The 59,501-nt window shown below is 44.9% G+C and overlaps 1 protein-coding gene across 1 annotated transcript; it reads left to right on the top strand.

Annotated features, from left to right (window-relative positions):
- Positions 1-8,462: 8,462 nt before the first annotated feature.
- phactr2 (phosphatase and actin regulator 2) lies at positions 8,463-59,154 on the top strand. The gene is made up of 12 exons (XM_056291372.1): positions 8,463-8,650; positions 25,526-25,711; positions 26,592-26,666; positions 29,058-29,198; positions 33,245-33,824; positions 34,588-34,763; positions 44,043-44,199; positions 44,896-44,951; positions 50,161-50,222; positions 50,773-50,910; positions 53,967-54,043; positions 54,470-59,154. The coding sequence occupies exons 1-12, from the start codon at positions 8,608-8,610 to the stop codon at positions 54,483-54,485; spliced, it is 1,707 nt and encodes a 568-aa protein (XP_056147347.1). The 5' UTR covers positions 8,463-8,607; the 3' UTR covers positions 54,486-59,154.
- The last annotated feature ends 347 nt before the right edge of the window (positions 59,155-59,501 follow it).

Here is a 59,501-nt window from a genome sequence, read left to right as displayed (position 1 = left end):
GCAGCGTTTTAGCAGTGATGGCTGCTGCTTATAATGGCCGAGCCAAACAGAAAACAACAAACAGGAGATCATGTTGCAGGCTCCCTGGCCAGGAGGTGCCGGCACAGAGAAATTAATGAATGCAGTTGTTTGCAAATTACAGCAATGCGTACAGTTACTGCAGGTTACTTACTGTGTGCTTACTTTTGTGGGAACAGCGCTCCCTTAGCTTACGATTGTTGGGATCTATGGATGGATGGATGGATGGGAAGAATGGATGGATGGATGGATGAACAGAAGAATGGACGATGGATACATGGATGGAAGATGGGTGGAAGTAATGTTGGATGGCTGTACAGACGGATGGGTGGATCAATACATACATACATACTTAATAAACATATTTTTTTTGTTTTCTCCATTAGTGTCTCCAGTATCGCTAGTCACCCATAACGATTTCACATAAATAGTCTCACTTCAGCCCTTTCCAGTGACAGCTTTTCCTTCTCTCTCTCTCTCTCTCTCTCTCTCTCTCTCTCTCTCTCTCTCTCTCTCTCTCTCTCTCTCTCTCGCTCTCTCTCTCTCTCTCTCCCTCTCTCGCTCTGTGTGTGTGTGTGTGTGTGTGTGTGTGATGGCAGTGGGTGCACAAGTTCTGAATGTGAACGTGCGGATGCGGGTGCCAGTGTGTGAAGGAGTATGTCTCACACTGTATGTATGTGCATTGTGTATATAGTTGTTTGTTGACTCAGTTGTCATGAGTCACGTGAGATACTCTGCTACACAACTGGTGTGTGTATGTTTATACTCCTGACGTAGAGCGATATTGTGGTATACAGCGATGCAGGCTGTTTCCAAAGCAGCATTTTTGGAAGGCGATACGTTTGCACGGAGGAAGCGATGGAAATATGGGTGTATAATATTTAGATTAGGTTATCCAATCTGCTTTTCTCCGTGCCTTTCTTGGTGGGGCTTGGAAGTGCTGACACAAAAACCCTCCTTTATTAGCTTATCGATTTGTTACCCGTGGCTGTGGCCGCAGGCAGCTTGTCCTCGATGCAATGTCACGCCAGCACAGCAGATGGCCTTCAGTCGGTTTCCAATGGTGGCTACATCGCCACAACACCGGGATACCTTCGGGCAGTAAGTGGTAACTGGGCTGCATCTACGCAGTGCTCTTCTGGCCTACCGACCACTCAAAGTGCTTTACAGTGTAAGTCTCACGTTCACCCGTTCGCACACATCCATACACTGATGGCAGAGGCTGCCATGCAAGGTGCCAACCTGCTCATCGGGAGCAGTTAAGGGTTCAGTGTCTTCCTCAAGGACACTTCAACATGCTCTCCGCAGGAGCCGGGAATCGAACCAGTGACCTTCCGATCACTAGACGACCCGCTCTACCTCCTCAGCCATGCCGCCCCCATTTGTCCCGCTTTTTTGAGATTGAGATTCGCAAGTGGGCACTGGGTACAATCCCTGCCCTCCTGTGAGGAATGTCGTGTCCTCCCCGTGTTCCCATCGTTGCCCTCCCACAGCTCTAAACTGCCCATACTGTAGGTACGGATGGGAGCGTGAGTGTTTGTGTAGTTGTGTGTGTGTGTGTGTGTGTATTTATATTTCTGCTTTCCCCAAATGCCTGCTGGATACGTGCAAGCCCACAGCAATCCTTTTTTTTTTGGACCCCCCCCCTTTTTTTTCCTTCTCAATTGTACCCGGGCCAATTACCCCACTCTTCCGAGCCGTCCTGGTCACTGCCCCACCCCCTCTGCTGATCCGGGGAGGGCTGCAGACTACCACATGCCTTCTCTGATACATGTGAGTTGCCAGCCGCTTCCTTTCACCTGACAGTGAGGAGTTTCGCCAGGGGGACGTAATGCGTGGGAGGATCACACTATCCCCCCAGTCCCCCTCCCCCCTCGCTCCAAACAGGCACCCAACTGACCAGAGGAGGCGCTAGTGCAGCGACCAGGACACATACCCACATCTGGCTTCCCTCCCGCAGAAACAGCCTGTCTGTAGGGACTGTAGTGTCTGTAGGGACGCCCAACCAAGCCGGAGGTAACACGGGGATTCGAGCACACAGCAATCCTGACAGCAGTCACAAGCCGTTATCGACAATACCCTGACAGGAATGTATTTTTCTATGCAACTGCATGGTTAGTTAGCTATCGGCCTTGAGCAGACAAGGGTTTACATAGATGAAGTTATGTGGACCATAGTGACGCTAGCTGTTCTTTAGCTCACCTTCCCTTGCTTGTTGTATAAGACAGTCTGTTCACTGTGAAATGAGACACTGTTGGGGCCCTTTGCAGTCTGACGCATGGACCTGTAAAAATGGCCATGCTCTTCTCGTCAAACGGATGATGTAGTTACGCATACTTTCAATTAAGAGTATGCTACACAAAGCACGTAGTAAGTTGTGTTCTAAAAAAGGAGGGGGGGCTCGATATAAGTTGTTAGACACATACACATTGGTGTACAGAAGCAGTAAGAACAAAAAGCATGTGACCTTTCACCTCAAATGGACAGGCATAACAAGGAATGGCTGCTGGGGTTGGCTCCAGCATCCCCGCGACCCCGAGCGCAGGATAAGCGTTTTGGATAATGGATGGCTGGATGGATGGATGGCTGGAAGGATGGATAAAGATAAATTACATTTTATAAAGGGATAAGTAATACTTATGACTTACACTAGTTTATTATGACCCAATTAATGCACTATATGCCATACACATCTATGTCGGTCTAAAAAGGAGGAGTAACCACAGTAAAAAGGTGGGTGGGCTGAGCTTAGGACAATCGACTACATATACCCACCCGTCAATCTTTAATTTCTGCATTTTTGTGGCCAGGAAAGGATTCAACAGCTTAAGGCTGTGGAAAGACAGAAAATCCTCACATTGCTCCCGTCTCTCACACACAGCCCAAATACAGAGTGAAACTAGTTCTCCCCCCCACACACACACACACTTTGCCACCCTATACTTGTGGGGACCCCTCATTGATTGCGTCCATCCTAACCTTAACCTAATCCTATTTCTAACCTTCACCCTAAACCGAAGTCCTAACCCTAAAGTAGACCCTTTTCCTCATGGGGACCCATAAAATGTCCCCACAAGATAGGTGGTTTCAGGTTTTTCCCCATTAGGATGCAAACACCCGGTATACACACACATACGCATGCATGCAAGCGCGAACACACACACACACACACACACACACACACACACACACACACACACACACACACACACACACACACACACACACACACACACACACACACACCAACTTGCAAATCTATACTTGTGGGGCCCCCTCATTGACTACATTCATTTCCTAGCCCTTAACCTTAACCTTAACCATGCAAACTACATGCCTAACCCTAACCCTTACCCTAACCTTAACCTAATCCTAAATCTATCCTTAACCCTAAAACCAAGTCCTAACCCTAAAATATACCCTTTTACTTGTGGGGCCCCATAAAATGGCCCCACATGGTAGGTGGTTTCTGGTTTTTCTATCCTAATGGGGACCAAATGTACCCATTAGGATAGAAAAACATGGTACACACACACACACACACACACACACACACACACACACACACACACACACACACACACACACACACACACACACACACACACACACACACACACACACACAAGCAGTGATGGGCTCATTCACAAATTCACCAAACCAACACTGGTGATCCAGAGTTCGTGTGGTTTGTGTTGACTTTGGGAGACTTTACACATTGCGGACTACTCAAGTTAATGAATAAATCAAAGACAGGAGAGGAAGGATTCGAACAGCAGCACTTAAACAATCATTGCCCCCTCATTCTGCTGAGGCCACTGCTTAATATTTGATGACTCCCTTCCTCTCTTCTGGCCCCTCTCCTCTCCTTCCTCCTATCCCCCCCCCCCCTTTGCTGCAGCGGTCAGTGGGAAAGACCGGCCCGCTTATCTGATCTCTGTTAATCAGTATCAAACCGTTACGTTCCTAGAAGTACCACTCCTGCCTTTCCTCGACAAAACAGTGTTTGTTCCGTTGTTGTTTCCGATGCACAGCTTCTCGGGCATCAGCCTGATCTAAAGGGAAGGTAGGCGGGCTCCTTCCTGGTATATGTCACATCAGCTGGCCATACAGGAAGCCAGATGTATAGGAATCAATGCTGAGGAGTAATCGACCGCTCAGGGAAATAGTACCCTCATGGCTAAAGAGATGGGTTTGTTTTATGTCCTGTTTTATAAACATCCCACTGTCCATCTAGTATCTATAATAAGTATCTGTACAAAGATGCTTATTATTATTACCAGAGTCGCTTCACTTCCTGGTTCAGTTCTCATCCCGAGATATGCCGAGAGTCATATATTCTGAGATACTCTTTTTCTAATTTGGGATGATGGATCACCGGCCCTGTACAACACCACCCAAGGTAAGGCCAAGTCCTGGGGGGGGGGGGGTCTGAGGCCGAAGCTAATCAAGTCTGAGTCAAGACCAAGTCCTCTCTAAGGTGGCAAGTCCAAGACTTTAATTATAATAATGATAATAATAATAAAGGGGCAGATTAGATTGCACTGCAATTCATTGATCCCAGGGGAAGTTTGATATTCATTTGAGAAACTATCCATCCATCCATCCATCCATCCATCCATCCATTATCTGAACCACTTAGCCTGCTCTCAGGGTCACGGGATTTTAGAAACTAATAAAAAGAAAAGTAAATTGACGTCTTGTACTTACCCGGTCTTGAAAAATTAACACAAGTCAGCGCTGTCCAGTCCGAGGCTGAGCCAAGTCCAAGTCCCGAGAACAGACTGACGCCTTCAAAACGTGGAGGCAAGACCGAGTCAGACTTGAGCACTATGACCTTAAGCACCACACAAAGTCAAATTCCTTTAAATGTCCCAAATTTATTGTGAATGCATTACAATTTGAACTTAAACTTGAACTCAACCAGAAGGATCAAAGGTCAACTTTGGCACCTGGTTCACAAAATCAGTGTTGACGTCATGAAAGACAAGTATCCTGTTTAAACAACCTCCGTTGGGGTGCTGTTGAGCAGGGCCGTCAAACCCACACTGCCCCGGGGGAGGTCACAGTACAGTAATGCGTGGGCAGCTGCCCGGTGTGACAGCTAATCCTTCAGACTGCTGCTGTTAATAAGATTGATTTCTTAGCCACCTTTGCCTGGGTAGAAAAAGACCCGACACCTAAAGAGCGTGCTAGGTGGACACATTCACGGTCAATACTGACACTGCACTGGTGTGTTCCCTCCGCATTTTCTTCACAGCAGCATTTTAAACTCTACCCCAACAAGGTCAATATGTGTATCTGGTACATCGAGTAACAAGATTACTACCCTATCAATGCTAACTCACTCACTCTCCTCTACCCCGGACCGTTCGCTTCATCCTATTCCTCTATTCGCAATCCCCCTTACTCCGTCATTGCGTTTGCTGCACAAACCTGTGGTGGTGCTGGTGCGACTCTTCCCATGCATGCAACCTTCCATCACATTGCAACTAGCCGCTGGATTCAACCGTGCCATCACAGACACAAGGTCATGAGAGTATCACACATCCCCAGTTGAGGGCTTTGGGACACCCTGAAGATGAACAGGATTGATATGATTTCGATTATTCCTTATTAAACACGCTTGTCCCTCCCGGTGAACGTCAAATTCTCATGAGCATAACTCAAAGAAGGAAGTTATTTGAAGTTGGGTAGCCTCCAGCAGGTGGCAGCCTTGATCTAAATGAAAAGTCATCTCACTTTTCCAGGCCTTGCTGGGCTTGGCGTTTTTCTGCTCTGTATGTGTGTGTGTGTGTGTGTGTGTGTGTGTGTGTGTGTGTGTGTGTGTGTGTGTGTGTGTGTGTGTGTGTGTGTGTGTGTATGTGTGTGCGCGCGTGCGCGCGTGTGAGAAAGTATTTATATATGTGCTGCTGTCTGACAATTCAGCTCAGTCAAGTCAGGCTCTGTGGGTTCTCAGCCAACACTCTGTTGAAGTTACAGCTGCTTACACACACACACACACACACACACACACACACACACACACACACACACACACACACACACACACACACACACACACACACACACACACACACTTCAGCTGACTCCCATATTGAGGCTTATGCTAAAGCAGATGGCCGTTGGCTTGGTTTGGACACAGTCATGTCAACCATCTGTAGCTTTACATTCCGTACTGTCTGCACATTTCTGTACTGCTTCTGTCTTGGCTACTTGATAAAAGCGATAAAAAGATCTCTAAGGCCACTTGTGATCTACTAAGTAAGGTCCCATTCTTTAGTAGAACTAACAATGCATTTTGCACTACTTCCAACATATACATTTCAATTTTTCTCCATTTCTTTTCATACCATACCATCCATACCACACCCCACTATACCATCCATACCATCCCATCCCATCATATCATCATATCATCATACCATACCATACTACCATACTATACCATACCATCCATCCCATCCCATCCCATCCCATCCCATCATACCATCATACCACCATACTATACCATAACATCCATACCATATCATAACATCCATACTATACCATTCAGGGCTGGGAATCGGGTGATACCTCCTGATTCAATATTATGACAATATTTAACATGTTGTTCTTTTTCAAATATCATGTTATAACCACAACGCCACCTCACAGCAAGAAGGTCCTGGGTTCGAGCCCTGGGGTAGTCCAACCTTGGGGGTCATCCCAGGTTGTCCTCTGTGTGGGTTTCCTCCTGGTGCTCCAGTTTCCTCCCAGAGTCCAAAGACATGCAGGTCAGGTGACTCGGACTTACTAAATTGTCGCTAGGTGTGAAGTGTGTGTGTGTGTGTGTGTGTGTGTGCGCGCGCATGTGTGTGTGTGGGGGGGGGCCCTGTGGTGGCCTGGCGGCCTGTCCAGGGTGTCTCCCCGCCTGCCGCCCAGTGACTGCTGGGATAGGTTCCAGCATCCCCGCGACCCTGAGAGCAGGATAAGCGGTTTGGATAATGGATGGATGGATGGATGGACGTTATTATAAATCCCGAAATCTGATATTAACATTTTTAAAAGTTTTGATCTCCTACAGTAAAATGTGAACACTGCTATAACAAAAAGCATATGACAAAATGCATTTATCTCAAGCCCCATGTGTCAAAACATGGTTATGCTTCCCCGATTAAACATTTAGACAATTCAAATTCAAATATTCAGTATGTAGAAACTCATCATATCAAACTTATTCACAACATCGGTTCATTGTGCTTCAGCAATGTGATTCAAGGGAAATGCTGCGATATTTAAATTGTCGCAGTTTATTATCGCAATTTTGCACTGACTTGATTTTGCTCCCACCCTTAATACTATACTATACTATACTATGCTATGCTATACTATGCTATGCTATACTATACTATACTATACTATGCTATGCTATGCTGTGCTATACTATAGGGCTGAATAATACATCACTTCAGAATTGGCATCTCAACATGTGCAGTAGTAACAGAGCGAAGGATGCCAGTAAAATGGGTCCATCAGCCATTAGGTTAAAACTCTTATTGCTTGGTAGAAAATGAAATCTAGCAAGGCCCGCTTTTTCATCACAACTAATGAAGAAAAATATTCTAGCACATCTGACAATTAATTTAATTCAGTCCGATTTAATGATTTAGAGAACTGCCCTATTTCCTCATCTAAAATTTCCCTATTCGTCGCTGTAATAACGGAGTTTTGAAAGTTACGTCTGGTGAAATTACGTAACACCTTTTTATTCTCTGATATATATAACAATACAAATCACAAAATACAGAAATATAGCAGTGTAGGTTTTTTTTTTTTACATCATTCAGCCCTAATGCTATGCTATGCTATGCTATGCTACGCTATGCTGTTGTAAACTACTAATAAGACACATTAGCCCCTAGCTAACTGGTCTGAGCCTTTAGTCGAGCGGTTAGTGACGTCGCATTGTGGTGCATTACATCCCGTATCGAATCCCGCACCGGGCAAGAAAATAACCGGTTACACTGTACTATACTGCACATACACACTGCACACAAACCTGCAAAGAGCATTTTCTTTGTACTTTAATCACGCTTACTTCTTTTATTGCTCTTTAAAACACTTGATGCCCAGTTAGTTAGTTAGTTAGTTTCATGATGCGCTGTGAACCTTGGCCCAACTTTTGTCTTTTTTTTTTTAATTGGCCAGTGTGGTCTATAGGCTCTCGATGAAGATGGCACACACACACACACACACACACACACACACACACACACACACACACACACACACACACACACACACACACACACACACACACCCCTCCACCCGAACCACCGCCTCTAATCTGCATAGAGGAATGACAAGCATTCTTCAGTTGCTCACAGGAGGAGGAGGAGGAGGAGGAGAGGAGGAGGAGGAGGTGGTGGTGGGTGGGAGGGAAACCTACTACGTCATGGCGACCGAGTGAAGCGAGTTTCCAACGTCTCATCACGTTGCTAAACTTTGAAATGAACTTAAGGATACGGCGGTGGCGAGGACTTCGCGGCGGTAGGACGGCGTGATTGCGGGTCTTTGGGGGCCCCCGGTCCGCCACGGAAACTGAATATGGGCCAGACTGCCGTGTCCACCGTGTCTCAGAGTGCGAGCGGTGAGTGTGTGTGTGTGGGTGTGAGTGTATGTGTGTGCGCGCGCGCGTGCATCTACGCTTGTGTCTGTCTCCCTCCCGTCGCTCGCATGCATTCCGCTACTCAATTCAGGAAGTGTGTTTTCTTTTTTTAAATGTTTTCTTACGTACCATAAAGCCATCATTAAAAAGAAGGGGGGGGGGGGGACATACATCGAAAGTTAGACTACATCCAACATGAAGTCAAGTATGTCTGCGTTTTAGGCCAGTTATAGTTAAATGGATTACTTGTTCTTAGGTTATTGTCTTCAGCATGGGCAAAGTGGTGATGACGAAAGCGAATCTATCTTTAGTGCTCAAACGGAGCCCTTGTGGAAACGTTGAAACGCGCTGAAACGATGAGGCGAGGAAGTTTACATTGGGAATGAGATTTACATGACACAGAGGCGTTTTGGTGGCCACATGGTTGCTGTTGAGAATGAGCTCCAAGTTAATGCAGTTATCGGCCAAATTGACTCAAGTACAGACAGACAGACAGGAGTAGCCTCATTTCAACCGCTGTCTGTATATAAGACGGTCGACATGTTTCAAATGACGCTGTAGTAGGTTTGGAGGAAGTTTACCAGAAATAAGAGGAACCATATAGCCCAATAAAGTCTGGGTGGATTTCGTTATTAGTGACCCTACGTTGGTGTGTTTTATCATTTATAGGGGATATAGACAAAGATACAGTAGGGCTATTTAAACCCCACTGCCATCTTTCTTTTGCTTGTAAACACACCCCATTGCGTCAAGCAAAACACAAATTAAAGGTCCAGCAGTTTTGTCTGTTTTGATGTGGCTTTAATGTTTTTGACCTGTTCCTTAAAGGGACAGTTCATCCCAAAATCAAAAATACATGTTTTTCCTCTTACCTGTAGTGCTATTTATCTATCTAGATTGTTTTGGTGTGAGTTGCCAAGTTTTGGGGATATCGGCCATAGTGATGTCTGCCTTCTCTCGCAATACAATAGAACTGGGAGGCACTCGACTTGTGCTGCTCAAAGCGCCAAAAACATACATTTGAAAAACTCAACAGCGACGTCTCTCTCCAGAAACCATGACCCAGTTATTCAAGATAATCCACGCACCACAGCAGTTCCATGTAGGAACTATTTTCTTAGACTGAACTACGGTTCTTTCGTTCTGGGATGGGTGTTGAATTCAGAAGTACAGTTGTTAAAGCTGGGGTAGGTAGTTTTTTTAAGGCGTCATTGGGCAACAATTCCACAATAGCCTTTCAGCATATTGCAATTCAAGTGGTCAGAGAGAAAACTAGACTTCTGCACCTCCTCTTGACTCTGTATTCAGGCCATTTCAGAGAGTGGGCGTTCCTATTGGCTGTTCTACAAACGCAGATGGGCGTGTATGCGATCAATTCGCGCCTGCCCTGCCTGACCAGTCGGTTACAACCCTAACCAGTGACGTTCGGTGAGGTCAGTGGCTGGGTAGGCAGTGGGCATTCACATATCCAAATTACATCCTTTTGTGCACTCTAATGTTTTATAACAATCTGATCCTTCTTCATTCTTCCAACTGCCACAGAACTCTAGAATGTTGTGCCCCCTGGCTGAAATGCATTCCAAATGAAAACCTAAACAATATATATGAATATGCCAGTTTGAAAAGGTGCTTTGTGAGATGGGATTTGATGGCGGAAAGAGAGTCATTATTGCGAATGTCTTGTGGGAGAGATTTCCAGAGGCGGGGGCAGAACGACTGAAGGCTCTAGACCCCATGGTAATCATGAAGGCAGATGGTGTAGTGAGTTGGATGGCAGAAGAGGCTCTGAGAGTACGGGAGGGTGTGTGGATATGAAAGAGCTCAGAAAGATACGACAGTGGCTAGGTTATTAAGGGCCTTAAATGTGAGAAGCAGAATCTTGAGGTCAAATACGGTATTTAACAGGGAGCCAATGAAGCTGCTGGAGAACAGGAGTGATATGATCGATGGTAGGAGTTCTGGTAATGATACAGGCAGCTGAATTCTGGACCAATTGAAGTTTATGAAGACACTTGAGAGGAGGATCAAAGAGGATAGAGTTGCAGTAGTCAATACGGGATGTAATCAGGGTGTGAATGAGAATAGCGGTGCTGTTAGGTGTAAGTGACGGGCGAAGACGATTAATATTGTGTAGGTGGAAGTATGCAGACCGAGTAACATTGTTGATGTGAGCTTCAAAAGATAATGTGCTGTCCAGGATGACACCCAGACGCTTAACCTGAGGGGAAGGAGGAACCCTAGAATTGTCAATAGAGAAAACAGGTTTAGCCAAAGCAGATTTCGTACCTATGAGGAGAACCGCAGTTTTATCACTATTAAATGTGAGCAAGTTGGCAGGAAGTAGACAGGTTGTGTTACTTACTGATCAAGTGGAAATAATGCCAATTGTGAGTTGGTTTGGAACCCTCTCAAGTCCTGGGGCTCTCTCCATTGAGTGAATCCCTGTCCGAGGTTCACTCTTGTTTGATCTCGTCTTCTGTCACTCTCCCTCTTTGCTTTCTTTGCTCCTCCATCAACTGGGTTCTTTTTCTGTTGCCGGGTAGAGTTTCCAAAGTTACTTTGCATGTTCCGCCGTCCACCATTGCGCAACTAATGGGTGGTGATGCACTTCCTCTGCCGTAAATTGATTAGCCGGGTAAAATCGTGCCCGATGACAGACAGAATTGCATAGTGGAAGCGAGGCTTATAGAGTACCAATCTAAGCACAATCTAAACATGGTATTATTATTCTATAGCCATTACACTGTGCAGTCAACATTTACTTCATAATGATATGTTTCATAATGATATGTTAAAGCAAAAAAAGTTGTCTACTTCCCCTTTAAGGAAACCTCCTTCATTTTTACATAAAGTATGACTACTATTGAAATACTGTCTATTACGCAGCCGCGGGGGTGAACATTATGAAGTAGTTACAGCTGAGATTGTTTTGGTTTTTTCCTCTGGTAAATATCTTGTTAAACCTTCAACCCTGAAGATTTAAAAGCAAATAAGCATTCTCTCTGTTACTCTCTAACGCTGGCTTGCTATACACAGTGACTAATCCATGATGATCCAAATCAAGGACACTTTTGTATTTGTTTACGCCAATGATTATCATTTGGAAAGACTTGGCTGGTAATGTTGATGCAGTGCATGGCGTTTTACTTCTTCACAACAGCAGCCAAAAGCTTAAGAATAAGTCAGGTCGCTGCAAGTTAGAAGAGAAAAGAAGTTCCTGTTGCTAACAAGTGCAAACCAAACCTTCACTAACAGACTCCTAAAATGTCGCTGGCTAAAAATTAGGTTCAGCTGTTTTTTTTGTTTGTTTTTTGTTTTTAGCTTGCCAGTAGAGAAGGTCAGACACAACAACACTGGCAACTTTGATTCATTTAACAGTAGAACGACCGGGATTTCACTCCTACCTAAAACGACAGTAGGCCGGTTTTTAAACTCTTTATTCTGTCAAGATAAATAATCAATTGAGATATTAATGCATTGCATATGTTAGTATGTCTGTTAGGAAACGACTGACACCAAAATTAACATTTTAACAACTTGGTGTCAGGCAGCAGGCGGAGAGACACCCTGGACAGGCCACCAGGCCATCACAGGGCCAACACATTCACACCTAGGGACAATTTATTATGGTCGATTCACCTGGCCTACATGTCTTTGGACCGTGGGAGGAAACCGGGGTACCTGGAAGACACCCACGTAGACATGGGGATAACATGCAAATGCGACTCTGAGGATGACTCGATTATTGATATATAATATGTGAATATATAATATTGTAGCAAATTGAGGGAGGCATGTTATGTCTGCACACATCGACAGTGCTGCATTTGATTTGGTGCTGTTCTATTGTGCTGGGATCGATTGGTGATGCCTGCGCGACAGCGCCGTGTCCTGACGTGATTTCTAAATACAATAAGGCAGTTGAGAACCGCCACAGCCGGGATGCGAACCCGTATCTCCTGCACCGCGGGCGACAACGTTAACCAGTCGACTAAAGGGTCTGAACCGTTAGCTAGGGGCTAACGTGTTTACTTATCCGTGCACGTTACAATATATTATTAATTATTGATTCGATTACAATACATAACTATAATAAATAATTAGATTAATATATGATATATTAATAGAAAATTTGTTATATTAACAATATAACATTGTTATATCATTATATCATTAATATACAATATATTAATAAATAAAATGTGTGTGTATGTGCACAAAAGTAAATAAACGTCCTAGGAAAGTCCTATTAACGTCCCCTTTATAACGTCATGAGAGACCAAAATGGGACGTTCTCAATACGTTTTTGAAGGATCAAATGAGAACGTTACCCCGGGGACCAAATGGAAACGTTCCCCGGACTTTACATTCACGTCACACACAGAACGTCGCACTACGACCAAACAAGAACTGTCCCCCCCCCACCCTTCAAAAAAATATTTCTAATGTTTGTCCAGGCTGCTATCTCTGTCTAATTAATAAAAAGAATAAACACCCTAAAAGTAATGTGAATTACACCCAAAAGGTTGTGATGTACATTCAACTTTTTTCAGCCTTGACTGCAGGAACTGTTGCTACAAATACAGGAGATACTGTATTTGAAGTCCAAGGGCATAGAGATTCCTGACTAAACAGAATTTGTTAAGCATAAAATTTATGCATAAATGCATAAAACATCGACTTTCCTTACATCCGCGTGAGAGCCAGATAGTACGTCAAAACAGAGCCATAAACTGCAGTGGCGGCTGGCCGGTACAGGGCGCTGGGGCGCCAACACCAAGAGATGAAAATCTACTTAAACATGTTAAATATAATTTAGTTGTATAACGCCAACAATTATGAAATAAAAGTGTTTTTTCAGTCTCTGAGCGCCTGTCAGCAGCCATTAAATATTGGTCCCAAATGGTATTTGGTTGATTTCTGTCTGAATACATATACTTCCTGGGTGAGGGGCACCGGTCAAACGATACCTTATGTAAGCCCTCAAACTTTTGGCGAGCAGGTGACCTGAGGCTGCTGTCTAATTGGTTTCTTCAGATTTTCCATTGGGCACAGACACTCCCACTTTTACTGGAAGCGAACTGGTATTGTTTTGATGTTTTTTGAGCTAACGTGATTGGACAATTCTCGTGGCTGTCAATCATGTTCACACCCACCACGACGCCTCGTCTCGACTGTCAATCATCCACCGTCTATGAACCCTGGTAAAATCTATAGGCTACATTGTCCTTCTTAATAACTCTGTGACTGTGTGGGCATTAAAGCAGCTGTCAGACGTGCTGCGCCAAGGTGAACCCCCCCCCCCAATTTTTTTTTAGCACCAGCCGCCACTGATACATGGTAGTTCTTGATAGCATCTGTGCAGCATAGAAACTTACCATCAGTTGTCATTATTGGTCTGTTAATAATCGGGAATATATGGTTTCAATAATAAGGAATCATGGGGCATTCCTGATCGATTTGTGACCATGTAGGTTCCTGCAGCCATGTTTGTTTTAGAATAACTCAGGGTTCTTTCTTTTTATCTTTCTTTCTTTTTCTTTTTTTGTAACTCAGGTATGAGAGCTGGATGTCATTTTATTTTCTGTGCAAAAATGTGGCAGAGCCTTAAGTAATAAAGACTGTTGTCTGTGTCAGTTTACACGCAAAGACAACCAAAAGCTAAAAAAAATATATGCCTAATATCGTACTTTTGGTAAAAAATGAAGAAATGGTAAGAAACTTTTATGCTTATCACCTGTTCAGCTGCCACTCACATATTGCTATAAATATTTATTAGGCACTATGGCCTGCCTACACAGGGGCACAGAGAATAAGAGAATGTTTCCTAATATATCTGGAAAAATATTGGAAATAGAAACAAAACCCCACAGAATTAGTTTGAGTAAAATTTTGATGTGTTTTTGATTGGACCTTGGCCAGCCCTACAATCACGAATGACTCTGACTGGCTGACTGAGTGATCATGTTTTGAGTGACTGACTGAGTGACCAGTTTGACACGATTGGGCTGCTCGATCAGGTGACCAACAACGTCACTGAAGGTACATGATTAGCACCGAGAGGCATGAGGGAGAGCGCACAGTTAAAGCACCCCAAACAACAATCGCTCTGATGACACTCACTGACGAATTGTGGCTGCTAAACCTGCACAAACAAGGCAAAAAGAAACTGCAATTCTCAAAGCACCCACAAAGGGTGAAACGCACCCCTAATTGCACTACCAAGCAAATGGCATCTTGGTGCGCCGATGCTATTTGCCCATATTTAAATTGCATCACATGCATACATTTGGTGCAACATTGGCTCCTTTCTATGCAAATGAGCTTCATTGCAAAAAAAAAAAGTCCAATTCACAAACTCCAGCACTAAGAGCCACATGCAGTTAGACTGAAAATGATGGCCGTCTTCAGAGAGCTGGTGCTAACTGACGCCCAGCCATTCTAGTGATCATGGCAGCAGTGATTGTAACCAGGCGAAGGCATCAGCATGCCAGATGTGCTCATAAGCGGATGTTTCGCAGGAGAATATCACATCATTATTTCTGATTTAACTGAAAATTAAAACATCTCCGAATCCCAAATCAAAACCTTATTCTCCAACAGTATGTACTCTCACATGGGCTCTTTTCAGCCTATTTTGTATGCTATCTCTGTTTTATGCTACATGTGTTGGAATCGTTGGGGAGTTTTTCTCAAATGGAAGAATGATAGTGTTAAAACTGGAGCTAATGCCCAGTTTCGCCCCCTCCTTCCTGTCCCTCTTTATTCTGTTGTTTTCCTCCTTTTCTCAACCACTCTATCCTCCTCTCTCTTTCCTCCCTACTTCTCATACCCTGCTCCCCTTTCATCTTTTTTCCTGCCCTTTCTGTTTTTCTTCCACCTCCCTTTCTTCCATTCTTCCCATTCTCTTTTCGTATCAATCTCTCTCTCTCTCTCTCTCTCTCTCTCTCTCTCTCTCTCTCTCTCTCTCTCTCTCTCTCTCTCTCTCTCTCTCTCTCTCTCTCTCTCTCTCTCTCTCTCTCTCTCTCACTTTCCTTTCACCCCTTTTCCTAAGATCATGTGGTTCATTTCTTCCCTCCCTGGTGGCTTCCAGGGAGGGAAGGAAGCCTCTCCCTTTCCCCATCCTCAACATATGTTGTTCATGCGACACAGTCTGTAAAACACACACACACACACACACACACACACACACACACACACACACACACACACACACACACACACACACACTAGCATTGTCACAACACAGCTCCGCCCTATGATCCCGTACTTCACCACGTCTCAGAACACTTGGCCTGTAATTACTGAAACTATATGTATAGAAAATTGTAGGCAGACCCCATCTTCATTGTTTCGAGATGTTCTATGTAGAGCCGCAGGCTAATGGCAGTAATCTCTTTTACTTGTCTGTTTAGTCACACTCACCCTTTTGGGTTTCGTCTTTTTTTCCATATATTAGTTCTGCCAGCCCAAACTGCTCCTTTGCACCGACCCTACATCGCGATATATTATCCTTCAGAGCACAATCTCAGCAGCGATAAATTGGTGGCATTGAAGCATTGTGTGGTCCTCGTACTAATACTTAAATGCACTCACTTACATTAGCCTAAGTTTGTGTAATTGAGTGAGCCCAAGTTAGCCCAAGCATAGCAAATCTGACTGAATGAATAAACCATGTGAGGGACTATTTAGTTCAAATTTCTGTTGTGCATTAAGTATTGTTTCTGATTACCGTAGTCATTTCCACAGCTGTTTTATTTCCAAACCCAGCCTCACCCCCCCTCAGCCTGACGTCACCCACCAAGTGAGTCATGGGTTTTAAAATAAAACGCATTGACATGAAAAGCATTGTGTTGTAGCAGAGGCCAGTCAGCAATTGTAATATAGAAACTTCCCCAAGTAGAGCTGTTGGCTCACATGTGGTCACGTGTTTAATTGCATTTAGGTAACCGGTACATGTGAAAAAAATGACAAATTAATTGTTCCCGATTCCTGGTAACCTTCAAAAAAAGCTCAGTTGCTTTTCAAAAAATGACTCAGTTGCTTCTCTGGGTTGCATTGAACTGGCATTAAAGGAAGAGTAGGACTGGCTCCAAAACCCAGCCAGCATGCAGTCCTTGTGTATTCAAGCAACCAAATGCCCAAAGCAATAATTGACCCAGATTGTAGATCAGACTGTGGGGGAAAATGTTTCAGGTCATTCGACCTTGTTTTGTCACTATATTGTGTTGATTTGTTGTTGAACACACTTGTATTTAATTCGCATATTGCTCCCCATAATCTTTATATCAATGTTTTCCATATACAGTATGTTGAAGACTATTACATTTCTGTTTGATTTTTTTTTCAAATATGCTTTACAGTTTTGGCTCAAGTGAGTTATTGAGGCTGAGCTATGTTGTGTGTTATTGAGCTCTGTTAAATGGTATCAGTACAGTGAGATTTTGCTCTCTGCTTATGCCCTGTCATGTGATATATCACACATATAACAGTTTGAAACACCCAGGACAGGCGGTATGGACACTACACGTGTCACGTGGGTGTGCACTAATGTCTGTAAGACTGATTGAGCGTCATCATAGATCCATTTCTTCAAATATTTCTACTTTACATTTATCAGTATCAGTGTTTGCATGGTATTTGAACAAAAAAAAAAAAGACTGCTGGGATAGGCTCCAGCATCCCGTGACCCTAATTAGGATAAGCGGCTTGGGAAATGGATGCATGGGGGGGTGGGGGATATATATATATATATATAAAATCCATCCATTATTCATCCATTATCCAAATTGCTTATCCAACTCAGGGTCATGGGACGCTGGAGCCTATCCCAGCAGTCATTGAACAGCAGGTGGGAGACACCCTAGACAGGCCGCCAGGCCATCACAGGCTCGACACATTCACACCTAGGGACAATTTAGTATGGCCGATTCACCTGACCTACATGTCTTTGGACTCTGGGAGGAAACCAGAGCACGGGGGGCAGGTACCTTTTATTAATCCCCTTGGGGAAATTCAGTTACTGCAAATGAACCCATCTGTGATCTGTGTAGCTAGGAGTGGTGGGCTGGCGCCTTCATGCTGCGCCTGGGGACCAACTCCAGTTCTTTCCCCATTACCTTGGTCAGGAGCACAGGCAGGAGTATAAACCCTAACATGCATGTTTCATTTGATGGTGGGTGTAACTGGAGCACCCGGAGAAAACCCACCACAGACACAGGGGGAACCCCCCCCCCGGGTTTTAACCCAGGACCTTCTTGCTGTGAGGCAGCAGCACTAACCACTGGGCCACCATGCCGTCCAAGCTCTGTACTCAACTCTTGCTCCAAGGTGCACTTAATATTGATTAGAGTATGGTCTTTGAAATTAAATTAAAAAAGAAATTAAAAAAAATATAGAGCACACTTTTCCTACAGTTGAGTGTTTCTTTTAACAAAGTTATATACTATATATATATATATATATATATATATATATATGAAACACTCGGTAGGGAAAGTGCTCAACAAATAAGGAGCAAAATAAGCCAGTGAGTCCAATAAATTCTTTATGAGACAGTACACGCCTGTTTCATGCCATAAGCAATCATCAGCTGCTGATGATTGCTTATGGCATGAAACAGGCGTTTACTGTCTCATAAATAGCTGCTTGACACATTTATACCTCACGGTATAGCATTGCACTCAGGGGCATGAACATGGCAACCTTCAGTTGGATCTCACACTCTTTTTATGCCACTGTCAAATTTAATCACTTTATATTGAGAAGAGATGGAGAAAATGACTGGCGCACAAAACATTGTGTAACGCACCAGGAGGGAGACAAGCTTTATTCAAGATGCTTTTGTCTTTACACCCAGCCAGATATTTTGCAGCTTAGCTAGTCTTTTCTTTCTCATTCTCCACATGCAAACTAGTCACAGTTTCTGTCATTTCTTCCCTCCGACTCACTCGGTCTCTCGTCGTTTCGCTCTGGCTTTTATTGTCTTAGCAGTCTCTGCTCGTCAGTCTGCTTGTAGACCTGCTCCTTTCCCTCTGGCTCCCTCAAGTGAGCTATTCCTTCTCCCTCTCTCATCCCGCTTTTCTCTTCCATCCTATCCTACCCTACCCTTCCGTGTCTCCCTCGCCTCTTTCCTTGTCAGTAACATCTCAGTCCATTGTCCCTTGTAGGTTCCCGCTAGTAGTTATCTAGTTTGGGGTAATGGTGATGATAGTCGCTGTTACTTGTTTTCCCATCATTAGTGGCACAAAGACGCTGTTGCAATGCACCTATTGTTGTGATCTGATATCGGCTCAGGATCAGGAAATGAGTCTACATGTGGCTGAGTGCAGGATTGGGTATGTGTGTGTGAGAAAGATTTGACTTGATTTTCAAAAGCACATTTATTTAGTTTACATTCCAGTCCAACAGCTGATACTCAAACTTATTAGGCTTATTGTAACCCAGCTCATAAAACTCAAGAGTTTCAGAAAAACTCTCATTGAGCAGTTCAAATAAAGTATTTGTAACAACAAACAGCTTTTCAAATCGTCCACACCGTGAAACGATGAAAAGATTTTCTATTGCCCCACAGAAAGGACATACATGGGCGACAGAGCGAGAGAGATAGCGAGAGTGAGAGACAGAGACAGAGAGAGAGAGACAGAGAGAGCGAGACAGACAGAGAGAGCGAGACAGAGAGAGACAGAGACAGAGAGAGAGTGAGAATGAGAGACGGAGACAGAGAGAGAAAGAGAGAGACAGACATAGAGATCTAGTCTCTTTCAGCTGCTATACTCATCTCCCTGTGAGGTGTTTTTCAGGTGCTGGTTAACTTAACGCCAGCCCCAGCAGTTTTTAAACACATAGGCAGTCCACTAAACGTTGCGTCCGACCACTTAAGTGAACAATGTGCATTAGTCTGACCGATGCAATCTGCATCAGTTCCATACAAAAGGCCATTCAAGTGTCGTTTGTCTGCAACATCCGAAGAAGTTCCAAGCTGTTGTTTTGCTCTCGAACAATACACAGTCCACACTGTGACCTGACTCCTCTTAAACCTCTTAGCATCACTGTCTCTGTCGGCTGGACTTCTTCAGCATCTTATTGTCAATGAGCATGTTGTCATGAAATGCCCAAGAAAGGCATTACTGTAACTTAAGAAACAGTCATGTCAACTCATTTCATTTATTTGATTATCAGCACGGCACGGTGGCACAGTGGTTAGTTCGGTTGCCTCGCAGCAATAAGGTCGTGGGTTTGAGCCTCGGGGTAGTCCAATCTTTGGGGTCATCCCAGGTCGTCCTCTGTGTGGACTTTGCATGTTCTCCCCGTGTCTGCGTGGGTTTCCTCTGGGTGATCCAGTTTCCTCCCACAGTCCAAAGACATGTAGGTCGGGTGAATTGGCCATACTAAATTGTCCCTAGGTGTGTGTGCATTGGCCTGTGATGGACTGGCGACCTGCCCAGGGTGTTTCCCCACCTGATGCCCAATGGCTGCTGGGATAGGCTTCAGCATCCCCATGACCCAACGCAGGATAAGAGGTTTGGATAATGGGCGGAATGGATGGATTGTTATCAGAGTAAGGTAAAACATGGAGTACGCAAAACCTGATGACAGCAGCTAGCCTTTTAAAATATTACACCAGCTTATTGGTTTCCATGTAAACATACAGAATGGGGAGGAGGATCAACAATTGTCTTGAGGGTTGAAGTACCAAAATAAAGACAGCCAATCAGGGTCAAAAGTGGTACTGTTCTTATTGATCACCATTCAGTTTCAATATAACGTCTAAATTAGATTTGGAAGTTATGACATGTTGGATTAGTCATTTGATGGATGACTAATTTTCTTTTTATATATCTTATAAATCCATATAATTTTTTTTGCATAATGATGCTGGTCGTGTGGCTTGGGTCCTGGACTGTTCTGTTGGTGTCTGGACACTGCTTGGCATCCTGCACATCATATTCTTCAGAAATTTTATAAGTCCATTATAATTCTGTTTATCCTCTTTCAGTGTTGTACTGTGTAAATTGTGTAAACACAATATCCATTGCACGTTGTTCGTCTTGGGAGAGAGATCCCTCCTCTGTTGCTCTCCCTGAGGTTTCTTCCTGCTGTTTTCTCCCTGTTGAAGGGATATTTTTTAGGGAGTTGTTCCTTATCTGATGAGAGGGGCTAACAACAGGATGTTGTGTTGCTGTAAAACCCACTGAGGCAAATTTGTAATTTGTGATAATGGGCTATACAAATAAAATTGACTTGACTTGACTTGACTTAATTATTTGAATTAGTCATTTAGATATTAAAAATGAGTCATTATTGAAGTAAATTATAGGTCCTAAAGTTTGTTTGTACCAACTATTATGAAATTTGGAATTAGGGAAATAAATTATGGAAGTGAAATTTCTGCTTCCGGTGTGGGAAGATGGCAGTGTGAATTCACGTTTGCAGCAGCCTCAGCCAGTACTGGTGTGGGAAGATGGCGGCGCGGCGGCTTCACCCAGTACTTACCGTCCATGCAGTGTCTTTGTTCACGTCTGCGTCTAAGTTTTGTCTTCGTTTGATGACTGGGACAGCTGGCACTGGATCGGCTGGGAAAACCAGGGACCACGGCTTTGCCCGGTGCTGTGCCCGAGGAGGCAACACCGAAGGCGATCTGACCGGACGCGGGAGTGGGGCCGGCTAAGAAAACGGCTAGCCCATGCAGACCGGCAGTTCTGACAACACCGAGGGCGGTCTGGCGGCGGCCTCGCCTGGCGTTGACTGTGGTGTTTTTGATGTCGTCATGTGGAGTGTGGGGCGGTGTGTTCAAGGTGTCTGCCGCTGGATCGGCTGGGGGAGCCTGGTCTGCTGCGTCCGATGGGCCCAAGGACCACGGCCTCTGCCTGGAGCTGCACCCGAAGAGGAAACACCGAGGGCGGTCTGACGGGATGCGGAAGCAGGGTAGGCTAAGCTAGCTGCTAGCCCAGGCAGACCGGCAGTTCCGACAGTCATCCTGGCTGGCGTTCGTTCTCTTGGACAGTGATTTATTTTATTTTTTTAGTTTGGATATATGTATTAGTTTAGATATGTGTGTTCTTGTAGTCCTTGTAGTTTCAGGATATTTGTTTTTGTCTTTGTGTTGCACTGCTGTGGGCTGGGGGAAGCGGCGTCTCATTTCATTTCAAATAAAGTGTTCCTGATTCCTATATTTGGTCCAGGAGGCCAGGTGTTTCCAATACCTAGAAATATTTTTGGATTTTGTACACTGAGCGACAGATCAAGCTTTCCATGATTCAATAGTACAAACAAAGCTGTGTTAGGCTGTTGGAAAAACCAGGAAAAGCCTCTGGGAAAATGAGTTTACTTGCACTTGGCATGGAGTGCAAAACCTTCTGCATCGTTTCATGAAGAGACTTTGAGATGATAAAATGCTTGAATGTCAATCTTAGTGAGGGGTCAACTGAATTCTTGTGAAATCTATGTTGTATTTTTTCCCTTCAGTAACAAGATCGATCAAAACGAATAGATCGATGGGTGAGAGCTTAAATTCTCCTTAAACTCATGTATTGAGTTATTGCCACACAAAGGCGATTCATGATCTGAGAATTTGATTTCAACATCTGTCCCGCCACAGCTACCGCGTTCACAATTTGATTTTCCACATAATCCATCTGTGGGCCCAAAAATGCCCCATGGCAGCAATTCAAAATGTCTGCCCCCCCCCCCCAGTCCTGTTAATGATAAATCAGTGAAGCATTGTGTAAGTCCACTAGCATTTGCTGGGTGGTGCTGTTGGTAGTGGCCTCCAGTATTCATTATAGTTCCCTGGTCTGCACTGTTTTTAATATTAGTGTCTTTACTCCTGGAAGGGGTTATGAGCTGTGATTTCCAGCTGGCCTGTAAGTAGAGACTTGTAGAGCGATCATCTAGTCACATCATTCCTATTCTTGTCCAACCCATCAAGACACTTTGGTCGGGCGTCCGGGTGGTGTAGCAGTCTATTCCGTTGCCTGCCAACGTGGAGATCGCTGGTTCGAATCCCTGTGTTACCTTCGGCTTGGTAGGGCATCCCTACAGACACAATTGGCTGTGGCTGTGTCTGTGGGTGGGAAGCTGGGTGTGGGTGTGTGTCCTGGTCACTGCACTAGTGCCTTCTCTGGTCGGTCAGAGTGCCTGTTCAGGGGGGTGCGGGAACTGGGGGAAAGAGTGTGATCCTCCCATGTGCTATATCCCCCTGGCGAAACTCCTCACTGTCAGGTGAAAAAGAAGCGGCTGGTGACTCCACATGTATCGCATCAGGCATGTGGTAGTCTGCAGCCTTCCCCGGATTGGCAGAGAGGTGGAGCAGCGACCAGGACGGCTCAGAAGAGCAGGGTGATTGGCCAGGTACAGTTGGGAAGAAAAAGGGGGAAAAAACAAACAAAACAAAAAAAACCCAACTCATTGGTCATCTGGGTGGCATGGCAGTCTATTCCGTTGCCTACCAACATGGGGATCGGTGGTTCGAGTCCCTGTGTAACCTCTGGCTTGGTTGGGCGTCCCTACAGACACAATTGGCCGTGTCTGCAGGTGGGAAGCCAGATGTGGGTATGTGTCCTGGTCGCTGCACTAGCACCTCTTCTGGTTGGTCAGGGCGCCTGTTCAGGGGGGAGGGGGAACCGGGGGGAATACTGTGATCCTCCCACGTGCTACGTCCCCCTGGCGAAACTCCTCACCGTCAGGTGAAAAGAAGCAACTGGTGACTCCACATGTCATGTCGTAGTCTGCAGCCCTCCCCGGATCAGGAGATAGGGTGGAGCAGTGACTGGGACGGCTCGGGAAGAGTGGGGTAATTGGCTGGATGCAATTGGGAAGAAAAAGAGGGGAAAAGGTAAAAAAAAAAACAACCCCAAAATAAAACAAAACAATAACAACCCACCCCCCCCACCCCCCCATATTGGTCATATGAATGTGTGTGTGTGTGTGCGTGTGTGTGTATCTATGTGCATGCATGTTGTTGTTGTTTTTTTGTTTTGGTCTCACCCCACACACCCATTCGCTGATGAAAACTGCCACATAGCCAACTGATATTCCACATGTGTGTGTTTTTGTGTCTATCAGACTACATGCCAACCTCTGTCTTTTGCATGTTGGTATTTTAAATACACAACCCATACACACTCAAACATACACTCACGCACAAACAAACAATCACAATAGATTATTATAAAGACAGATTTAATACATTTTCTCCAGACAGGCAGAAAATGACCTTAACTTCCATTTCGTGAAAAGTTTGCATGTAGTCATTGAAAATGGCAAACTTTTCAACACAAATGCACACCAATGCAGAAAGCGCTCAGTCCAGTGAGCAATGGGCTGGATTCCAGTGGACGGTTTCCACAGCCTTTTGTACCAGTAACACTATTTCTATTCTGAGAGAAGTTCCAAAAATATATACTATGTATTTTTGAAACCTCTCTTTGTTGGCTAAAATCCCATTTCATTACACACTTGAGCAAAGTTCAAAACAATTGTGGGTTTGTGTCCTTGTGCATGACACTTACTGCCAGTTATTCTGTAAAATCCGACCACCCTGGATTGATTTCATCACCCAAAAAATGCCTGTAGTGTTGAATGAACCCAGTGTTTTTCTTCTTATTCTTCTTCTTTTTCTTCTTCACTGGATTCCTTTCTGTTACATTTGTGTCATCTTGGTGAGTTTAAATAAAGTTTGTTACAGAAACTCAGTTCCGCTTGGTGTTGCCTTTTGGGACGGGCCCAAGAAGTAGGCCAAAGTGATTCAGTGGTGTTGCATAAAACAACATGATCCCAGAGCCCCGTTAACTTCTTCTGGTGCTGAGCACTGAGGAAACACACCCCTCCTCCTTCCTCTGCACGGTTCCGGTATGGCGTGTGCATGTGGTTGCCTCACATATGCACAAACATAGCCTACATTTCGCATGCAAGCACTTACGAATAGTGTGGACGGCTTCACACACGCCCCATAATCGCGTCACACACTTAATAATTGTGGTATGTGACGATCCGGGCTCGAGCATGTATTTATATTTCATTCATTCAGACTGCATGCTCACACAGCGAGCGCACCGTCTCTCGCTCTCAGGGATCAGCCAACGCAATCTGTTCTTTTGCTGCGGTAGTCCGGAGTGTTCCAGAGACCTCTAAATTTCCTACAGGAAGAGGAGGAGTCAGGAGTCCAGCCAAGACACACACACGCACACACGCACACGCACACACAGAAAAAAACAGAAGAAATTTTACTGCTTTGCCAAAAAGGAAAATATCTGAAAAGTTTTCTTTCGATGTCATCACTGGCTGCAGTGGAAATGGTCTTTGTTTTGGGTAGTGGACTAGTAAAAAGCTGTCATTACTTGCTTGGAAGTAATCATGACCTCCAGCTAAGTTTCCAAATGATTTTCCAGATAAAGTAGAATACAGCAACGTACTATGTGGCAGAGGTTCTCAATTTTGGTTCTCTGGACTCCAAAGTACTGCTGGCTTTCCGTTCTGCCAGGTATTGCAGCCGTCCAGTCAGGGAGCTTGTAGACCAGCCGCAAATGGTGAATATCATTAACCACCAGCAGTAGTATGTGTCCTGAGCTATGAACCACCTACTTATGGTATGCTGCTCTTTGGTTTATTTGGTCACACAACCGTGAATTTTTTTTCTTCTTCTGTTTAAGGTGCTACCCCCACCCCAAACACTGTATATCCTCATGTCAAAAAAATATAGGCATCTCATATAACAGCATATATATGCAGCATCTCCTGCAACTAAGAACGTGTGTTGGTGTGTGCTTCTCCAACCTGGTTATTGAGCTCATGTACATTATGATTTCTTGTATGTGTGTGTGTGTGTGTGTGTGTGTGTGTGTGTGTGTCCTCTAGTTGATGGGCTGGAGAGGTCGTCATCACTGGCCAACTGTGACGTTGTAGTGGGCAGCGCCAACCCCACACAGAGTGCCCCTGCATCGCGGCAGCAGAGGGGCAAGCTCTCCTCCTTAGGGAAGCTCTTCAAACCCTGGAAGTGGAGGAAGAAGAAGACCAGTGACACGTTCCAGGACCTTTCCAAGGGTAGCGTGTGTGTCGTCTCTGTGTAAATTGGTCTGTGGGTGTGTTTGCAAGCTAATGGGATTCATCCATGATTTTTGACTCTCCATAAATTGACTGTTTAGGCAAACCTCACAGTCTGGGATTTTGGGTTGGTACAAGTAACAAAGAGCTGGCAGAGTGGACAGGAGCTCTTTCCCCTCAGTTATTCCAGAGCTGTTTAGAAAGTAAATCTAACTTCTGTTGGGGTTGGTTTACAACTCACACTGTTTCACTCCTGCACAGTTGTTTAGGAAATTAAAAGGTCCAGAGGGAAGTAAAGCAAGTTTCTACCCCTTCATTATGGTCTCCCGATGATGTATAAAATTCTCTTTCAATTATGTGGTATGTAGGTGTGACACCCGTCCGTTTGGCTAGCTCATCTCAAGTTACCCTATTGGTGTGCAAATCAGAGGCACATAGGAAAAAAATGCAGAGTGGGAGAAGAGAAAGATTTTACTAAGTCACTCATGGAGAAAAAAACAACAACATATCATTGTCATTTGTCAGCCAGGCAGCTGCTAAAAGAGAGAGAGAGAGAGAGAGAGAGAGAGAGAGAGAGAGCGTGTCAAAGAAAATGTTCAGAGTAGCAAAGCTTAAGAGGAAGTAAGATTTTGAATGTTAGTGAGAGAGCAAGTTGTGATATGAGCAAGAGAAATAGATAAATTCTCCTGATGAATCCATGAAATAAACTGAAATAAGTCAGAGTGACTGCCTGGCTGAACCCTATATTGCTCCGACAGTGGGGTTTAATTTACTGTGGTTTTCTGACAGTTTCCTGGGTTTAAAGCTCTTGACAAAGTCAACATCTCCTGTTGATGTGTGAAGTATGGCCCGCTGTGTCTGATCTCTGCTTATCTTCTAGTGTTGGAGAGGAAAATCTCAACCCGGCAGACCAGGGAGGAGCTCATCAGAAGGGGAGTTCTGATCCCAGACCAAGGTTTGTCTCTTCATTCATTAATTCATGGTGCCATTCGCTCACTCACTCTCACTGGGTTCACATCTTTCTTTCATTGTTTTTCTGTCTTTCTTTCTTATGCCAGTCCACCCTCTCGAGCGACCTCCAAACCAATATGTTGTACTTCCCTGCTTGATCATCTATCGTCATCATTAGGTCACAGCAAGAGCACTCATTCTTTGTGTCATCTGTCAGGCAGTCTGTGGGCCACAGGCAGGACATTTTCTCTAGTTGACGTGCAATATTGCACTGCCATGAAACCGTGTAGCGTGCCATTCGTACCATGAGACACTCGAGGCCAGATACCACACGGTGTTGACAGTGCCAGTTGACATAAGCTCCTGTTTGCACCTCTATCCTTCACTTCTGCACGGTCACTGACTGACAGATGACTTCCAACACCTGCAGCATGGCAGGAAACGTCCGCTGCTCTGGTAGAGACTAGCTTAGCGCGAGTTGGACCCATTGTCAAGGTCTTTGATTGGTTAATATGAAAATGTTTCGTGAGGCAGTTTAAAGGCTGATTCAAAGCTTCCCCACAATGAAGACTCTGTCTGTAAATGTGTCAGTTTTCCATTTCTGACTTGGTAATTTCCTTTCTTAGTTTCTATTTTTGGTTTACAAAAAATAAACTATAAAAACAGGATACATAAATGTTCGCTGTAATTGCTGTTATAAGGTTATCCACTTTATCCCTGTTTATCATGTCCTTGTAATGTAATAAAATACGGGAACCAATAAGATGGAAAAAAGTTGGTGTGATCAAAAGATGGAACTACCTCAGTAGTTTGTATTATTACATTATGGGCCATGGTCATTGCTGTGAGAACAGCACAACGTTTTTCTGTTCTTTACAGACCACTAAATAGGCTAATCGCATTATAAATCTAATCCAACCACAGGTTTATTTTTGTTTTGCCAAATAGCTCATGGCAAAACGATTTGAACACTAACAATATGCTACAGTATTGCCCAGGTATTGAAGCAGATAATAACAGTTACACCAGCTTCCAAACCTTCTTATGCCCACAACACCCCAACTCATGCTCACAAAGTGTGCCCGAAACCCGGGTGGTATGATTGATGACCAACAAACCTTTAAGGCTCACGTGGCCTCGATTGCTCAGTAGTGCCGATTTGCCCTGTACAACATCAGGAAAATTAGACCCTACCTGTCTGAGCATGCTGCACAACTCCTGGTACAGGCTCTTGTAATATCACACTTTGACTACTGCGACTCCTTACTGGCAGGTCTTCCTGCATGCACTTTCAAACCTCTGCAAATGATCCAGAACGCATCGGTGCATCTGGTCTTCAACCAACCCAAAACAGCACATGTCACTCCGCTGTTCATGTCCCTCCACTGACTCCCAGTAGCTGCCCGCATCAAATTCAAAACCTAAATGCTCGCTTACAAAACAGCAACTAAAACAGCTCCAGTCTACCTGAACTCTCTCATTCAGGTCTACACTCAGTCCTACTCGCTATGCTCTGCCAATGAAAGGCACCTGGCACCTCCACCACAACAGGGTTCTAAGTCACTAGCCAGACTCTTCTCTTCTCCAGTTCCCCGGTGGTGGAACGAATTACCAAACTCCATTCGATCCGCTGAGTCCCTCTCCATCTTTTAGAGGAAGCTAAAGACCCAGCTCTTTCACGAACACCTCCACACCTGATGGTGTTTATGTATATTGTTACGGCCCTAGTGCCGTGTGTCTGTAGTTTTCCCTCTTCAGGTGATGCCCTGCCTCCTGTGGAGCTGCTGATTGAGCCCAGGTGACCCCAATTCCTCATCAGCTGGGTATATAACTTGGAGAGAAACACCCAACAGTGGGCCATTGTTGGTAGCAGTGTGTGGAGAGAGATGACCAGTGGGCCATTGTTGCCAACCAGAGAGCAAGCTCTTGTGTCTAGACTCCTTGAGAAGGAGGGTGAAACTTATTAGTGTTCTTGGTTTGGTTTGATCTGAGTTTTGGTTAAAGCCTGGTTAGTTAAGAGCCAGCATCTTTAGTTGTCTATTTATTCTGTAGTTTGACTAAAAGTTCATTTTTGTTAATAAATCTGTTTTTACACCTGGTTCTGCCTCCCACCTTTCTTATTCCCCCGGGATACTTTTATTTTCTTTGTTACTTCTCCTCATCCCCTGGACCTTTAACGGGGAACTTCTATGCACCTTATGCATTGCCTTTGTGCACTGCCTGTTGACACTTATGTCCTATCAGACTTAAACCTAGTTTTTTTGGCACTTGTGTTGTCGCCTCCTGACTAGATCCTTGCTTATGTTGTATTAACTCTCAGATGTATGTCGCTTTGGATAAAAGCGTCTGCTAAATGAAATTGTAATTGTAATTCTCTGCGTTTTGTCTTCACCAGATGACCAAATCTGCAGTGAAAATCTGAATGGCCATGCCACTGCAAGTTTGACATCAGAGGAGGTCAAAGTTGATGTTGAGTCACCCGAGGTACCATCGGAGGCACAGGTTATTGGGCCAGAGAACAATGAGGACCCAACAGGTGATTTCATCCATCTCCTTCTGGATTAGTTACTATCTCTATCACCGCAGGGCTTTTCACTCTCTTCCTGGTGGCTACCTGCAGCCCAGAGCCTGGGGTGAGGTAAGGCCTCAGCCTTGGGCTATCTAAGTAGACCAGTACAAATTCAGTTAACTCCTCCAGTCAGTAAAACATGGCTTAGTGGTTTACTGTAGCTCTGTCACCAGTCAATACGTTTACCTCACTAAACTCATATTTGCTTAGTCTGAAAGATGGAGAAACTGGTTAAACAACATTTTTGTTATTAACGATGGACATTTCAAAGGAAACTGGTAAAGGTGCTAAGAGGGAAAAGACACCACGAAGAGGAAGTGAGAACCAACCGGTGAATCATGGCGTTGTTTCAAGGGTGCTTTATTTGTTCACCTTATGACGTCCGTGACCATATTTTGTTTGTTTGACCTAGAACATATAGTTAGAGATATTAAGAGATAACAATCTTTTTCGAAGTAATTTTTAAGTTTTTTTTTGGTGCCGGCCTTTGTTTATCTTGTTCTCTTCTGTCTTTTTGAGTGTGTCACTCTTGCATGCATACACAAATGCACCATATATTCTGATGCTGATTCAAATGGTAGAGGTATATTGGTTTTCAGACAGAGTGGTTCTTGATCATGAAGATATTGTCATTTTAAAACACAAAGGTTCTCCAATTCTAAAATTGGTGTTCCTTTGTTTTACGAATATCTCATTTTCTAAGGAATGAGCGAAAAAATTATTCCTGGTTACAATGTTGGTTCTATCAAACAATTGGAGGATTGCAGGGGCATCTGGGTAGTATAGCGGTCTATTCCATTGCATACCAACACGGGGAACGCCGGTTCGAATCCCCATGTTACCTCCGGCTTGGTTGGGCGTCCCTACAGACACAGTTGGCCTTGTCTGTGGGTGGGAAGCCAGATGTGGGTTTGTGTCCTGGCCGCTGCACTAGCGCCTCCTCTTGTCATTCGGGGTGCCTGTTCAGGGGGGAGGGGGAACTGGGGGGAATAGCATAATCCTCCCACGCGCTACGTCCCCCTGGCAAAACTCCTCACTGTCAGATGAAAAGAAGTGGCTAGCGACTCCACGTGTATCGGAGGAGGCATGTGGTAGTTTGCAGCCCTTCCCAGATCGGCAGAGGGGGTGGAGCAGTGACCAGGATAGCTCAGAAGAGTGGGGTAATTGGCCAGATATAATTGGGGAGAAAAAAGGGGGAACCCCCCCCCCAAAAAAAACCCAAACAACAATTGGAAGATTGGAATTGAACATCAATATGGTATAACTCAATCAAAGTAATAATATTAAAACTTTGCTGATTGGTTCCAGGATTTCTTTAAGACCCGGGAAATATTTTCCATAAAAAAAGCCAAGGGCTGCAGTTGTATTCAGTTGTATATCGCTTTGCATTCTTCTCCATGGGGCTATAAAATGTATAGGTGCCAACAATAGTGCCCTGGGGGAAATTGAATCTTCTCTGGGATGTCTGATTTGGACTAATGCGTCCAATTAGACATTTCCATTATTATCTCCTGTAGCAGGCCTCCGCAGTCTGAACAGAACAATAACCATTTCCTAATGCCTTGCCTTGACTCAGGAGACCAGCCACTGGTCCTCTCTGATGCTGCTTAAGTGTTTTGCTGTTTTCATCTCCTCCCTGTTAGCATTGAACTCCAAGCCATTAGTAGAGCTCTTTTTTGGTAATTTGTCAATATCATGAAAACAAAAAAACAAGGCAACAGCACAGGCCACTGTAAACAGCAAAGTACAAAATATTGACTCGCACAAACAAATGCATAGATAAAAACATGTTCCCCAGCAGGGAACTCATGAAAGGAAGAAATCCATTCTTCTGATCCTAAATGGGAAAGATCAAATGAGGCTTTCGTGTAACCTAGCCCCAAAACCGTTGTTTTGAACTGTTATTTACGGAGCTGTTATTCCCGAAGACAGTCTGACATCAAATATTACCACCTACCTCCACCATTAGCTCTCTAACTCTGTAACTTCCCCATTTCTTTTCATATCCCCTATCAGTTGGTCTACCTGTCTGCATGCCCACATGTGCATTTGCTTACACAAAATATCTGCATCTGATCACCTTAAAGCTGAAATCTGTGAGTTCCCCAATCTGCTGTTCCCTTTGGCAGTGAAAACTACAAACAAGGTGTGGCAGCCATTGTACCTTGTGCGCTGTCAGCTCAGCAGTGAACAGCTCCCACCCTTGTAAAAATTGGTATCCACAGACCAGAGCTAACACAGACAATCTAATGTATTACAAACTACATCAAACTACATGGTAACACTGTTCTATTGTAATATTGGTTTTAGAATTGGTCCAATAGAAGTATCACCACATTGTCGTCACATTTCAATCTTTTATGCTATGAGTAGAAACGTGTTTGACCCTGCACCGGTGTTCATTTTATTCTGTTAAAAAATTCAACACGGTATCTGTAAAGTGTCTCTAACCATGGCAAAGTTACTCGTTAGTGTTATGTTACCTGACTCCATGGTCTAGATGGATTAAAAAAAAACAATTATTAATGGAGAAACATTCCAGGTTTCAGCTGTAAATGTGCACCTGCTCACCATAACTTCAGAATTTTATACTTTTCCCTCTTCCTTCCTCTGCTCTGCTCAGAAGAGAGGTGCAATACTAAACCCCTTCACAGGGGGAACCAGGTACGACCTCGAGACGTTCCCACCAAAAAACAGCACAGTGCCACTGTTCCTTCCTCTTCCAAACCTGTTAGTGGCACTTCGGGCACAACCAGGCACAGAGATAGTGTCTGGGGGGTTAAAAAGACAGCTAAAGCCGCGGGCAAGCCGAGCTCAGCCACACAGGCTAAAGCTAATCCTCGCAGCACTAACAGCACTGGTCGTGGAGCCGGTAAGTAGGACTTTGGCTGGTTGGCTGAAGAGCCTGTTTGCCTGTCTGGATGCTAGCCTATCTGCCTATTTGCCTGCCTGCATGGTGAAGGCAGGTGTCTCGCTCTCTGACCACAAAGATGTTTCCAGACTGTTCATCCATCCCTCTGTTTCTGTGAAGGCTCAACCTCCCCTAAATGTGTGAAGATGTGGTGTGTCAACTATTGAACCTTTGTGTCCCTAGCTTGCCCCTGCTCTTTCCCACCCCAAATAAAGATGGAGTATTTACTTTGTGGTAATTTGTCTGTTTTCTCCAAAAAAAGAAGTATTACGTGAAAGCATTGACTTCTCCATTTGTTAATTTTTATTATACACTTTTATGTGGCTGTGTGCATGCACTTGTGTGTGTGTGTGTGTGTGTGTGAGTGTGAGAGAGAATGAATATTATGCAGATGCATGGTCTCAGCCTCATGTCTGTGCATGAGTGTGCGCGTGTTCTTATTTTACCGGTTGCATGATTTCTACCGGGTAGCCTGGAGTAATGCATGTGATCTTCACGCAGACTATTATGCAGGATTCTGTGTATTTGAGAAATTGCCCTGGGGAGTGGTATACAAGATAACTTTTGTTGCATTTCAGTTTTGTCCCTGATTTTATCTCTGTCCTCAGGCTGCATTTGATGATCACTTATTTACTGTCAGTTATATTCTTGGATACCTATATTTGTCCCAAGAATTAAAGGGTTTAAAAATGCTAACGGAAAGTGGTCCATCTTAGCCAAGTATGGCAAGCAGTATGACCTAATAGGCAATAGTCTGCTTGCTAATTCTTTGTATGCGATAGTGTGTACCTTCAGACTTTTTAAATAAAGTTATAAAAAATCAGCTTAATGGAGTTAAAATCAAGTAATCCTAACCCTAAAAAAAAGAGAGAGAGAGAGAGAGAGAGAGAGAGAGAGAGAGAGAGAAAAGAAGAAAATCAAGTATACCAGAAGTGCTAGTGCACCAGTGGTTAGAGAGGTACTATTTCATATTTGGTACAGTTTGAAAAATATTGAATTAATCATCTAATACAAATTATTTATCCAAGCATGAAAGTCTGATTCTCTTTCTTTATCTCTCTCTCTCTTTCTATGTCTTTGTCTCTCTCATTCATTCTTGCAGTCAAAACATCTCATCCAAAGAAGACAGGGTCCACAACAAAAACTGCGGCCGCATCCACCACCCGTTCCCGGGTGTGTAAGAATGGAGGATCAGCAGTAAAGACTGGTGGGGCAGAAGGAAGGGCCAACCAGAAATCGGACTCTGCTACCCCCTTAGCCTCCTCCTCTACACCTCCTAAGGCCTCCCCAGAGACTGCAAGTCTGCCAGAGGATCTCAAGTTCCTCTCTCCCTCCTCAGACTCCCAGCCTGCCCTGTTACAAAGCTCACCTCCGGAGGCAGAGGGGTCCCAGGCTGACCCCAACTTGGGCCTAGAGCTCAAATCCACTCCCAATGTCCCCTCGTTGGATCTGGAGACCAACGGCCCCTCTGGTGTGGCTCTGGTACTTGGAGAGGATTCACCTCATGTCAATGCAGTTACAGAGGACACCTCTTTTACAGAGGGAGAGACAGACAGCTCCTCACAGGAGGATGAACTGAAGAAGATGGGAGGGGATGGAGGGGGAGGGGGAGGCAATGGGGGAGTAGTAGGAGAAGAGAAGAGGATGGGTGAAATGGAGTCTTGTGTGGAAAATAGTCAGAGGTAAGGATCTAGCAAGGACAACTGAGTTGGTGAAATTCTGAATCTGTACCCTAAATTTGCACCCTCTTCCTCTCAGGTTTTTGGGTCTCAGTCTAATACCGTTCATGGCTGTCCTACTTATCTAGTTCACCACAAGCTAGAGTCAGAAAAAGTAGTATAAGTACACTGCAGGGTAATTAGGTCCCAAAATTATTGCAAAATGATACAAACATGATTAAAATGTTACATAGTGATTATTAATGGAACAAATGCTAGGAATAATAGTAACCACATGTTTTCAATATAGTATTAAGATTATTGCATGGAAACGAATGATCCGCTGTGGTGAACCCTAACGGAAGCAGCCAAAAGTAGTAGTAGTAGTAGTAGTAGCAGTAGCAGTAGATTATTGCATCTTTACAAATAGTTTTATGTGGCTGTTGAATGTAATAATGCTAGTATAATAATAACCAGTAATAATAGTAATTCATTTTATTGCATTAGAAATTTCAATTTCAGGCCTGCTGGTATGGTAAATAGATATGAATGAAGTTTAAAAAAAAAAGGTTGGCTAGACATGCAATAGAGCTAAATATATCACAGAAAGGTGAATCAGGTCATCTGGGCTCAGTGTTTATTGAGAGAAATATTTCACCTCCATCAAAGTGACCGCTTCAGTCTCAACTGGCTGCTAAATATATCAAACATTTTTTTCATTTCTCCAGCAGTTCAGGTCATATTTTCTAGTCCCCAGTCCCCATGCTAACTTGAGTCTGTCCTCCAGGCCACTAAGGGGCGATGCTGAAAAACAACATGGGCACAATGTGAATGTGGAACAGCCTGAAGTGACGGTGATCCCCGAGAGGTCGAGGGACAGCCAGACGAGTGACTCTGACTCCGACGGACCAATCCTGTACCGAGATGAGGAGGAAGATGAGGAGGAAGACGAGTATACAAACAGTATGGAACAAATTCCGACCATGTCATGCCTCAATAGCTATTCAAAGACAAAGTCAATACATAAACCACACAGTCCATACAGATGATTTGAAGACACTCTTCATCGCTAGATATACTGCATGTGATGCTATACACCAATCAGCCAAAACGTTAAAACCACCTGAGGCCACTGCCATCAGGGAATACCATTGCCATGAAGGGGTGTACTTGGTCTGCAACATTGTTTAGGTAGGTGGTACGTGTCAAAGTAACATCCATATGAATGCCAGGACCCAAGGTTTCCCAGCAGAACATTGCCCAGAGCATCACACTGCCTCCGCCGGCTTGCCTTCTTCCCAGTGCATCCTGGTGCCATCTCTTCCCCAGGTAAATAACGCACACGCACATGGCCGTCCACAGTATGTAAAAGAAAACGTGATTCATCAGACCAGGCCACCTCCTTCCATTGCTCCATGGTCCAGTTCTGACACGTGCCCATTGTAGGTGCTTTCGGTGGTGGACAGGGGTCATTATGGGCACTGACCGATCTGCATCTATGCAGCCCCATACACAGCAAGCTGTGATGCACTGTGCATTGTGGCTAGCCTTCACTCCCCATGTGCATCAATGAGCCTTGGGCGCCCATGACCCTGTCACCAGTTCACCGGTTGTCCTTCCTTGGACCACATTTGGTAGGTATTGACCACTGCATACTGGGAACACCCCACAAGACCTGCTGTTTTGGAGATGCTCTGACACAGTCGTCTAGCCATCACAATTTGGCCCTTGTCAAAGTCACTCAAATCCTTACGCTTGCCCATTTTTCCTGCTTCCAACCCATCAAATTCAGGAACTGAGTGTTCACTTGCTGCCTAATATATCCCAGCCCTTGACAGGTGCCAAGGTAACGAGATAATCAACGTTATTCACTTACCTGTCAGTGGTTTTAATGTTTTGGCTGATCTGTGTATTTTGCGTTCAGTGATACTTAACGATCTTTGCTGGCTTTGTCTAATTTGAGTTAAAAGCAAAAATATGATTTCTACTAGTAAGTGACCCGCAACCAAGTTGCGGTGATCATGACGTTTATTAGCTATCCAGCCGTCTAAATCTCTCTCCTCTTCATCCTGCCAGCTAACCGCCTGCCCCTAACCCCCCCACTCCAACTCCCTCCCCCCAAATGCTCAGAATCACTTGAAATGCCGAGAAAAGGGGTTTTAAGCCATTTTTAGAAAATGCATATTTTGCATAATTATTATAATTATATTGTAATTTTCTGCTATTTTTCTGGTCCTCTCTGGAACAATACCTACCACCTCCAAAAGAAATTAGGATCATAAATGCTTTAGTTTTCGGGTCCCGCTATCTACACTAACACACACACTAACACCACACACACACACACACACACACATTGCGAAAATGTATGAGTAGAAGGCGCAAAAGTACCCACACCTGTACGACACGTCACAGAGAGGATACATACCACCGTCTCTTCAGTTTATGTTCTTGTAGAGCCAGCAGGCAAGAGCATGTCTTCCTCGTCGTCAGTGTCGGACGCCATGACAGAAGAGTGTAAACAACACGCAAGCACTGTGGGTAATGTAGTGTTTCACGGACGGTTTTACAGGAAACTACAACGCGGAAGTGCGCTCGACTATGGAAGCCCAAATGACTGCGGACATTCCTCGTGGAGTCCGCTCCGCGTACGTTCCGCCCGAGTATGTTTGGGCCTTTAAATCTGATTCATCAGATAAGACACTCGGACACTTCCACGCGCGCAACAGCGGACAACTTTATTGTTCGTCAGACCCGCCAAAACCCGAACCGCCCGCACGCGCTGATTTACGTTCAAAAACAGAAAACTTTATTGAGTTCACTTCACGTGACAGCCGCCATATACGCCCGTGCTCGACCCATGCAAATGTGACTCTGACGTTGTGGCTTATTTCACGGACGCTTTGTATTTCCAACGCTGCTCGCTGTCTCCGCCCGCCATCCAGCAACTCGTTAAGAACGCGAGGTTTGTGCGAACGGCGGAAAGAGCCGAGGCGTGACGTAGCCAGAGCACGCCATCTTGTTGAACTGCTCAGGATTCTGAAGGGATTCCACATATTTTATGCATATTCCGCATATTATGCATAATTTTAATGTTCTGCTATTTTTTATAGGTGCCCCCGATCATCCCCGATAACCCCCAAAAAGAATCGCGGCCCCAAGTGCTTTAGTTTGGCCGCTTATAGACGCCCACACAGACACACACTGTTACGGGTCTAGATAGATCGATGCCATCGGCTATCCACTAGTTTACCTTAGATACACATGACCCGCGCTCAGGAATATGTTACATCACTTTGAATATACTTGGCTGCACTGAGCAACTCGTGTGTGTGTCATTCTTTATAAGATAGCCTACTGAAACATGGTGCCAGAAGTCGGAGAACTTATTTCTTATTTTACTAGCTCGCATGTTTAAGTTTGTAGGCCTGAGTAGGTCACATGTCGGAGGATTCCGATTCAGAGCAAAGTACTTCTGCTGAAGACGTTGTCACAGAGGAGCTAACGCTAGCATTACCGGCGCCGATAGCATCACATACAATGGCAGCTAACGTGAATATTCCACCACCGTCCCCGATGAGCTTCACAGGCGATTGGAGTGTCAATTGGGACATTTTTCGGGCCGAATATGAAGACTACGTCCTCGTCACGGGCATACTTGGCAAGGACAAGAAAATACAAGCGGCTACTCTAAGAAGTGTGATGGGAAGTGAATGCAGGCATATTTACCGCCACAATCTGAACCTCTCAGAAGATGATCAAGGGGATCCTGACGCCATACCGAGAGAGTTGGGGAAATACTTCAAGCCAGCAAAAAACACAATATACGAGAGGTACATTTTCGGGAGTTGCAAGCAGGAGGAAGGAGAATCGTTTGATACCTTTGTGACGAGACTGAGAGAGAGGGCAGCAACCTGTGAGTATGGACAGTTGAAAGATGAAATGATCCGTGATAAGATAGTCCTGGGAGTTGCAAGCGAGGCCGTTAGGCGCAGGCTGTTGAGAGAGAAGGATTTGAACATGGTCACAGCTATTGACATGTGTCGCGCAGCAGAGCAAACTGACATCCGTATGAGAGCAATGGAGTTTGCAACAACACCGCAGCCGGAGGCAGTGCATGCCGTTGCTAGGCAACCCAGACAAAACCAATGGAAACAGAGCAATCCACCCAGAACAGCAGCAGATGCAGGCAATTGCAAATATTGTGGCAGCTCGCATTCAAGGGGCAGAGAGCATTGCCCGGCCTTCGGGAAACAATGTAGGTCATGTGGGACACTTAATCACTTTTCTAAAGTGTGCTTAAAGAGCAAAAAGGGGCATGCTGAGGGCAAGGTAAACTGTGTGGAATACACAGAAGAACCCCCAGAGCATAGTAATGATGCAGATGATCTGTACATGTTTGAGTCAATCGGCGCAGTGCACACCAAAGGAAAGAAGTGGTTTGTGACTCTGAAACTCCACGACAAGCCACAACAATGTCAGCTGGACTCTGGAGCCACCTGCAATGTAATGGGCTTTCAAGACAAGAAAAGGCTGGCCCCAAACACACCTCTCCGCCCGAGTGACACCAGACTGAAGCTGTATTCGGGGGAAACACTGAGCTCTATGGGCACCTTTGAGACTGACTGTACTGTGAGAGGCCAAACACACAAGCTCTCATTCGAAATAGTGAGGACCAGCCAACATCCTCTTCTGTCAGGCTCCACCTGTGAACGCTTAGGGCTCATGCATTTCACAATTCCAGAGGATGTGCTCAAAATGGAACACACACAACCAGGAGCCCTAACTAAAGAACAGCTTATCAACAGATACAGTGACGTGTTCAACTCCCCTGTGGAATCCGTGCCTGGGGAGGTCCATTTTGACCTTGATCCTAGTGTTGCTGCAGTACAGAGTGCCCCTCGCAATGTCCCAATCGCAATGAAAGCAGCAGTCAAAGCCCAGCTGGACAAGTACGAGGCTGACGGCCACCTTGCGCCTGTCACAGATCCTACAGATTGGATCAGCAACATAGTGATTGTTAAAAAACCGGAGAAGCTGAGAATATGCATTGACCCTAAACCATTGAACAAAGCCCTAAAGCGCTCTCACTACATCATGCCTACCTTGGAGGACATTTTGTATAAATTGCCCAAGGCCAGAGTCTTCACGTTAGTGGACGCTCGGGATGCATTCCTGCAATGCAAACTGGACTATGAGAGTAGCCTCATGACCACGTTCTGGACCCCCTGGGGGAGGAAGCGGTGGCTCAAGCTACCATTTGGAGTATCGGTGGCGCCCGAGGTATATCAGCGCAAGCAGCACGAGCTCCTCGCCGGTCTGAAGGGCGTTGAGCCCATTGCAGACGATATCCTGGTCGTCGGCTGCGGGGACACAGACAAGGAGGCTGGGGACGACCACGACGTCAAGCTTGCGGCGTTGATGGAACGCTGCTGCGAGGTCAAGCTTCGCCTCGGCCTGAAGAAGTTGCAGTTCAAGGTGGCAGAGGTGCAGTTTCATGGCCACATTCTCTCATCTGCTGGACTGAAGCCCGATCCAGAGAAGGTGAGAGCCATTATTGACATGCCGAACCCAACAGATGCCAAGAGCGTGCAGCGTCTCATTGGCTTCGCTAACTATTTAGCCAAGTTCATGCCTCATCTATCTACTGTCTGCGAGCCGTTGCGACGCCTGTTGGACAAGGACACACCCTGGCACTGGCTGCCTAAGCACGAGGCGGCGGTTCATGAGCTTAAGGCGCTGGCGACAGCCATGCCCGTCCTGCGCTACTATGATGTAACTAAGCCAATCGCAATCCAGAGCGACGCCAGCCAGAGCGGTCTCGGTTGTTGTCTCATGCAGGAAGGTCAGCCCATCGCATTTGCCTCGAGGGCTCTTACCCCCACCGAAAAAAACTATGCACAAATTGAGAAGGAGTGTCTCAGTATCGTCTTCGCCTGCCAGAGGTTTCACCATTACCTATATGGCCGCGACCCAATCACAGCAGAGACGGACCATAAGCCTCTGATCTCTATTTTCAGCAAGCCACTTCTCAATGCGCCCAAGAGACTCCAGAGCATGCTCATGACTCTGCAGAACTACGACCTGAGGGTAATCTACAAACCAGGCCCAGAGATGTTCATAAGCGACACGCTCAGCAGAGCTACGGCTGGATGCTCCGGCAGAGGGACTGCATATCAGCGACACGCTATCTGCTCTCTGCAACAAGAGCAGGAAGACATACAGCACGTGAACCAGGCAGAGTACCTGAATGTGACTAACCAGCGGCTGGAACAGATCAGACGACACACCGACAGAGATGAATGCTTACAGGCACTGAAGAACACTGTTCTCGTGGGCTGGCCAGATGTAAAGGAGGAAGCACCCCTCATCGCTAGGGAGTACTGGCCCTTCAGGGATGAAATCAGTGTGCAGAACGGAGTTCTGTTCCGGGGGCAAAAAGTCATCATCCCAAAGTCACTCCGCCCAGAAATGTTGACGCGCATACATTCAAGTCACATAGGGGGTGATGCATGCTACCGACACGCTCAAGAGACATTGTACTGGCCCAACATGCAGTCAGAGATAAAGGACTTTGTAAGCAGCTGCTCGACCTGCAATGTGTACGCCCACAATCAGCAAAAGGAGACCATGCTCTCTCACGAAGTACCAACCAGGCCATGGCAGGTCTTGAGCATGGACCTATTCAGCTTCAGACAGAAAGACAATCTCCTAATAGTCGACCACTATTCCGATTTTTGGGAGATTGAGCTTCTACCCGACATGTCTGCAGAGACAGTCATCAAGCGATGTAAGGCACAGTTCGCCCGACATGGTCAGCCAGAGAAGGTTATTACAGACAACGGCCCTCAGTTCACAGCTCAGTTCACACGGTTCGCTTCTGAGTGGGAATTTGAGCACGTGACCTCCTCTCCCAGACACCCGAAAGCGAATGGCAAGGCCGAGTCGGCCGTGAAGATTGTAAAAAATCTTCTGCGTAAGGCCGCGCATGATGGTGAAGACCCCTGGAAAGCCGTGCTTCACTGGAGGAATACACCTACGGAAAACATGGGCAGCAGCCCAGCACAACGCCTCATGTCCCGCCGGTTGAAGACGTCCATCCCGGCGGCAAGCAAGCTCCTGGAACCAGCTGTTGTCGTGGGCGTCACTGAAAAGCTGCGCCACAGGAAGCAACTCGCCAAATCCTTCTATGACAGATCTGCCCGTGAATTGCCGGCACTTGAAATTGGGGAAGTCGTACGGATGAAGCCCCTGCCAGGTGATAACACTGGCCGCTGGAGAGTCGGAACTTGTCTCCGCAGGGTTGCGCCGAGGTCTTATCTTGTGGACATTGATGGCTCCCTGTACCGTCGTAACAGGATCGATCTCAGAGTGGCTGAGCCAGCTGCACGAGCCGCGCACGATCCTGTTGAACCCGCTGCGGCACACACACCGGACGGGGATCCAGCTACAGAAACTGTCATTGAGACCCCTCAGGCTGTGTTCGAGCCGAGCCCCATCAGGTCCATGCCCAAGGCGCCATCTACTCCTGTTGGCGCTCCGCGTTCGGATGGACACATTTACACAAGGGTTGGACGGCTGTCTAAACCTCCACTGAAACTCACTATGTAATCTGAATTATGTTGATGGTTGCTATGTGGGAGAGAGGGGAAAAAGAGGAGAAATGTTATCATACGCTACTGTGGTTATTACACTGGTATGGGATATGAAGAGATTTACTGCTGTTGCACTGTTATTGGTTGTTCGTACACTACCGTTCAAAAGTTTGGGATCACCCAAACAATTTTGTGTTTTCCATGAAAAGTCACACTTATTCACCACCATATGTTGTGAAATGAATAGAAAATAGAGTCAAGACATTGACAAGGTTAGAAATAATGATTTGTATTTGAAATAAGATTTTTTTTACATCAAACTTTGCTTTCGTCAAAGAATCCTCCATTTGCAGCAATTACAGCATTGCAGACCTTTGGCATTCTAGCTGTTAATTTGTTGAGGTAATCTGGAGAAATTGCACCCCACGCTTCCAGAAGCAGCTCCCACAAGTTGGATTGGTTGGATGGGCACTTCTTTGAGCAGATTGAGTTTCTGGAGCATCACATTTGTGGGGTCAATTAAACGCTCAAAATGGCCAGAAAAAGAGAACTTTCATCTGAAACTCGACAGTCTATTCTTGTTCTTAGAAATGAAGGCTATTCCATGCGAGAAATTGCTAAGAAATTGAAGATTTCCTACACCGGTGTGTACTACTCCCTTCAGAGGACAGCACAAACAGGCTCTAACCAGAGTAGAAAAAGAAGTGGGAGGCCGCGTTGCACAACTGAGCAAGAAGATAAGTACATTAGAGTCTCTAGTTTGAGAAACAGACGCCTCACAGGTCCCCAACTGGCATCTTCATTAAATAGTACCTGTTAGAGCCTGTTTGTGCTGTCCTCTGAAGGGAGTAGTACACACCGGTGTAGGAAATCTTCAATTTCTTAGCAATTTCTCGCATGGAATAGCCTTCATTTCTAAGAACAAGAATAGACTGTCGAGTTTCAGATGAAAGTTCTCTTTTTCTGGCCATTTTGAGCGTTTAATTGACCCCACAAATGTGATGCTCCAGAAACTCAATCTGCTCAAAGAAGTGCCCATCCAACCAATCCAACTTGTGGGAGCTGCTTCTGGAAGCGTGGGGTGCAATTTCTCCAGATTACCTCAACAAATTAACAGCTAGAATGCCAAAGGTCTGCAATGCTGTAATTGCTGCAAATGGAGGATTCTTTGACGAAAGCAAAGTTTGATGTAAAAAAAATCTTATTTCAAATACAAATCATTATTTCTAACCTTGTCAATGTCTTGACTCTATTTTCTATTCATTTCACAACATATGGTGGTGAATAAGTGTGACTTTTCATGGAAAACACGAAATTGTTTGGGTGATCCCAAACTTTTGAACGGTAGTGTATATGAAAGTAATTTTATTTTGCACTAACTTCATGTGCATGTGTTTATACTTGGAAAAGGAGGATGTTACGGGTCTAGATAGATCGATGCCATCGGCTATCCACTAGTTTACCTTAGATACACATGACCCGCGCTCAGGAACATGTTACATCACTTTGAATATACTTGGCTGCACTGAGCAACTCGTGTGTGTGTCATTCTTTATAAGATAGCCTACTGAAACACACACCGGACACACATTGTGAAAATACATGAGTAGATGACAGTGATCAGACTAAATAGCAAGTAAAGCAGTTATTTTTCTTTAAGTGATTGTTAGAAAGTTGCAAAAAGATATATAAAAATGTCCCCAGCCCAAATTTATATCTAAATGTCGCAAATTGATGCATTTACTTTTATAGATTATGAAAGTAATAAAAATAATATAAAAGATCATGACATAAAAGCAGGTGACTTAAAGGAGGTAATTTAAAAGATCATACATGTTTACCCGTCCGAGTTCCTGTTATTGAGGAGTAAGGTCTGAGTTCTTGTTATTTATATTATATCCTTATGTGTTTTAAGACAATTTGATGTTACATTTCCACCACTTTGGCTTTGGTTTTCAGCTATAAGTTGTGATATCCATTGAGCCGTAGCTTGAGTAACGGCAACTCTATAAACTCAACAAGTGGGCCCCCGGCTTGGTTGGGCGTCCCTGCGGACACAAATGGCCGTGTCGGCGGGTGGGAAGCCAGATGTGGGTATGTGTCCTGGCCGATGCACTAGCACCTCCTCTGGTTGGTCAGGGCGCCTGTTCGGGGGGGAGGGGGAACTGGGGGGAATAGCGTGATCCTCCCACGCGCTACGCTCCCTGGCTAAATTCCTCACTGTCAGGTGAAAAGAAGCGGCTGGCGACTCCACATGTAACAGAGGAGGCATATGGTAGTCTGCAGCCCTCCCCGGATCAGCAGAGGGGTGGAGCAGTGACCGGGATGGCTCGGAAGAGTGGGGTAATTGGCTGGATACAATTGGGGAGAAAAAGAGGGGGAAAAAACCCCACAAGTGGAATTAACAGCCTCTTATAGAGAACCGCCTTAAATTAACAGATAACTTGAATATTGTCATTCCTGTTTATTTTTTTGCATATTCGTCCCTACATGTCCTTGTGTCAAGCATCAATTGCCTTCATTAATTAATTATTTATTTTTGCCTTTCTGGTCAAAGTAGCTTGCTACGAGCAGCTGAAGTCTTCATAAGTTACTCTGCAGAGTCCAGAGGCCTGGGCTAACATTATACTCTTTATCTCTGTTTCAGGCTCCCTAGCCATTAAGATCCGAAGGCGAGATACCCTCAACATCAAGCTGAGGAATCGGCCCAGCAAGAGAGAGCTGGAGGAGAAAAACATCCTGCCGCGCAGCTCAGAAACCGAAAGGCATGAGCTACGACAGCAGATAGGCTCCAAACTAGTCAGGTATATAGTCACACTCACAAACACACACGGACATACAGACACACACTAGGTGCAGATAGATGAGACAGTGTATTAAGGGTATATGAAAATGCACACACATACCTACCTGCACATGTGCTACGGGTAGGTTAGGTCCCAGTCTCCATCAACAAACAGATTCAGCTGAATGGTGGGAAGACATCTAAGAAAGCGCACTGGCCTTTTGCTAATTCCTGTCTAACATTAGCTAACATTAAACCTTGTGTTAAAACTTTAATAAGATGTTTCCAAGAGGCCTCACATTACCCCTCCTGCACAGCTGTACATGCTACTGAATTGTATGTTAGCATGTGTGTATATGCATGAAAATTGTTATTGAAATGCCTTTGTTTGGGGTACAAGTTATTGTTAAAGTGGTTTTATATTGATGGCACACTCTTTATTAAAAAAAATGTTGGAGGAAGGTCCACCCAATGACTGCTGGGATAGGCTCCAGCAGCCCATGACCCGAATTCGGATAAGCGGCTTGGATAATGGATGTTGGAGAAGGGTTGGCCATAGGCCAATAGGTAGAGCAATAGCTCTTGATGAACTGTACAGGCTGTTATGTTTGTGGGCGCAGCCATGTAGGAGCTTTTCTTAATACATTTGATTTGTGCGCCCTCTCTCCTCACTGTGGCATTGTTGTTTGATTGGACTTCCTTCTTCTTCCCCCAGACGCCTGAGCCAGCGACCCTCCCCAGAGGAACTTGAGCAGAGGAACATCCTCAAACGTGAGTCGCCAACAATTCTCTACTTGAACCAAGAGAAACACAAACCCAGCTAAATTAAATCACATCACTTGGGGTGTGAAATCAGGGGTTATGGTCACTGACCTATAAACTCTGGATTGATAACGTAATGACAGCATGGCTGCTATTGCCTTCAAGCCATATCCTTGGCAGCCAGGGGCATCTGGGTAGCATAGCAGTCTATTCCGCTGTCTACCAACACGATATCTCCGGTTCAAATCCCTGTGTTACCTCCAGCTTGGTCAGGCATCCCTGCAGACACAATTGGCCATGTCTGCGGGTGGGAAGCCAGATGTGGGTAAGAGTGGGATAATTGGCTATGTATAATTGGGGGGGGGGGTCCTTGGCAGCCATTTTTTCTTTTTCTTTTTTTAGATTTTTCCCCTTTTTCTCCCCAATTGTACTTGGCCAATTACCCCACTCTTCTGAGCTGTCCCATTCGCTGCCCCACCCCCTCTGCTGATCTGGGGAGGGCTGCAGACTACCACATGCCTCCTCCAATACATGTGGAGTCGCCAGCTGCTTCTTTTCATCTGACAGTTAAGAATTTCGCCAGGGGGACATAGCACGTGGGAGGATCACACTATTCCCCCCAATCCCCCCCCAAACAGGAACCCTGACTGACCAGAGGAGGCACTAGTGCATCGACCAAGACACATACCCACATCTGCCTTCCCACCCGCAGACATGACCAATTGTGTCTGTAGGGACGCCCGACCAAGCCGGAAGTAACACGAGGATTTGATCCGGCGATCCCCGTGTTGGTAGGCAACGGAATAGACCGCTACGCTACGTGGATGCCTCAATGCTATTTTTAACATTAATAGTTGTCAATTACATGTATTTAGATCTAATGGTATTAACATACATGGCATGAAGCACAGTCATAATCATAACTTACAACAAGTAACATGGGCAACATAAATGCTTACCAAGCGGGAACAAGTTGCTGGTGAGGTCCATCCACTTACCTGTGTCCACTACTACAACCCTGCTGTAAGGAATATCAAGGTGGTCTCGCACATTTTACGTCATCATCAATCCAGAGTTTATCAGAGATCAGTGGTTATGGTTCGACATCGTTTCAGCACAGCTGAAAATGTAAAATACATTTGAGGATACGGTTGGTTTTTCTGCATTTCTTGCGTTGTGCATGACAATAATGTAAACACTCATCTTTAGTGTATTATAGGATTTTTACTGCAGTGAAATGAGAACAATTTTATGTGCAATTTTATGCAAATATCTATATCTATCTACACACACACACACACACACACACACACACACACACACATATATTGTATGTAAGCAGTTATGATTGTGTATCTCTAAGTTTAGATTTTCTCACTGAACAGACACTTTTACATAAAGAGCCTTACAGAAGAGTCAGCAGCTAGCTGAGGTGGTCATGTGTCAACCTTCAGGCCTCTCAGAGCACTCAGTCGTAATCATATCACAGTCAAGAGAGCATGTCAAGTGCAATTAGCATCAGTACACAACAGATAGATCACCAGCAGTGACACGAACGTGTTTGACGTCGGATGAATTTTGAACATCTATCGGGTGCTTCCTGCGCTGGAATGGTGTGGTTGGTCACGGTGAGGTCTGGGTCTACGGGCTACACAGAGGTTGCGTCAGTCCTTGCTCTGGTTACCAGCACGTCAGCGTGATATTACCTCAGATGGTAGGGATGTTTGGCCAAAAACATTCAATGGTTATTCTGTACCCAGCGCGACCACAGGCACCCATTGCACCACAAACAAAAAATGTCTTCCTAAATTTGAGGCATTCTTCATTGAACTTTGCTTTTTTTTTTTTTAAATGGTAAAATACTCCTAAGCAGATGACCTAAATAGCAGAAACTGTTGCTGCAGGCTTTTTCTATCCTTTGGCCTTCCTTGTTAACATTCCATTTAAGAGACTGGCTGGTGCTGGTGCTGCCTCTCTAAATCAACTGTCCCTTTGAAGTGGGTTTTTACATGGGATATTACATCGGGAAGGCCAATCCAGGCTAATTCATATCGTTTTATCCTGCAACTCGAGAGTAAGCAGGAGAGAGTAGTGGCTAATCCACTCATGCCATCCTGTCCTTAAGGGATTCAATACAGTAATGATAACACATGGTAAATGGACTGCATTTATACGGCGCTTTTCTAGTCTGCCGACCGCTCAACACACTTTACAGTGTATGCATCGCATTCACCCATTCACACACCCATTCATACACTGATGGCGGAGGCTGCCATGTAAGGTGCCAACCTGCTCATCAGGAGCAGTTAGGGGGTTCAGCGCCTTGCTCAAGGACACTTCGACACGCTCTCTGGAGGAGCCGGGGATCGAACTAGCGACCTCCCGATTACTAGATGACCCGCTCTACCTCCTGAGCCATGCCGCCACAACAATAATACTAATTACTATTATGCAACAACTATACCATACAACAATACTGATCTCATTAAATTAATAGTACAGCTTACATAACAAGCCTTTATGAGTCTTATGGCCTGTGTGCTGCAGCACAAGCTACATAGCCATTACAATACTTCATTATGAAACAGAAATTCATTTGAAATTTGGCATTTGAGAGTTGCCTAGTTGTTCATGAGTAAGGGTAGGATGGAGCGGGAGACTGACAGGCAGATTGGTGCAGCATCAGCAGTAATGCAGATGTTGTACCGGACCGTTGTGGTGAAGAGGGAGCTGAGCCGGAAGGCAAAGCTCTCAATTTACCAGTCAATCTTCGTTCCAACCCTCATCTATGGTCATGAGCTTTGGGTAGTGACCGAAAGAGTGAGATCGCAGATACAAGCAGCTGAAATGAGTTTCTTCCGTAGGGTGTCTGGGTTCAACCCTAGAGATAGGGTGAGGAGCTCAGACATCCGGAGGGAACTCAAAGTAGAGCCGCTGCTCCTTCGTGTCAAAAGGAGCCAGTTGAGGTGGTTCAGCAATCTGATTAGGATGCCTCCTGGTCACCTTCCTTTGGAGGTTTTCTGGGCACGTCCAACTGGGAGGAGACCCCAGGGGTAGACCCAGAACTCGCTGGAGGGACTACATGTCCAATCTGGCCTGGGAATGCCTTGGGATCCCCCAGGAGGAGCTGGAGGGCGTTGCTGGGGAGAGGGATGTCTGGAGTGTCCTACTTAGCTTACTGCCACCGCGACCTGACCCGGAGAAGCAGCTGATGATGAGTAGAGATGAGATGAGATGAGATGAGATGAGATGAGATGAGATGAGATGAGATCAGTTGCCTAGTCTTTTGATTAGAAACAAATGATGGGTCATAGCATCTTTTCTTGATATATTAAAGAAAAGATTCAATGCTGGTGCATCAAAATATTCTGAATATTTGAAGTTAAAGCTACAAATTTAAAAGAAGAGAAGGTGTGTGGGCCCGTGTTTTACTTTATGTACTTATTGTATGTTTTTCAAAAGGCATGTCCTGCATTTTCAGTAAATTATTTGCTTTTTCTGTTCATCCATCCAAAAACCCCATTCCTCATTCTAATGTGTGACGAGGTTCATATTTTCTGTTTGAAAGACGCTTTCTGTTTTGTGTCGTGGGATTTGGTGTGCAGAGCAACAACACAAAACAGGCAGTTACTCACTTCTTTTAGAGTATAAACCGTCCTATATTCAACAGTTCAACCCAAGAAGTCACACACACACACACACAGTTTATAGTAACACAGGCTACACTCAGATGCACCTCGACTCCATTTGGACGTCTTTTTTTTCCCTCCCCAAATACGACGCTGTCATTTTTAGAACACTGTGAACACAAAAATGGAAATGCATGACTTTAATTATGATTTGCTTGACTTCTATGTATTGTCCTAGACCAGATATATATCCAGTTTGCAGCCATGCCACCCAAGTCTGAATGGTATAATTAGAGTTCATGTGGATATGTCACTCACCATGATGAATGCTCTGCGTTGGCAGGCATAGCTTATTGTTCAGTGGCTTGACCAAAAAAAGGAAAACGGCAACAATGGAAGTCAGTGGAAAATGGGCTCAGATGATGATTTAATGTCTATTTCGGAAGATATCTGCCTTAACGCTAAGCTCAAAGGCACACGTTGCAGTTGGTCAGTGACTGTGGTGTTTTCATGAAGAAGGATCTGTTGGCAGTTCAGTCAGATCTGGGTTACTCTAGCCCTCCATGTGTAAAGGCAGTGCACTGAAACTTCTGTAGTATTTTACATTATCATGCACACATATGATCGCTCTGGTTATGAGTAAAAGGATAGAATTGATTGGTAGTTGTGGTGTGAAGAAGAAAATTCTTATGAGTAAATCTAAAGCTAGAGGTCGAGGGTTAGTTACCATCCACACACACAGACACACACACACACACACAGACACACACACACACATACATACACAGAGTACATACACAGAAGTTCGTGTAAAAATGGAGATTTACGTGGAGGGCAATGGTCGAACCAGAGTTAAATTCCTTGTTATGTGTAGGCCTTCACATACGTGGCCAAATAAAACTGATTCTGATTCTTAAAAAGAAAAAAGGCACACAATATAAATTTGATTCATATTTACGTTAAAGCCCAGTATCATGTCTTTTCATGTTATAGTCACGAATGATTTATTGTTGGAAGGCTGTTTCGCGTCTGCGCCACGTTTTTCTTCTTCTGTCAATCGGGACTCGGGAGCGCAGAAGCTGTATAGATTGGGGTTAGGGCCGGAGAGGATCCGTCATATATCGGCCTTTGGATTTTAAAGACATCTTTAACATTTCTCAACACAAAAACACTAAAGTGTCCTTGATACCTCGACAATATGACAGGCTAGTGTTACACCCATCCGTTTTCATTATTTCTCCTTCGATTCTGAGAAATCAAGTTGGTTTTGGTCGGTTTCAATAGCGGAAGGCTACGTTAGCCTACCCATGATTCTTAGCGAGTTTGAAAGTTCGTGCTGAGTGTCATGAAAAAAAAAGAGGAAAATTCGTGTTCGTGTACACGAATCAATAGATTAAATGTTGACTATTACACAAACTGCCATACAACCCACTTCCATTGTTTTTTGTTTTTTGTTTTCTGTTTGATATGAGGGCATATGAACACCACCCCATGTGTTGAACTCCATCTTGGGCCATTCTGAATAGAAGCAGAGACTTTTTTTTAGGTACAGTGGATGTTAAATGACCCCGTCGCTTCTCTGTGTGCAGAGAAAAATGAAGCAGAGGAGCAAGAAGCCAAGCAAGAGATTAAAAGGAGACTCTCCAGAAAGGTACTGTAAACACACACACACACACACACACACACACACACACACACACACACACACATACCAATGTCTCTCTATACTTGTGGGGACCCCTCATTGACTACATTCATTCCCTAGCCCTTAACCCTAACCTTAACTTAATCCTAATTCTAACCTTGACCCTAAACCCAAGTCCTAACCCTAAAATAGACCCTTTTCCTCACGGGGAACCCATAAAATGTCCCCACATGGTAAGTGGTTTCAGGTTTTTCTATCCTAATGGGGACATCTGGTCCCCATTAGGATAGAAAAACCTGGTACACACACACACACGTTCACACAGTTAAACACCTGCACACACATAAATGTGAGAGGGAAAGAGAAATAAAAGGAAGGAGATGAGGAGAGAGTATTTAACTGCAAATATTGAACTTGTGATTGGCTTTAGTACGCCACATGGCGACCGGAACCACGAGGAGAAAGGCACAGTTTGTGGTGAAATTGCCCCATCTAGTGAACGTAAAGGAAATTGTTCCAGAAAATACCCATCCTCTCTTCTCCTGTGTGTCCGTAGTTGAGCGTCAGGCCTACAGTGGCAGAGTTGGTGGCACGGAGGATCCTGCGTTTTAATGAGTATGTAGAAGTAACTGATGCTAAGGACTACGACCGCCGGGCGGACAAACCCTGGACTAGGCTCACCCCTGCAGACAAGGTACCCTTACTCTGTACTTATTTGAATGAATGAATGAATGAATGATGATTTATTTTGAACATGTAATAAGCAGGATATAACATACAGATAAGCCATTGCTAATAATCTGAAGTGATCAACCACTCCACACATCAAACTCAGTGAACAAATCTCCGTATGCATCAGATCACTTGTTACATGTTCGGAAGGAGGCGGGGGGGGGGGGGGGGCACGGTGGCGCAGTGGTTAGTGCGGTCGCCTCACAGCAAGAAGGTCCTGGGTTCGAGCCCCAGGGTAGTCCAACCTTGGGGGTCGTCTCGGGTTGTCCTCTGTGTAGAGTTTGCATGTTCTCCCCGTGTCTGCATGGGTTTCCTCCGGGGGCTCCGGTTTCCTCCCACAGTCCACAGACATGTAGGTCAGCTGAATCGGCCATACTAAAATTGTCCCTAGGTGTGTGTGTGTGTGTGTGTGTGTGTGTGTGTCGGCTGGCCGGCCCTGTGATGGCCTGGCGGCCTGTCCAGGGGGTCTCCCCGCCTGCCGCCCAATGACTGCTGGGATAGGCTCCAGCATCCCGTGACCCCGGTTGGGATAAGCGGCTTGGATAATGGATGGATGGATGTTTGAAAAGGAGTAGGAGTATTTCTTACAGTTAACTCCCTATTTCTGTGATATGTATAAAGAGATTGTGCAAATACTAAACTTACCTCCACTGAGACGCGTCATGATCCATTAAAAACATTAAACAAACAAATACAAATTTACCTCAAAGAATAAATGAACTTGCATAAGAAGTTTTCATGTTAAGACAAAATATATGAAGCGGTGACTTTGCAGTCAGTAAGCATCTGAATTGTGGGAGAGTCCCTGCATAAGATATATGGTAGGCACTAGGGCTGCACAATATTGACAGAAAATTACATTGTGGTTCTTGTGCTGAATATTACAGCTGGGCTAGGAGTTGCGGTCACCCGTGGTTCAGTTTCTCGACACTGTTTCTCATCTATTTCTTAAAAAGGGCTTCAGTAAATGATGAGCTGGGTGAATTGGGTGCTGATGCTTCAGATTTGCATAGGACAACGCCGGTGAAAGGTTTTTTCTCTATTGTTGAAGCGGCACTCTAAAAAGAGCTCCTTGATTTTGCTTGACCCCAGTTCAATCCTTGCAATTTGTCATGCAAAACCACCCTAGACATTTTTGCATCGGCTGCAGTTTGCTCATTGCAGAAACAGTCGCTGTTTGTTCAGCAAAACTTGCTCTTCGCTCGGCATAAGTTCGGGTTATAAGGATGGTTTATCTCGGAGTTTGTTTAAATGTGACTGATCATATGATCATTAACCAACAAAGACGTTATTTCAACTTTAGCGACACCTTTATCTGATAATGGATGGATGGATAGAGGAATAAAGTCCTAATCAGAGTGAGCACAACGTGATAAAGACGTGCAGATTTTTTGCTCAGCCTTTTGATGAATGGGTACATTTATATGGTCTAGTCTGGCTATTTTTGGCTTTTTGAAACTGTGCATTTGAAAGGTCGCCAGACACTTTGAAACAGCACGTTTTTGCAATACAAGTGTGAAAACATCTAACACACAGGGTGGCAAATTGGACTCTTCCTGTTACGTGTATTGTTCTGCACTGATGCATGAAGAATAAGAGAAGTGCAAAGCAAAGAGAAAGCACTTTATTTCAAACCATGTAAATGCCTTTAGTGAAATATCGCTTGAAACTGATTGCTCACAGCAATGGGATTATTGATGTGCATGTAAAAAGAATCCAAGGTTTTATATTTCAGTGTTTTTCTTGTTTGGTTTTTTGTTTTATTTTGAGCTTGGGTTGGGTTGTTCTCTGAAGTTTATATACAAATCCTCTAAAGAAATGTTACAGCCTCAGCAAATTAGACATTTTGGGAGTCAGTACTATCATTATTATTATTATTTCTTTAATTTGTGCAGCCCTCATGGGTCACAAACAGCAAAGTAGGACTAAATTAGAAGGTGGATTACCACTGGTTTCCATTTGACCACTTAAGGCAAACAATCCTCCAATGTAACTGAAGATGAAGTGGTTTTTAAGAAACTTTAAATTTTAGAAAAAAACAAACAAAACAAATTCCGTCTTGTAAAAGAGCATCGGCTTGATTTTTAGACAAAAAGAGGGTTTGGTTGAAGTCAGTGGTTTTTTTTACCTCCCCAACATGACATTATAAACTTGCTGATATGGACTCTGCAGCTCGTGAATCACACGCAAAGGCTTTCAGACGTACGATAGTAGTAGTGGGGCAGCACAGTGGCGCAGTGGTTAGCGCGGTCGCCTCACAGCAAGGTCCTGGGTTCGAGCCCTGGGGTAGTCCAACCTTAGTGGGTTATCCCGGGTCGTCCTCTGTGTGGAGTTTGCATGTTCTCCCCGTGTCTGCGTGGGTTTCCTCCAGGGGCTCCGGTTTCCTCCCACAGTCCAAAGACATGCAGGTCAGGTGAATCGGCCATACTACATTGTCCCTAGGTGTGTGTGTGTGTGTGTGGGGGGGGGGGGGGCTGTGATGGCCTGGCGGCCTGTCAAGGGTGTCTCCCTGCCTGCTGCCCAATGACTGCTGGGATAGTCTCCAGCATCCCCCGTGACCCTGAGAGCAGGATAAGCGGTTTAGATAATGGATGGATGGATGGATGGATGGATCGATGGATAGTAGCGGTGAGTGAGTAGAGTAGTCTTCTTTATCCGCTGCAAGGCCCTTCGCTCATGGGAATTTAGGGACATTGTGGTACTAGTGGTACTACCCTCACCATCTCACAGCTGCCCTCTGATGATTTAGTATTGATGATGCACTGAGAACAGTGTGTACTGACTGGAAATGACAAGGCAAACATCGCAAAGTGTATGTGTGTGCCTGTGTGTCTCAAGATAGAGTTAGGAATGGGATGCTCTTACCCATAAATCAACACGTGTGTGTGTGTGTGTGTGTGTGGTGTGTGTGTGTGTGTGTGTGTGTGTGTGTGTGTGTGTGTGTGTGTGTGTGTGTGTGTGTGTGTGTGTGTGTGTGTGTGTGTGTGTGTGTGTGTGTGCGCGTGCTTTGCCCTACAGGCTGCTATCCGTAAGGAGCTGAATGAGTTTAAGAGCCGGGAGATGGAAGTTCACGAAGAGAGCAAGCAGTTCACCAGGTAATGACTGGACCATTCGATGGCCTTGGTCCCGCTTTGACAATCATTTACACTTAATTAGTAAATAATCACTCTAAAATACAACTGTTTATTCACTTTAATCAATATTAATACTGTTTTGACCTCCAAGACCCTTTCCACTAATTATGTGGAAGGCTTGATTTGCTTCTACCGTAGGTTGTTTTCACTTCATTAGTCCTCAGCTATTGATAGCCCCCTCGAGTCGCCCTGAGCTATTAGATTTAGCTGACGTGGCCTTGTATTGTTTCCCAGTGCAAAAAGGGCGAAAACAAGATTGTGTTCACCTGTAGCACAAGTATAGCATTGCGTAGTGTATGTGTGCATATTTATGAACAAACTGTGTGTTTGTGTGTTGTGCATGTGTGTGTGTGTGTGTGTGCATAATTTTCTTCTTTTTTAATGCAGATTCCACCGGCCCTAAACACCATGATGACCAACTGGATTTCACTACCACAAACTCTGTTTTCTACAGCCTTATCGCCACAAAACCAGTCTCCCAGCCTTCAAAACCAACCTCAGTTCACGTTGCCTCCGGATGATTCCTCAACCAACAATGATATGGGCTTATGTCTCAAGGAAAGAACCTACATCCTATGTATAAGGCCTTAGATATATAACTTAGTATTTACGTGTCTATGGTCAGAACTACAGCACGTCATACAGCTCTGGTCAGATCATTTTATTTATTTGGGATAATGCCCTGGGCTTATGATATGTGCCACGATACCCCCCCCCCCCATTCTCCACATTCATTTACATTAAGCCAATCTAAAGAAAAGAGCCAGGGGAGAAAATCGAGGGAAATTGCCTCTCTAGATGTGGTGATTGTCTGAACCTTCAGAGGCGGTTGGTTGGCATAGCCTGTATGTAAAACAAGAAAGCCTTCAGTTTGGGGAGGTGAAGTTGTTTTCAGTGTATAAAGCACTCGGGAAGGTAGTTGTTATGTTTATGGCTATGTATGGGCGTCGTCTCAGAGCAGAAAATGGAGGTGATTGGATTGCTGCATGCTGATGTGACCGTCCGTGTCACAGATGGGAAAGAAAGGGAGAGAGTTTGAGACGTTCAGATGAGCGTCCCTGAACCCTGTCTCATATTCTGCAGTTCATTGTTTTGAGATGTAGTTTAAAGTTTATGGCCACTAGAGGGCACAATGTTATAATAATCCAAGAATGTAAAAATGCATATGCAGATGAAGAATAGCCGGTCAGTGTTTTCGGACTTGGGCGGCTGAAGGTCGAAGTTACAAGCACCTAAGACTTTAAAGAAGGTATGCAATGGAGGGTTGTGATGTTGCTCCTGTACTGTATGATTTCTCATATGTTACGTTTATGAACTGCATCTCCTCAGGTGTTTGAGGGGAGTGCCATACCAGTTTTAATGCGTACACTATGTTTAGGGGGTTTGCTATTAAAGTGTCGAAGAGTGCCTTTCTAGTATTGCAGAGCTGTTTCGCGTCTCCATTTCAGACACTGGGCTGAGGCTCTCGTCCAGACTGACGTGGAACAAGCAGCAACAATGAAGGAAGCGCACACCTGATCACCCCTTCATTTCTTCTTACTCTCTAATTCACTGTGGTGTCAGAGGCCAATCCGAGCCCTTATGTTCCTCCGGTGTCTCAGCCTCAGTGGGACGGTTGATGCACTGATGTATTTTGTGAACGTGAATTCACCCGGTTATAGCCATGGGCTTTGGGTAGTGACCGAAAGAGTGAGATCGCGATACAAGCGGCTGAAATGAGTTTCCTCCGTAGGATGTCTGTTAGTGATAGGGCAAGGAGCTCGGACATCCGGAGGGAGCTCAGAGTAGAGCCGCTGCTCCTTCGCATCGAAAGGAGCCAGTTGAGGTGGTTCGGGCATCTGATTAGGATGGCTCCTGGTCACCTTCCTTTGGAGGTTTTCTGGGCACGTCCAACTGGGAGGAGACCCCAGGGGTAGACCCAGAACTCGCTGGAGGGACTACATGTTCAATTTGGCCTGGGAACGCCTTGAGATCCCCCAGGAGGAGCTGGATGGCGTTGCTGGGGAGAGGGAGGTCTGGAGTGCCCTACTTAGCTTGCTGCCACCGCGACCCGACCCCGGAGAAGCGGCTGCTGATGAGATGAGAGAGATGAGGATTCACCCAGTGACAGTAAATCAGTTCTGACTGTCTCCATGAATACAAACCCAGTATGGTCAACAGCACGTTGCAGAATCTAAATCTTTCACAAATACAAAACTAAGCAATGATTTCGACCGTCTTATTGATCGGCCTCTTGAGGGAGAGACATTTTTTCATCTTTTCCAGTTGCCCGAGCACTGTTTTGGAAAGCATCTGTATAGAAACCTGCCAGTGACACCATGGTGTGACTTATGAAGCCGCTCATTGGAGTGGCATCTAAAAATGGGAGATGAACAGACAAGTGGCTCCTGTACACCTTGCCTTAATATGCATCTTTACACATGTATATCAGAATCAGAATACTTTATTCATCCCCGAGGGGAAATTGGGTATATGTATAGCCTTAAGTGTCCATAGAGAGGCGGATCACGTTTTCGCCCAAAGATGTAGGCTGGCACTGCTGGCAAGCCTTCTGCAATCTGTTAAATTAAAGAAGTCTGTCAGCTGATGACCATGCTGATGAACCAGCCTCTGGACTACGGTTCAGCTAATGCAATTGACATTGGTGTTTGTGACCCTCCATAAAATTCCAAAAATATTGTACCTAGGGAACAAAGCCGGTCTGTAGGTGTTTCGGCCTTTTTAGTCAGAAGGTTTTAAAGGTCTAAGAATCAAAGAAGGTTGAATCAGTTCATCTGGATACAACGTTTATTGACAGATGTGTTTCTTTACTCATCTATGTGACATCTTCAGTCTAAACTGGCTGCAGGTATCCCCACCCTTATAAACAATACAGTGGCATAACCACCGAAACCAACGACCAGTTTCATATGCAAATATGGGTGTGACCATTAACCAGCATTACAATGGCCATGAGTCCTATTCACAGAGTATCTGGGAATGTTTGCATCTTACAGCATTGTAAAATGGCGACAGATGTACTCTAAGTCCCCCCGGTTCAGGGATGGTCATTCCCTCTTCACATAGATGGCCTCTGACAGCGTTCCTCCCTATCAAGGATGTGCACCTCATCATCCTTGAAAGAGTGGCCACTGGCCTGTAGATGGGTGTAGCCTGTGGAGTCCTGGCCTGACGTGTTAGATCTTCTGTGTTCTGTCATCCTCTTGGCCAGCGTCTATTTAGTTTCCCCAAAGTATAAGTCACAGCAATCCTCCTGGCAGTTAACAGCGTACACTATATTGCTCTGTTTGCGCCGGGGGACCTGATCCTTGGGGTGAACCAACTTCTGGTGCAGCGTGTTTTGGGGTTTGAAAGCAACTGAGACGTGATATTTGGAAAATACGCATCTCAACTGTTCCGACACTCCCACTACATATGGAATCACCACTGGTGTACACTGAGGCAACTGTTGTCCTTCTTCTCTCTTCAGTCGGCTGGTGCACTGTTTGGGCGTCTTCCTGGCTTTGACAAATGCCCAGTTAGGATAGCCACACTTAACCAGGACCTGTTTAATATAGGAATTTCTCCCCATCCCCGGCTGCTGTGATTGGTCTTACAATGCTGTGATAGCAAACATTCCCAAATCCTCTGTGAATAGTACACATGGCCATTGAATATCTAGTTAATGCTCCCACCCATATTTGCATATTGTACATACAAACTGATTGTTGGTTTCAGTCGTTATGCCACTGTATTGTACCGTATAAGGGTGGGGATACCTGCAGTCGGTTTAGACTGAAGATGCCACTTAGATGAGTGATGAAACGTATCTGTCAATAAACGTGGTATCCCGATGAAGTGATTCAACCTTCTTTGATTTTCTTATCTGGATTATTGAGCATGCATCAAGACAAAGGTCTGAGAAGTTTTGAATGTCTCCAAGACTGACTTAAAAGGAGACAAATTTGATGCGTTATACCTCGTTTGACATGCAGTTAAACTCCGTGCAGATTATAGTGAAACGGACAAGGCACATGCTAATATAAAGTGTAAAGGTGGTGCGGGGGTTATGATGGTGTCTGTGTGATACTTGGGTCTTTGTGAGAGGTCATTTCTCTATTTCTCAATTGGCAGGAAGAAACTTGTTTGTTTTTTTTTCTTCCCCCTACCTAGCCACAAGAAATACTTAAGATGTGCATCACTAAGTATCCCGGAGGCACATTAAATTTAAAACAAAATATTTCCGTCCCATTGCTTTTAGATGTTTTCTATGTCGACAATTAAAGAAGGATTTTGTGGTTTTTCCACTCGGCAAACTTTTACCAGAGGGGAAACATTGCCTGACAAGGGGACGTGTGGCTGGTTTTAAACTATCTTGCTAACCTCAACATTTCTTTTGTAAATGGCCTCAAACCACCAAGACGCTTTCTTTTCGTTTAAACGCAGTAATCGAAAATGGATGTGATTCCTCTATCCCCTCGCAGCCCCCCGGAAATTGTAACATAAAATCTGTGTACATCATTGAAAAAGAACCAACAGTATTCGTTCACATGAATGTCTAGCTTGTTATATATATGGATTACTTTGTACAGAATGTATATTGAGCATGTGCATACATCAAAATCCAGTTTACTGCCAATGAAATTATACAGTGTCACTCTGTTGTGAATGTTTTAAACTATGATTTTTGCTGTTTTATTAAAAAATGGTTATTAACCCTGAGATGTTGACAATGCAGTGTTCCGCAGAGTCCACCCACCCACACACACAGACACACACACACACACATACAAGTGCTCTTTGTGGGTGTCATAACAATTGCAGGGAGATTGGCTTTAATTTCAATATGTGGAACCACTGCCTTGCCTTTACTTAGCAAACCCGTCTCCCCACTCGCCTTACTCATGGTCGTACACAGGGTAGAGATGGTAATTAACCTCCACTGAAGCACGAAAAGTTGAGTCAATGCTTTATCTGTGCATGAGAGACCGACCCTGGACGGCAACAAGGTTTCTTATCATATCTGGATGAAGAATTGTTTAATCAACTATCTCTTTTTTATGCCTCAAATGAGCTCCTCACGCAATTCTTTATAAAGCTTTCCCATAATCAGAATGTTCTTGTACTTAAATGCATTTAGTGCAAGCGTGAAAATTCAAGTTGCAGCCTTTTAGGTAAACATGTGGTCTGCTGGATGCTTATAAACCAGGGGCCATGTTCCTGTACGGCTAAATAAGAGCTGTTCACCCAGGAGGATGTTGTATCTATGTGACGTCTATGTGAACACTTCCTCAATTCTTCCTCCGTTTTATTTGCCAACAGTAAACGCCACGCTAAAGGACTTTATCGAGGAGGACTACGAAAAACGACTGCATTTAGTCCAAACCATGAATTCCCCATATTTGCCTAAAGAAAGGATGCAATCTGGAATAAAATCTCT

This window comes from Lampris incognitus, chromosome 13 (genome assembly GCF_029633865.1).
Source record: "Lampris incognitus isolate fLamInc1 chromosome 13, fLamInc1.hap2, whole genome shotgun sequence".
NCBI lineage: Eukaryota > Metazoa > Chordata > Actinopteri > Lampriformes > Lampridae > Lampris > Lampris incognitus.
This window is presented reverse-complemented; position numbering and strand designations above follow the sequence as displayed.

Excerpts from the sequence above, each read along its gene's own strand:
- phactr2 (XM_056291372.1), top strand. The coding sequence starts at position 8,608 with ATGGGCCAGACTGCCGTGTCCACCGTGTCTCAGAGTGCGAGCG. Across the intron at positions 33,825-34,587 it reads TGTGTGGAAAATAGTCAGAG|GCCACTAAGGGGCGATGCTG; the intron begins GTAAGGATCTAG and ends TCTGTCCTCCAG. Across the intron at positions 50,911-53,966 it reads GGCTCACCCCTGCAGACAAG|GCTGCTATCCGTAAGGAGCT; the intron begins GTACCCTTACTC and ends TTTGCCCTACAG.